Source organism: Ranitomeya imitator, chromosome 4 (assembly GCF_032444005.1).
Source record: "Ranitomeya imitator isolate aRanImi1 chromosome 4, aRanImi1.pri, whole genome shotgun sequence".
Taxonomy (NCBI): domain Eukaryota; kingdom Metazoa; phylum Chordata; class Amphibia; order Anura; family Dendrobatidae; genus Ranitomeya; species Ranitomeya imitator.
The window spans coordinates 13,296,993-13,366,110 of record NC_091285.1 but is presented as its reverse complement, the minus strand read 5'-3'; the positions used below and the strand labels follow the sequence as shown (position 1 = coordinate 13,366,110).

Genomic DNA, 69,118 nt, shown 5'->3' with positions numbered 1-69,118 from the left:
TATCGGTGTACTCATGAGAAATTGCCCAACAAATTTTAGGATCCATTTTATCCTGTTGCCCATGTGAAAATGAAAAAAATTGAGGCTAAAAGAATTTTTTTGTGAAAAAAAAGTACTTTTTCATTTTTACGGATCAATTTGTGAAGCCCCCGGGGGTTCAAAGTTCTCACTATGCATCTAGATAAGTTCCTTGGGGCGTCTAGTTTCCAAAATGGGGTCACGTGTGGGGGAGCTCCAATTTTTAGGCACACGGGGGCTCTCCAAACGTGACATGGTGTCCGCTAAAGAGTGGAGCCAATTTTTCATTCAAAAAGTCAAATGGCGCTCCTTCCCTTCCAAGCCCTGCCGTGCGCCCAAACAGTGGTTTACCCCCACATATGAGGTATCAGCGTACTCAGGACAAATTGGACAACAACTTTCGTGGTTCAGTTTCTCCTTGTACCATTGGGAAAATAAAAAAAATGTTGCTAAAAGATAATTTTTGTGACTAAAAAGTTAAATGTTCATTTTTTCCTTCCATGTTGCTTCTGCTGCTGTGAAGCACCTGAAGGGTTAAAAAACTTCTTGAATGTGGTTTTGAGCACCTTGAGGGGTGCATTTTTTAGAATGGTGTCACTTTTGGGTATTTTCAGCCATATAGACCCCTCAAACTGACTTCAAATGTGAGGTGGTCCCTAAAAAAAATGGTTTTGTAAATTTCGTTGTAAAAATGAGAAATCGCTGGTCAAATTTTAACTCTTATAACTTCCTAGCAAAAAAAAATTTTGTTTCCAAAATTGTGCTGGTGTAAAGTAGACATGTGGGAAATGTTATTTATTAACTATTTTGTGTCACATAACTCTCTGGTTTAACAGAATAAAAATTCAAAATGTGAAAATTGCGAAATTTTCAAAATTTTCGCCAAATTTCCGTTTTTATCACAAATAAACGCAGAATTTATTGACCTAAATTTACCACTAACATGAAGCCCAATATGTCACGAAAAAACAATCTCAGAACCGCTAGGATCCGTTGAAGCGTTCCTGAGTTATTACCTCATAAAGGGACACTGGTCAGAATTGCAAAAAACGGCCAGGTCATTAAGGTCAAAATAGGCTGGGTCATGAAGGGGTTAAAATAAAGATCCCTGTCCCCAACCCCCTCCCACCCCCTGTGCGCCCGCTGTTAATAAAATACTCACCTAGCTCCCTCGCTGCTTCCTCTCCGCGCCGCAGCTTCTCCTGTATGAGCGGTCACGTGGTGCCGCCCATTACAGTGATGAATATGCGGCTCCACCTCCCATTTTTTTTTTGTTTTTGGTGTTTAAAATAAAGATCCCTGTCCCCAACCCCCTCCCACCCCCTGTGCGCCTGCTGTTAATAAAATACTCACCTAGCTCCCTCGCTGCTTCCTCTCCGCGCCGCAGCTTCTCTTGTATGAGCGGTCACGTGGTGCCGCCCATTACAGTGATGAATATGCGGCCCCACCTCCCATAGGGGTGGAGCCGCATATTAATCACTGTAATGGGCGGTACCACGTGACCGCTCATACAGGAGAAGCTGCGGAGAGGAAGCAGCGAGGGAGCTAGGTGAGTATTTTATTAACAGCGGACAGGCGCACAGGGGCTGGGAGGGGGTTGGGGACAGGGATCTTTATTTTAAACACCAAAAAAAAAAATGATTTTTCATATCTTCTCTCCAGCGACGCTACTGGAGAGAAGAATTGAATGGAGCTTCAGCACCCAAAGCAGGGGACAGCGCTTACTTGTAGCGCTGTCTCCTGCACGGTCCGTGTGGTACCCAGTTGGCACACGGGCGGTACACGGCTGCCGCACGTGTGCCACACTGATGTGCAACGTGAGCACACGGACACGGATAATTCCGGTACCGATTTTTCCGGTACCGGAATTATCTGGATGTGTGGGACAGGCCTCAAATGGATGTAAAATCATTATTATTTTTCCCATGGTTTCTAAAAATCACACAAAAACACTGCAATATTATCCGAGTGCCGCACCGCACAGTTTTTTCAAGGACCCATAGACTTGCCTAATTTGAATCTGTTACTCAGATCAAAAATCGAACAAGTCTTCAGATATGTGAATATCACAGGTATGAGTACTATCCTTGGAAACAACGGATAGCGATCATACAAGAACATCAGACATGTGAATGGACCCTAAATCTTCTGTCCAACATCAATAATGTGAAATCTTCGACTTGAGACCCGGAACCAGAAAGTGTAATAAAATATGAAAATGGTCACATTAGGAGGCTCAGTGTATGATATCCAGTTCAGATTGGGGAAAGACTGACTTCAGTGCTTACAGGGACCAGTAACAGGAAGTAAAAAAAAAAATCAATTCTGTTATCACTGCTATTTATTTATTTAACGGTCTTCGGCTCCGATCTCCAGTCACGGTGACTTGATAGATGATCAAAGAAGGTCGATCTTGTGCAAGCCCAGATAGGTAAACCATGGTCTTCTCTGCCATTATCTTGCTTGTATCAAGCCATCAGGTTGCTGGTCTTCCTCTTCTCTTTATTCTTTCTATTCTTCCGACCATGATGACCTAAATCATATGATGTGTCCATATTAGACAAATCATAGCTTGGTGATCCTTGCGCTCTGAAACGCGCGTCGGGGTCGGGTCCAGCCGCAGGTCCCCGCTTCTGCCTGTACACACTGGGTATGTACAGTGAGGCAAAAAAGTATTTAGTCAGTCAGCAATAGTGCAAGTTCCACCACTTAAAAAGATGAGAGGCGTCTGTAATTTACATCATAGGTAGACTTCAACCATGGGAGACAAACTGAGGAAAAAAAATCCAGAAAATCATATTGTCTGTTTTTTTTATCATTTTATTTGCATATTATGGTGGAAAATAAGTATTTGGTCAGAAACAAAATTTCATCTCAATACTTTGTAATATATCCTTTGTTGGCAATGACAGACGTCAAACGTTTTCTGTAAGTCTTCACAAGGCTGCTACACACTGTTGTTGGTATGTTGGCCCATTCCTCCATGCAGATCTCCTCTAGAGCAGTGATGTTTTTGGCTTTTCGCTTGGCAACACGGACTTTCAACTCCCTCCAAAGGTTTTCTATAGGGTTGAGATCTGGAGACTGGCTAGGCCACTCCAGGACCTTGAAATGCTTCTTACGAAGCCACTCCTTTGTTGCCCTGGCGGTGTGCTTTGGATCATTGTCATGTTCAAAGACCCAGCCACGTTTCATCTTCAATGCCCTTGCTGATGGAAGGAGGTTTGCACTCAAAATCTCACGATACATGGCCCCATTCATTCTTTCATGTACCCGGATCAGTCGTCCTGGCCCCTTTGCAGAGAAACAGCCCCAAAGCATGATGTTTCCACCACCATGCTTTACAGTAGGTATGGTGTTTGATGGATGCAACTCAGTATTCTTTTTCCTCCAAACACGACAAGTTGTGTTTCTACCAAACAGTTCCAGTTTGGTTTCATCAGACCATAGGACATTCTCCCAAAACTCCTCTGGATCATCCAAATGCTCGCTAGCAAACTTCAGACGGGCCCGGACATGTACTGGCTTAAGCAGTGGGACACGTCTGGCACTGCAGGATCTGAGTCCATGGTGGCGTAGTGTGTTACTTATGGTAGGCCTTGTTACATTGGTCCCAGCTCTCTGCAGTTCATTCACTAGGTCCCCCTGCGTGGTTCTGGGATTTCTGCTTACCGTTCTTGTGATCATTCTGACCCCACGGAGTGGGATTTTGCATGGAGCCCCAGATCGAGGGAGATTATCAGTGGTCTTGTATGTCTTCCATTTTCTAATTATTGCTCCCACTGTTGATTTTTTCACTCCAAGCTGGTTGTCTATTGCAGATTCAGTCTTCCCAGCCTGGTGCAGGGCTACAATTTTGTTTCTGGTGTCCTTTGACAGCTCTTTGGTCTTCACCATAGTAGAGTTTGGAGTCAGACTGTTTGAGGGTATGCACAGGTGTCTTTTTATACTGATAACAAGTTTAAACAGGTGCCATTACTACAGGTAATGAGTGGAGGAAAGAGGAGACTCTTAAAGAAGAAGTTACAGGTCTGTGAGAGCCAGAAATCTTGATTGTTTGTTTCTGACCAAATACTTATTTTCCACCATAATATGCAAATAAAATTATAAAAAAACAGTCAATGTGATTTTCTGGATTTTTTTTTCTCAGTTTGTCTCCCATAGTTGAGTTCTACCTATGATGTAAATTACAGACGCCTCTCATCTTTTTAAGTGGTGGAACTTGCACTATTGCTGACTGACTAAATACTTTTTTGCCCCACTGTATTTATTTAGTTACACACCCCATGCTATGGCATTGTCCCTTTATATTTCCAGATAGCGATGGGTTTTTCATTGTTATAGGTCCCGGTGATACATATTAGGCGGGTTGATCTTTTTGGTCTGTGCCCGTTTTTTTGCTATGGCCATTTGTGCTGTGTGTCTATCCCCTTGTTTACACTGTTATACCCTGTCTACATGGTTTTAATAGTTGATTAATAAAATTCTATTTTATGGGATTTTTTGGCTGATTGTGCTTTTTGTTGTGGTATAGTCTATTGGTGTATTATGCTTCAGCAGGGATATAATTTGCCATCATTCTGTTAGCTTTTTGGACTTACGTGTCTGTCAGGACTCAAACCGAGCAGCTCTTTTACACCTGGCGGCAGCTCTTCCCTCTGAGCTATTCAGCTCGCTAGACAGTTCCTTGCTAAACCAGATACTAGTATCTGAGTTGTTCCTGATTGTCTTAACCCTGTGATCTCCTGATTGAATTCTCTACTTAAACCTGGTACTGAACTTCCTTCCTTACGAGATTATTGAGCTCCCAGCCTTTAGTCTAGCTTCTTTCCACCTGCTGCTTACCCTCAATATTTTACTGCTGCTCCGTGTCCCGATCTCTGGCTATTTCCTGACTATGATACGTGCTTATCCTCCCAACTATACTGCTGCTCTGTGTACCGACTTCTGGCTATTTCCTGATGATGCTACCTGCTGGTGCTGCCCCTAGTGGTTGCAATATCATTACTCCAACTCGGGTCAGTCCATAACATAACCTCTTTATTTCAACTGTCAGCATCTCCTGCGCCTCTTGTGATTAGTCGGCCCAGTGGAACATTGTGTGTGCTGCAACTGTGATATCTCGCTGATCCTACTGATCAGAAGAGGCAAGCTGAGAGGTAGTAACTTTGCATATTTATGTTCCAACAGCCACGGATTACCGATGTGGCTTCTGGACCAGAGTCCTGCAAATCTTTTTGCTCAACTCTACTAGGTGCCATTTGTCGGAAAAAAAAACTAATGACGAAAATAGGCCGTGCTACAATAGTGGTCAGTGGAGAGATGGAAAAACATACAAATGATCACATCAACGAACATGGAACTTATACATACTGCTAATATTTACAAAATCAAAAATAATATAATTACATGAACAAGACATGACAAAGTTCATCACGTCTGCCGATCATTCAGGAAGCCGGGAACTGCTGTTGCTGGTGGGTCCCTGAATCATCGAGTGGAGCACAGCGGTAAATGGAAGAATAAGAAGACATTTGGCACCTCCATCCAGTAAGCTAATATATGAATCTTTATTTTAGACCATTTAAAAACAGAAAAGTGAGGGGAGATTAAAACACTGACGCGTTTCTGGCTCCCTTAATCATAGTACTGATTTTTTTTAGGTGGACTGGATCATGCATTACTCTTGTTCATGTGCCCCTTCCCTTTGTGTTTACCTCTCTGTTGAAATTGATAGACATTTGTCTTTATTCAACCGTATTAACTATTTAACTATGTAGTTTATAAACTGAAAGTCTGGGAATCGATGAGGATTGACAATGTAGGAATGACTAAGGATCACATTTCTCTGTTTTTACATGCTATAGGGATTGTGCAGGATTGCAAAACCATTCAACTACAAAAATCATACAGTATAAGTTGTCCAGAATTAAAAAGAAAAAAAAACATATTTGGCAACCCTGCTGATCTCTGAAAACTTTTTTTAAGTTTTGAGAATTCTAAGATTTTTTTCAGTAACTTTGAGAAAAACTGTGGTTTTGACAAAATTCTGAAAAGTATGACGCAAGATTTCACCCATAAAATGAAATACAGCCTAAGGTTGTTATTATGCGTGATATGGAAATCTGTATTCAGTCACAGTCGGATGGCCGCATAACACTGACGACGATGGTATTGCAATGCTGCGACTGGCCGGCGGCTACCCTTACCCGAGTATGCAGCTGTCTCTCTCAGGTCAGGAGAGCTGCCTGCCAGTCCAATGATTGTGATGCGATCATCGTCCATTTTATACGGTCGCCTGACTGCGCCCTTCAAAGGAAAACATTTTGTCTTCACAGGAGATTTGCGTAAAATGAAAATGTATGTATAATAAAAGTTACAATTAAAGGAGATAGATAATGATAAGATATAAAAGGCATATATGTGACCTCTATGAATATGAGATAGGGTGCAGTATTTCAATCAATATTCTGACTCACAGCCATTGGTTTTCTCAAATCAAAGAATGTTGCACGCCAGCAATAACTGAACAATGCAAAGCAAAAACAATTATACATTTTCAAGGATCATTGTGTCAAAAGACTTGGAGGCACCTGGTTTCTGTGAGAATATCTTATCTATGGAACAACATTCCAACAATACCTGCAGGCTTATCCTTTTTCTTTCGAAAACCTGGAATTGAACTAAAGAACTTCTCAACCAAGCTCCTATGAAACCCATCCAGGAGAACAGGTCTCATTCAATCATCTTAGATGTTAACTCTTAGGGCTCGAGTCGGAGGCTACAATAAAGCAAGTGAGATCTCAAAACAGAATCAGAGATTGATTTATAGTAGGTAGAAAACTTTAGTTGCTACATGAAAGAATGATATACCATAAAAAAAATTATATTGTAGTGGTCCACAGAATGACAAGATTTTAAGAAGTAGCCCCCTGGATTATGAAGGGAGGATAACGGCAATGCACCTCTTACGGTCACATACAAACCCCGCATTAGCATCCCGATGAGAACTGGAGGTGGTCCTCAATTCTTATTTCACAGGGACCAAAGGCTGAAGGAAATATTCTCAGATCGATCACCTCACTGCTACAAACAACCACCAAACTTAAGGAACCTCCTCATCAGAAGTGTCACCAGTCTCACCATCTTCACCTGAAGCAGTGAATAATACAGGACCTTGTTGTGCCCGCATTCTCCACCACCAACTGATATGGAAATCTGTATTCCAAACAAACATTTGGTCTTCACATGTGATTTGAATTACATGAAAGTTATAAAATAAAAGTTACAATTAACAGAAATAGATAAATATAAGATATAAATGGCGAATTGATATGAGAGGGCGATCTGACCTGTTGCGAAAGGGTGTAGTATTTAAAGCAAAATTAGTCTCACAGCCATTGATTTTCTGCTCCTGCTCAAAGCGGTGAATGTTCTACACCAACTATAACAAAATAATGCAAACCAAAACATAAAGATAAATTTTCCACGATCATTGTCTCAATAGGCTTTGAGACACCTGGTATCTACGAGATATATCTTATCTACGGAACAGCGTCTTACAGAACACTCTGACAATATCTTCAGGCTTAGCCCTGGTTTCTTTTAGCTAAAACAATACTTGAATTTATAAATCTGGTACATAGCTGGCATATAACAAGTAATGTAACATATCAGCAAATGATTGATTAAAATAGCTGTATTGATTATTTTCTTTATCACGTGCTGTCGCAAGATCATGGTAAGCTGTGCGTCTATTTTTCATGGTGATACGCAACAATTGGTGGTAATTTACTTGATCTCATTGCTGACTTTCCTAACTGAATGCTCCACTCATCGTCTCCCGCTGTCTGAGATGTCACCAATCGCTGGGTAGATTTCGACTGTTATGACGGTTCCTCACAGCTGCTCCCCGTGATATCTTTATAGAAGCTCCCCCTACAAATAACGCAGCATGAAGGGGCTCGGTGAAGGTGGCAGTGAAGGTGTGTAAGTGTCTGATGGGGTCACACAGCTCATAAAAGGACAACTGTCCGGCCTCATAATCCAGACATATCCTGACCCTATTACTGGTGATCTGGACAGGTAATCGGATCTCTTTACTGTCATGTATCACTGAACACTGATTATTATACCCCTGCCTTCCATATAAACTCCAGGATATTTTATTATATCCAATAATCGATGGATTTTTCTTCCTTTCTAAACTGGGATAGCACATCCCCACCTTCCACAACACTGATCCACAGATCTTCACATCCCAGTAATGTCGCCCTGAGGTAAATCTCCTGCTGCTTATAACCTGAGGATAATCCTTGAATCTCTCTGCTGTTTCTGGTCGATTCTGCATTATTTTTGTCAAGGTTGCAATTTTCAGGTTGTCTGATATAAGGAGATTATTATTAGCTGAATTTACATCCAGTAATATGTTTGCAGGACCTTCCCCATAGAAGGTCACATTTATATCTCTTATTATATCAGATAATGTGTGTGATATGTGTGAGATCAGCTCCGCACCCCGATCACCTCCATCATGTCCTCCTGTGTCCTCATCGCCTCCATCAAGTCCTCCTGTGCCCTCATCACCTCCATCATGTCCTGTGCCCTCATCACCTCCATCATGTCCTGTGCCCTCATCAACTTCATCATGTCCCTCTGTGTCCTCAACACCTTGTTCCTTCACAGGATCACACAAGTCCCCGGTGTCTGACTCCTGTAAAACAGTCAGTGGATCCGTCATGTTACACAGCTCCTCAATGTGCCTCATCTTCCTGGACAGCTCGTCCTTCTCTATTTCCAGATTCTGGATCACATCAAACAGTGACAATATCATCTTCTCTTCTCGCCTGGAGATGTCACTCAGGACCCTCTTTTCCAGGTCATCTAACTGTCTCCTGATGTCTCTAAACATGGCAGTGACTCTTTTGGTCTCTCGAGAGGCTTTTTCTTGAGCTTTTCTCCTCTGCTCCTCCAGACTCTGGACTCTTTCCTCAGTCTTCTTTCTCTTTGTGTTCAGATTCTGCAAAACATTTCTCAGTTTCTCCTTCTTCTGTTCTGATGCCTCAACCAGCATCTCCACCCGATGTCCTCGGTGTTCTCCAGCCAAACTGCAGGACACACAGATGCAAACATCGTCCTCAGTGCAGTAATATTCCAGTATCTTCCTATGGATGGAGCATTTTCTGTTTTTCAGAGAAGTGCTGGGTTCAGTTAGGACGTGTTCTGGTGCTGTTTCTAGGTGAACTCCCAGGTGATTATTGCACACAGAAACTTCACACAGTAGACAAGATTTAACAGCAGGTACAGGAGAGTGAATACAGTAAGTGCAGTAGATCCGTGTGATCTCCTCCTGATTTGTTTGTGTAGTCAGGAAGCGTTCTGCTACGTTACATAGAGTTATGTTCCTTTGCAGTTCAGGACGTTCCAGAAATATTATTCTACATTCAGGACAGTTATAAACTCCAGACTCGTCTTGTGTATTCAGAAACTGGTCAATACAATCCCGGCAGAAGTTGTGTCCACATCTCAGGGTTACAGGATCTGTATACAGGTTCAGACAGATGGAGCAGAGCAGCTCGTCTCTCAGAATAGCAGACGCCATCGCTTCAGGATTTACAAGAATCGAAACTGAAGGTCTATGTTATGGGGCGTGTTCCAGGAAATATTGCATTGTACACCTTAAAACTAAGAACTGTGTTTACAGCATAGGTATGCTAGCAACACAAAACATTTGTACTGAGATTTACTCACAATAGAAAAAGCTAAGGTAATAGAACAGGTTTATTATATCTACAGTGATAGAGAATTGTCACGGGGCTACCGCGTGAGAGAGGTTCCAGAGAACCGCAGCGCTCTGGGCCTCGTTCACACACAGTGAACAGAAGCTCTTCACCTGTATTCTGACCTGGCTGCTTTGTGCCAGCAGTGCAGGAGTTAACCTTATTGTTAAGTTGCTGAGAGCTGGGTCTCTCAGCTGAAGTGGATTTTGTAATCTGATCCTCTATATAGACCCAGTCCTGACTTCAGCTAGTGTCAGTGATCAGTTCTACTGCCTGGCTTGGAGGTTGAAGGAGCGTAGTGTTGGTGTTTGAGGTTTATTTACAGAGATTGATGTCTGCAGTTTTGGTTGCATGTTAAACCTGTTTTCCTTCCTAAGTTTATTCCTTCTCTTCCCTTCTCTGTGTTTCCTCTGTGGTTGTGTGAGCATTTGGTGAGTTTGAGACTTTTAGTTACCTTGTCTGTATACCCTGTTATTTGTTGTATTATTACACTGGTGCAGTCCACCTCCTTTGGGGGGAGAGGGGGGCCCCTGATAGGGCCTGCACAGGAGACAGGGATACGCTGGCGGCTCATGCCTCCTATCCATCGTAGGTACCCCCGAGATAAGGGAAAGCCAGGGCCCCATTTAAGTGGTAGGGACAGGTGCGGTTCCAGTACGCTGTCCTGCCCCTTTATCGCCATTTATGGCGTGACAGAGAATGATGTCTGCTCCAGTCTGTACTGAGAGAACACAAACCCTCACTCCATCTTCTCAGTGATCTTCTCATCCAAATAATGTCCTCCTAAGGTAAATCTACTGCTCATCACCTCATAATAATCCTGTAGTAAGATACAGATACAAGTCATTTGTTTTATTCCTGTATGCAGTTTTCTTTTTGTATTTTATATCAATATTATCATCAACTATATTTTCATCCAGTAATATGTCTGCAGGATCCTGCACATAGAAGGTTACGTTTAAGCTTCTTAGTATATCAGATAATGTGTATAAGCAGGATAGCAGCAATATATGGTAGAATAAATAAAGGGAAGGCTTTTTCTGGGGGTACTTTTTACCCAACTTTAGGTGACACATTTAGGAAGGCTTTTTGGGGGGCTACTTTTTACTCAATTTTAGGTGACACACATGTGTACTGCCCTTGTTAGGGCAGGATTCATACAGGGCGCAACAGTGGATCATAGGTCAAAAGTTTGCCATACGGACTTTGTACTCCTGCCTTTGTCTGTGATTTGGCTTCACTGCAAGAATTGGGTGAGATCAAACCTGTTTTTTTTCTGGCAGTGTTTTCACTGAGCACTTTATTGCTCTAACATCACAGTTTTTATCGGCTGCCGATCACCTTGTTTGTATAATGATTGAAAGTCTCCCGAGTAGTTGCTTTTTTTATCATTAATCATTAAAAGTTAGGTTTCATTGATTCTACCATATAGTGATACTCTCCTGCTTATGAGGTGTTAATTTTCTGGAGAGTTTGCATAGCTGTCACTCTTTAATGTCAAAGCAAAGCGCCCATCAGGTAATGTGTGAGAGCAGCTTCACTCCCCAATCACCTCCATCAACTCCCCTTGTGTTCTCATCATCTCCATCATGTCCCCCCTCGCTTCCATCATGTTCCTGTGTCATCTGTTATGATCAGGTGACCTTGGAGCAGCATGAAAACTTTCACTGGAGTAGGTGGTAACTATACTGACTGCAAACCCTGATCTTAACACCGCAACTAGAAGTAGCCGTGGGGTGTACCTAACCAATCCTAGACACCTCGACACAGCCGGAGGACTAAATACCCCTATAGATGGAAATAGGAATTCTACCTTGCCTCAGAGCAGAACCCCAAAGAATAGGCAGCCCCCCACAAATAATGACTGTGAGTAGTAGAGGAAAAGACACAGGCAGGAAACAGGATTTAGCTAAAGTAGGAAAGGAGAGGACAGGATACTAAGCGGTCAGTATTAAAATCCTTCCAAAAATATCCACAGCAGAAAATACAAAAACTCCACCATCTAACTAAAGATGTGGAGTGTATATTTGCAACTCCAGAGAATCCAACAAGACTGGGAAAACACTGACACAGTCTAAGCTGGACAAGAGAAAAATGAATAGCACAGAATATAAGCACACTGCATGTGTGCCACAGAAAAAGAAACAGACACTTATCTTTGCTGAAATGGTAGCTAAGCAGGAGAAGCCAGAAATAGATCCAACACTTCACAAGAAACATTGACAACGACTAATGAATCCTGCACACCTAAATATCCCAGTCAGAACTGCAATCAGCAGATACACCTGGCCAGGACTGCGACTCAGAGACAACTGCATTCCCACCTACAACCACTGGAGGGAACCCAAAAGCAGAATTCACAAGTCATCATCTTCATCAACTCCCTTTGCATCCTCATCCCCTCTATGTACCCCTATCACCTTTATCATGTCCTCCTGTGTCCTCATCACCTATATCATATCCCTCTGTGTCCTCATTACCTCCATCAAGGCCCACTGTGTCCTCACCACCTCCATGTCTCATTGAGTCTTAACTGTTATGAAAGGTAATTCAGTACCACAATGAACATAGAGGTCAGCGCACATACAGTGACCTGGCAATAACCCAAAAAACAAGAACGAGCTCTGAGACGTGGGAACTCTGTTGACCGCAATACCTAATCCTCTCCAAACCACACTAAAGGCAGCCGTGGATTGCGCCTAACGCTCCCTATGCAACTCGGCACGGCCTGAGAAACTAGCTAGCCTGAAGATAGAAAATAAGCCTACCTTGCCTCAGAGAAATACCCCAAAGGAAAAGGCAGCCCCCACATATAATGACTGTGAGTTAAGATGAAAAGACAAACGTAGAGATGAAATAGATTTAGCAAAGTGAGGCCCAACTTTCTGAACAGAGCGAGGATAGAAAAGGTAACTTTGCGGTCAACACAAAACCCTACAAAAACCACGCAAAGGGGGCAAAAAGACCCTCCGTACCGAACTAACGGCACGGAGGTACACCCTCTGCGTCCCAGAGCTTCCAGCAAGCAGTAAAAAACAAATTGACAAGCTGGACAGAAAAAAACAGCAACAAAATAGCAAAGAGGAACTTAGCTATGCAGAGCAGCAGGCCACAGGAACGATCCAGGAGGAAACAGGTCCAATACTAGAACATTGACTGGAGGCCAGGATCAAAGCACTAGGTGGAGTTAAATAGAGCAGCACCTAATGACTTCACCATATCACCTGAGGAAGGAAACTCAGAAGCCGCAGTACCACTTTCCTCCACCAACGGAAGCTCACAGAGAGAACCAGCCGAAGTACCACTTGTGACCACAGGAGGGAGCTCTGCCACAGAATTCACAACACTTAACAAGCTGGGCAAAACACATGCTGTGTCCTTTACTCATTTACTGGCAAACACCATCATCGCCATACACCTAATAATAATAATAATCTTTATTTTTATATAGCGCTAACATATTCCGCAGCGCTTTACATTTTGCACACATTATCATCGCTGTCCCCGATGGGGTTCACAATCTAAATTCCCTATCAGTATGTCTTTGGAATGTGGGAGGAAACCGGAGTGCCCGGAGGAAACCCACGCAAACACGGAGAGAACATACAAACTATTTGCATATGTTGTCCTTGATGGGGTTTGAACCCAGGACTCCAGCGCTGCAAGGCTGCTGTGCTATCCACTGCCCACCTTGGGAGCCCTGGGGACCCCGCTTCACCTGTGGGAAGCGTCACCATCAGTGCTGCAACAACATCCCCAGAGGACCCCTTTAAAGCAGCGACGGTCCCTCTATTGACCGAACTCCACAGGTGGCCTCACGACAGACTTTATCACAATTCCCTTTAAAGACCGTTCCCTTTTACAGTGAGTGTGTACCAGGGCCACGGACCGGTTCGCAGCCACCGTGACATCCCCTTTAAAAGTGACCGGACCCGGTGCCGAGTACCCCGCTACCCTGTTGGGCGACTTCTCTGCATTTCCATTGTGTGAACAGCACCACATACAAGTCTTCTTTGTGCAATTACATACCAAGCAACCCCCCCATTGGAATTGGCAGGCTGTGAGTGGTTGTATGATCGGTATTTTTGCACCTTTGTTGCTGCCATCTTAACTACAAGGGCCCACTGCATCCTGGTTTGTTTGGAAGCCTGGGCAGGTAAACATCTCGCACAGCCGGCAGGGGGGCGCAGTCGGGCCACCTAAAGGTGCAGTGTCTCCCCCGGCGGCTGCTTTCTGCTGCCCCCCGGACTGGGAGTCAGCTGTTCTCTGTGTCGACTTTCAAGCTGACAGCCAGCTCCCAGTGTTCAATTGTACTGCATCTGAGATGCGAGTACAATTGAAGCTCTGACTGCCGGGTCAGAGCGACGCCAGCAGCGTGATCAGGTCATGTGATCACACCGCTGACATCACTCACCCGCGCTGCAGAGCAGAGTCAGAGATGCAGATCGGTGGTAAGTGCTCTAGTGGAGCTGAAGACATCGAAGGTGCAGGGGGGATTTAATGTGAGTGAGGATGGGGGATATATTGTGGGGGGGGGTTTAATGTGAGTGGGGATGGGTGGATATATTATGGGGGGGATTTAATGTGAGTGGGGATGGTGGGATTTATTGTGGGGGGGATTTAATGTGAGTGGGGATGGGGGGATTTATTATTGGATGGGGGAGATTTAATATGAGTGGATATGAGGGGATTTATTGTGGGGAAGGGATTTAATGTGAGTGGAGATGGGGGGATTTATTGTGTGGGGAGAATTGGAGTGGAGATGGGGGATTGAATGTGTGGGGGGATTGAATGTGTGTGGGGGGAAGATTTGTCATGGGGATGGGGGTGTTTAATGTGTGGGGGAGATTTGGAGTGGGGATGGGGATTTAATGTGTGTGGGGGAATTTGGAGTGAGGATGGGGGATTTAATGAGTGGGGGAGATTTGAGGACACAAAATGAAGAGCAAAGGGGGAGATGGGTGGCATGTATGAGGAAACAGTACAGGGGAATAGGGGGCATGGATGAGGAAACAGTACAGGGGACTGGGGGCATATATGAGAAAACAGTATGGGGGGGGGGATGGGTGCCAACAGTATGGGGAGCAAATGGGAATGTATGCAGACACAGTATGAGTAGTTTTGTTAAAAATGTATGTGGACAGAGTATGAGGAGTGAGGGTGTTGGGATGTGTGCATGCATAGCATGAGGGGACAGTGTAAGGGCACAGCCAGGAGGGGACGGTATGCCAAGGAGGGGGGTCTGATGAGAGAGTACAGTATAAATACTGGGCCCTATAGGGGGGACACAGTATGAGAGGACAGTGTGAAAATGGGGGCCGGTATGGAAAGGAGAGGTCAGTGTAAACTACATGTACCATAAGAGGGACAATGTGGGGGTCATATTTTGTGCAGACAATATAGCGAGGGGCGATTTTTTTTATACAAGAGCATTATAATGACACTTATCTTTAAGGGCATCATGTGGAGATTTTCAGCAAAAGAGTGGAGAAGATGGAAGTCTGCAGAGACGGCTGTGGATGAGAAAACTCATCATGGGGTCTGGACAAGATGAAGAAAACAAGAACGGCTCCAGAGACGACATCATCTATAAAGTGCCTGGATGTAAATGTTATTTGTGATACTGACTAATTCTCATGTTTTTATTTATGTTAGGAGCATTAAAGGAGATATCCAGGTTTGTAATGAGTCTCCAGTCATTCTTTGTGACTGCAGACTTCTGAGATCTTACAGTGCGCACTGCATGATGTCAAGATTCTCTCGTGCTGGCAATTTAGATACATGCGGCAGTAGCGTAGCTACCGGGGGGCAGAGGGGGCCATCGCCCCGGGCCCGGTGCTCTGAGGGGGCCCACCCGGAGCTACGCTACTGTAATTGCATCGGCGCGCGCAGCGCGCCGATGCAGTTACATTCTGCGACAGGGCAGGGAGAATCGATCTCCCTGCTCTGCCGCTATAGGGCCCCTGAGCAGGCGGGGGGGCCCGGTGCCAGCAGTGGGCCCCCCGCCCACTATCGCAATGTGAGCTGTATCGGCATCTAGCCGATACAGCTCACCGCCGTGATGAGGGAAGGAGCGCTGCGCTGCGCTCCTTCTCCCATCATCCCCCACACTGACAGCGGGCGCGATGACGTCACTGTCCGGCGCCCGCAGTCAGTGTAGATGTGAGCGGGAGCAGGGAGCGCCGCTGGAAGAACAAGGAGGAAGAGAGGTGAGTATTTATTAATAGGATCTGTCTATTGGGGGGGGGGAGTGCTGCCTTATTAATAGGATCTGTCTATTGGGGGGGGCTGCCTTATTAATAGGATCTGTCTATTTGGGGGGTGTGCTGCCTTATTAATAGGATCTGTCTATTGGGGGGGGGTGCTGCCTTATTAATAGGATCTGTCTATTGGGGGGGGTGCTGCCTTATTAATAGGATCTGTCTATTGGGGGGGGGTGCTGCCTTATTAATAGGATCTGTCTATTGGGGGGGTGCTGCCTTATTAATAGGATCTGTCTATTGGGTGGGGGGGGGTGCTGCCTTATTAATAGGATCTGTCTATTGGGGGGGGTGCTGCCTTATTAATAGGATCTGTCTATTGGGGGGGGTGCTGCCTTATTAATAGGATCTGTCTATTGGAGGGGGTGCTGCCTTATTAATAGGATCTGTCTATTTGGGGGGGGGTGCTGCCTTATTAATAGGATCTGTCTATGGGGGGGGGTGCTGCCTTATTAATAGCATCTGTCTATTGGGGGGGGGGGTGCTGCCTTATTAATAGGATCTGTCTATTGGGGGGGGGCTGCCTTATTAATAGCATCTGTCTATTGGGGGGGCTGCCTTATTAATAGGATCTGTCTATTTGGGGGGGGGGTGCTGCCTTATTAATAGGATCTGTCTATTGGGTGGGGGGGGGTGCTGCCTTATTAATAGGATCCGTCTATGGGGGGGGGTGCTGCCTTATTAATAGCATCTGTCTATTGGGGGGGTGCTGCCTTATTAATAGGATCTGTCTATTGGGGGGGGGGCTGCCTTATTAATAGCATCTGTCTATTTGGGGGGGTACTGCCTTATTAATAGGATCTGTCTATTGGGGGGGTGCTGCCTTATTAATAGGATCTGTCTATGGGGGGGTGCTGCCTTATTAATAGGATCTGTCTATTGGGGGGGGGGGTGCTGCCTTATTAATAGGATCTGTCTATTGGGGGGGGGGGTGCTGCCTTATTAATAGGATCTATCTATTGGGGGGGCTGCCTTATTAATAGGATCTGCCTATTGGGGGGGGTTCTGCCTTATATACGGGATCTGCCTATGGGGGTGCTGCCTTATATACGGGATCTGCCTATAGGGGTGCTGCCTTATATACGGGATCTGCCTATGGGGGGTGCTGCCTTATATACAGTAGAGTATCTGCCTATGGGGGATTCTGCCTTATATACAGGATCTGCCTATAGCGGGGGGTGCTGCCTTATTCTACAGGATCTGCTTATGGGGGGAGTGCTGCCTTATATACAGAATCTGCCTAGAGGGGGGAGTGCTGCCTTATTCTGCAGGATCTGCCTATAGGGGGGAGCACTGCCTTATTCTACAGGATCTGCCTATAGGGGGGAGCACTGCCTTATTCTACAGGATCTGCCTATGGGGGGAGTGCTGCCTTATTATACAGCATCTGCCTAGAGGGGGGAGTGCTGCCTTATTCTAAAGGATCTTCCTATGGGGGGTGCTGCCTTATACTACAGGGTCTGCCTATAGGGGTGCTGCCTTGTGCTATATTGAGGACTATCTGGCACATTATACTATATGGCGTTTATCTATGGGGCCATCATACAGTATGGGGATTACAGTGTTGGAGCCATCAAACAGTTTGAAGGCTACTAAGGCGTCAGTATACTGTGTGGGTCGCACTATACAGTTAGGGGGCATTATACTGTGTATAGGGGAGCTGTACAGGGGGGAGACTCGGGACATTATTAAATGTAAAGTGGGCACTTATTGAAATAGGGGAACACAGGTTACTGTGACTATCAAAGGGGCACACAGAGGGCATTATTACTTTCTAGGGGCAAAATGTGGGCTCTTTTCTAGGGCACTTGCACCCAGCATTACTATATTATAGAGGGGTGCTTTAGAATTTAGAGGGTACAGAGAACCACAGAGTAGGTGCAGTAATAGGGTCACATACGGCAGCAGCGGCTCAGTATTGGGGTATCAGGTGCAGTAATAGGGGAACATACGGCAGCAGCGGCTCAGTATTGGGGTATCAGGGGCAGTAATAGGGACACATACGGCAGCAGCGGCTCAGTATTGGGATATCAGGGGCAGTAATAGGGACACATACGGCAGCAGCGGCTCAGTATTGGGATATCAGGGGCAGTAATAGGGACACATACGGCAGCAGCGGCTCAGTATTGGGGTATCAGGGGCAGTAATAGGGACACATACGGCAGCAGCGGCTCAGTATTGGGGTATCAGGTGCAGTAATAGGGACACATACGGCAGCAGAGGCTCAGTATTGGGGTATCAGGTGCAGCAATAGGGACACATACGGCAGCAGCGGCTCAGTATTGTGGTATCAGGTGCAGTAATAGGGTCACATACGGCAGCAGCGGCTCAGTATTGGGGTATCAGGTGCAGTAATAGGGGAACATACGGCAGCAGCGGCTCAGTATTGGGGTATCAGGGGCAGTAATAAGGACACATACGGCAGCAGAGGCTCAGTATTGGGGTATCAGGGGCAGTAATAGGGACACATATGGCAGCAGCGGCTCAGTATTGGGATATCAGGGGCAGTAATAGGGACACATACGGCAGCAGCAGCTCAGTATTGGGGTATCAGGTGCAGTAATAGGGACACATACGGCAGCAGCGGCTCAGTATTGGGGTATCGGGCAGTAATAGGGACACATAGGGCAGCAGCGGCTCAGTATTGGGGTATCAGGTGTAGTAATAGGGAAATATATGGCAGCAGCGGCTCAGTATTAGGGTATCAGCAGGATTAGGGGTTTGTGCAGGTTGAGAATAGATGGTGATGGCTGGAATGTGAGAAGTGAAACGTGTCTGTTGTTTTCTCTGCAGACAAGTTGTAGCTGGAAGAAGCTGTCATGTCGGTCTGGGCTAGATGGAAAAGACGGGAAAAGTGACGATTCCATCATAAAGAACGTCAACGGTAAGACATTATCAAAAACTGTGCTGTGATCTCTTATATGCTCTGTAGGGCTGGTATATACCACTGACCGTATGGCGGTAATATCCATGTTGGTCGTTATATAGAGATTATCTTCAGTAACAGCGCGGTCATCTGCTGAGGTTCTCCACTATTAGGGGGCGTCATCGAGTTGTAATCAAGGTTGCCTGGTTAGGGGCCCACTCAGAAGCTTCGCCCCCCCTGGACCAAAACCCTAGCTACGCCTCTGACATGCGGTCATGTGCTGACTAGGGTTGAGCGAAACGGGTCGAACATTTTCAAAAGTCGCCGACTTTTGGCGAAGTCGAGTTTCATGAAACCCGATCCGACCCCTGTGCGTGGTCGGCCATGCGGTACGCGACTTTCGCGCCAAAGTCGCGTTTCAATGACGCGAAAAGCGCCATTTCTCAGCCAATGAAGGTAAACGCAGAGTGTGGGCAGCGTGATGACATAGGTCCTGGTCCCCACCATCTTAGAGAAGGGCATTGCAGTGATTGGCTTGCTGTCTGCGGCGTCACAGGGGCTATAAAGGGGAGTTCCCGCCGACCGCCATGTTACTGCTGCTGATCTGAGCTTAGGGAGAGGTTGCTGCCGCTTCGTCAGAAGCAGGGATAGCGTTAGGCAGGGTCCATTAACCACAAAACCGCTTGTGCTGTAGCGATTTCCACTGCCCAACACCACCTTCGGTGTGCAGGGACAGTGGAAGCTACATTTTTTTTTTTTCCCTCAGCGCTGTAGCTCATTGGGCTGCCCTAGAAGGCTCCCTGATAGCTGCATTGCTGTGTGTACGCCGCTGTGCAAACCAACTGCTTTTTTCAAAGCACAAATCCTCTTGTTCCTTCCTTTCTGCACAGCTATCTTGTTTGTTTGTCCACACTTTTTATTTAATTTGTGCATCAGTCCACTCCTTATTGCTGCCTGCCATACCTGGCTGAGATTACTGCAGGCAGGGAGATAGTAGCTGCCTGCCATACCTGGCTGAGATTACTGCAGGGAGATAGTAATTGAAGGACAGTTCCTTTTTTTTTTTTTTTTTTTTTTGGTGGGAGATTAAGATTGACATTTCTGCTAGAGTGCCATCTCTGTCTGTGTCATCTCTCACTCAGTGGGCCATAGAAAGCCTATTTATTTTTTTGCTTGATTTGGGTTCCAAAATCTACCAGAAAAAATCACAACATCAATCAGTGGGAGAAAAATATTGGCCTCAGGGCTTGTGTGCCACTCCTTACTCCTGTGTGTGCCATCTCTCACTCAGTGGGCCATAGAAAGCCTATTAATTTTTTTGCTTGATTTGGGTTCTAAATTCTACCTGAAAAAATCAATAAATCAATCAGTGGGAGATTAATATTGGCCTTTGGGCTTGTGTGCCAGTCCTAAGTGTGCCATCTCTCTCTCTCAGATAGTGGGCCATAGAAAGCCTATTTATTATTATTTTTTTTATTGGGTTTATAAATTTTCCCTGGAAAAAAAAAAAATGGGAGATTAATATTGGCCTCTGGGCTTGTGTGCCACTCCTGACTCCTGTGTGCGTCATCTGTCACTCAGTGGGCCCTAGAAAGCCTATTTTTTGTTTTATTTGTTTTCTAAATTCTCCCTGAAACAATCATTTTATTTTCTTTGGTTTCTAAATTATTCCTGAAAAAAATCATTTTTTTGGTATTTTTTTTTCTCTCAAGTCTCCCTGAAAAAAAAAAAAAAAATCTGTGGGAGATTCATATTGCCCCTTCTGCTTGTGTGCCAGTCTTGACTCCTGGGTGTGCCATCTCTCTCTCTCTCCCCAATTGTGGGCCATAGAAAGCCTATTATTTTTTTTAGCTTGATTTGGGTTCCAAAATCTACCTGAAAAAATCACTACATCAATCAGTGGGAGATAAATATTGGCCTCTGGGCTTGTGTGCCACTCCTGACTCCTGTGTGCGTCATCTGTCACTCAGTGGGCCCTAGAAAGCCTATTTTTTGTTTTATTTGTTTTCTAAATTCTCCCTGAAACAATCATTTTATTTTCTTTGGTTTCTAAATTATTCCTGAAAAAAATCATTTTTTTGGTATTTTTTTTTCTCTCAAGTCTCCCTGAAAAAAAAAAAAAAAAAAAAAATCTGTGGGAGATTCATATTGCCCCTTCTGCTTGTGTGCCAGTCTTGACTCCTGGGTGTGCCATCTCTCTCTCTCTCCCCAATTGTGGGCCATAGAAAGCCTATTAATTTTTTTGCTTGATTTGGGTTCCAAAATCTACCGAAAAAAATCACTAACTCAATCAGTGGGAGATTAATATTGGCCTCTGGGCTTGTGTGCCACTCCTGACTCCTGTGTGCGTCATCTGTCACTCAGTGGGCCCTAGAAAGCCTATTTTTTGTTTTATTTGTTTTCTAAATTCTCCCTGAAACAATCATTTTATTTTCTTTGGTTTCTAAATTATTCCTGAAAAAAATCATCTTTTTGGTATTTTTTTTTCTCTCAAGTCTCCCTGAAAAAAAAAAAAAAAAAAATCTGTGGGAGATTCATATTGCCCCTTCTGCTTGTGTGCCAGTCTTGACTCCTGGGTGTGCCATCTCTCTCTCTCTCCCCAATTGTGGGCCATAGAAAGCCTATTATTTTTTTTTGCTTGATTTGGGTTCCAAAATCTACCTGAAAAAATCACTACATCCATCAGTGGGAGATAAATATTGGCCTCTGGGCTTGTGTGCCACTCCTGACTCCTGTGTGTGTCATCTGTCACTCAGTGGGCCCTAGAAAGCCTATTTTTTGTTTTATTTGTTTTCTAAATTCTCCCTGAAACAATCATTTTATTTTCTTTGGTTTCTAAATTATTCCTGAAAAAAATCATTTTTTTTGGTATTTTTTTTTCTCTCAAGTCTCCCTGAAAAAAAAAAAAAAAAATCTGTGGGAGATTCATATTGCCCCTTCTGCTTGTGTGCCAGTCTTGACTCCTGGGTGTGCCATCTCTCTCTCTCTCCCCAATTGTGGGCCATAGAAAGCCTATTAATTTTTTTGCTTGATTTGGGTTCCAAAATCTACCGAAAAAAATCACTAAATCAATCAGTGGGAGATTAATATTGGCCTCTGGGCTTGTGTGCCACTCCTGACTCCTGTGTGCGTCATCTGTCACTCAGTGGGCCCTAGAAAGCCTATTTTTTGTTTTATTTGTTTTCTAAATTCTCCCTGAAACAATCATTTTATTTTCTTTGGTTTCTAAATTATTCCTGAAAAAAATCATTTTTTTGGTATTTTTTTTTCTCTCAAGTCTCCCTGGAAAAAAAAAAAAAAAATCTGTGGGAGATTCATATTGCCCCTTCTGCTTGTGTGCCAGTCTTGACTCCTGGGTGTGCCATCTCTCTCTCTCTCCCCAATTGTGGGCCATAGAAAGCCTATTATTTTTTTTAGCTTGATTTGGGTTCCAAAATTTACCTGAAAAAATCACTACATCAATCAGTGGGAGATAAATATTGGCCTCTGGGCTTGTGTGCCACTCCTGACTCCTGTGTGCGTCCTCTCTCACTCAGTGGGCCTTACAAAGCCTTTTTTTTTTTTTTTTTTCCTAAATTCTCCCTGAAACAATCATTTCATTTTATTTGTTTTATAAATTCTTCTGTAAAAAATAATTTTTTTTTAATTTTTTTTTTTCTGAAGTCTCCCTTTTAAAAAAAACAAACACAAATCAGTGGGAGATAAATATTTACATTTGCGCTTCAGTGACAGTCCTGCGTGTGTGCCATCTCATTTGTTGCCAACAACAACAGAGTGTGTAACATTGTGGCTGATTTTCGTTGTGGTCTCACCCACCTGTAAAGGGGTAGCTAAATCATACTGAAGTTATAGCTCACCGTGTAAGTTGTGTGACAGCAACAAATACCGTTCGTTTGTTAACGTTTTTAAAACAATGAGGAAGTCTGGTGGAAGAGGTCGTGGCCGGGGGCGTTCATTGTCAGCTGGTAATGAGGGTAGTGGTAGTGGTGGAGCATCAGCTGGTCGTGGGAAAAAAAATATTGCACCTAAGTCTGGAGCTGTGGAGCCAGGTTCGTCGTCTGGCTACACAAGGCCTCGAACGCTCCCTTTTCTGGGAGTAGGAAAACCGCTTTTAAAGCCGGAGCAGCAAGAGCAAGTTTTGGCTTATCTTGCTGACTCAGCCTCTAGCTCTTTTGCCTCCTCTCGTGAAACTGGTAAATGTCAAAGCAGCGCGTCGTTAGTGGATGTTCACGGTCAGGGACAAGTCGCTTCCTTGTCCTCTTCAGCAAAAACAACAACAGAGAAAAATGCAGCAGGCGACACAACGGGTTACTCCATGGAGCTCTTTACACATACCGTCCCTGGCTTAGAAAGTGAAGCAGTTAACAGTCCATGCCCATTACAAGTTGAATCTGACATGGAGTGCACTGATGCACAGCCACAGCCAGACTACTATCCTGGTCCTTTGACTCAGACCACAACATTGCCATCGCAGGGTGCTGATCAAGAATCAGACCCTGATGAGACTATGTTGCCCCATCACGAACGCTATACCACCGACCGCCACGGTGACACAGACGAAGTTGCACACGAGCTACAAGAAGAGGTAATAGATGACCCAGTTCTTGACCCCGATTGGCAGCCATTGGGGGAACAGGGTGCAGGCGGCAGCAGTTCTGAAGCGGAGGAGGAGGGGCCGCAGCAGGCATCAACATCGCAACAGGTTCCATCTGCCGGGCCCGTATCTTGCCCAAAACGCGTGGCAAAGCTAAAACCTGTTGGAGGACAGCGTGGCCATCCGGTTAAAGCTCAGTCTGCAATGCCTGAAAAGGTATCCGATGCTAGAAAGAGTGCAGTCTGGCATTTTTTTAAACAACATGCAATTGATCAGCGCAAAGTCATCTGTCAAAAATGTTCAACTACCTTAAGCAGAGGACAGAATCTGAAAAGTCTCAATACAAGTTGCATGCATAGACATTTAACCACCATGCATTTGCAAGCCTGGACTAACTACCAAACGTCCCTTAAGGTTGTAGCACCCTCGGCCAATGAAGCTAGTCAGCAACGCAACATCCCTTCCGGCAGTGTAGGGCCACCATTTTCCGCACCACCTGCAGTATCTGTGCAGGTTTCTTTGCCAGGCCAAAGCCTTCAGGGTCAGGGAATCACCAGTTTCGTAGTAGGAAACACTGCATCTAGGGCACCGGTGGCAACAATACCATCTCCCACCGTCTCTCAGTCTGCCATGTCCACCGGCACCCCCGCTAGTTCCACGATCTGCAGCTCTCCAGTCCAGCTCACCCTACATGAGACTATGGTTAGAAAAAGGAAGTACTTAGCCTCGCATCCGCGTACACAGGGTTTGAACGCACACATAGCTAGACTAATCTCGTTAGAGATGATGCCCTACCGGTTAGTTGAAAGCGAAGCTTTCAAAGCCCTGATGGACTACGCTGTACCACGCTACGAGCTACCCAGTCGACACTTTTTTTCCAGAAAAGCCATCCCAGCCCTCCACCAGCATGTTAAAGAGCGCATCGTCCATGCACTCAGGCAATCTGTGAGCACAAAGGTGCACCTGACAACAGATGCATGGACCAGTAGGCATGGCCAGGGACGTTACGTGTCCATCACGGCACACTGGTTAAATGTGGTGGATGCAGGGTCCACAGGGGACAGCAAGTTTGGGACAGTTCTGCCTAGCCCACGGTCTAGGAAACAATTGGCTGTAGCCGTTCGCACGAGCGAGAGCTCGTCCACAGACCGCAGTCGCACAACCACTCCATCCGCAGCTGCCACTGTTGCACACCAGGTCTCCCATTATGGGGCAGCTACTGGCAAACGTCAGCAGGCTGTATTGGCTATGAAGTGTTTGGGCGACAACAGACACACCGCGGAAGTTCTGTCCGAGTTCTTGCAGAAAGAAACGCAGTCGTGGCTGGGCACTGTAGATCTTGAGGCAGGCAAGGTAGTGAGTGATAACGGAAGGAATTTCATGGCTGCCATCTCCCTTTCCCAACTGAAACACATTCCTTGCCTGGCTCACACCTTAAACCTGGTGGTGCAGTGCTTCCTGAAAAGTTATCCGGGGTTATCCGACCTGCTCCTCAAAGTGCGTGGACTTTGCTCACATATCCGCCGTTCGCCCGTACACTCCAGCCGTATGCAGACCTATCAGCGTTCTTTGAACCTTCCCCAGCATCGCCTAATCATAGACGTTGCAACAAGGTGGAACTCAACACTGCACATGCTTCAGAGACTGTGTGAACAGAGGCGGGCTGTTATGTTTTTGTGGGAGGATACACATACACGGGCAGGCAGTAGGATGGCAGACATGGAGTTGTCAGGTGTGCAGTGGTCGAAGATTCAAGACATGTGTCAAGTCCTTCAGTGTTTTGAGGAATGCACACGGCTGGTTAGTGCAGACAACGCCATAATAAGCATGAGCATCCCCCTAATGCGTCTGCTGATGCAAAGTTTGACGCACATAAAGGATCAGGCGTCTGCAGCTGAGGAAGAGGAAAGCCTTGATGACAGTCAGCCATTGTCTGGCCAGGGCAGTGTACAGGACGAGGTAGCAGGCGAAGAGGAGGATGATGGGGATGATTATATTTTTAATGAGGAAGCTTTTCCGGGGCCACTGGAAATTGGTGGCGCGGCAAGGCCGGGTTCTGGTTTTTTGAGGGACACAAGTGACGTGGATTTGCCTGAAACTGCCCCTCAACCAAGCACAACCGCAGATTTGAGAACTGGAACTTTGGCCCACATGGCGGATTATGCCTTACGTATCCTCAAAAGGGACACACGCATAACTAAAATGATGAATGATGACGATTACTGGTTGGCCTGCCTCCTTGATCCTCGCTATAAAGGCAAATTGCAAAATATAATGCCACATGAGAACTTGGAACTAATATTAGCAACCAAACAATCAACTCTTGTTGACCGTTTTCTTCTGGCATTCCCTGCACACAGCGCCCGTGATCGTTCTCACACGAGCTGCAGGGGCCAGCAGACCAGAGGAGTTAGAGGGGCAGAAATCAGAAGTGGCGTTGGCCAGAGGGGTTTTCTGACCAGGTTGTGGAGTGATTTTGCTATGACCGCAGACAGGACAGGTACTGCAGCATCAATTCAAAGTGACAGGAGACAACATTTGTCCAGTATGGTTACAAACTATTTTTCATCCCTTATCGATGTTCTCCCTCAACCGTCATTCCCATTTGATTACTGGGCATCAAAATTAGACACCTGGCCAGAATTGGCAGAATATGCATTGCAGGAGCTTGCTTGCCCGGCAGCTAGTGTCCTATCAGAAAGAGTATTCAGTGCTGCAGGTTCAATACTAACAGAAAAAAGGACTCGTCTGGCTACCCAAAATGTAGATGATCTAACCTTCATTAAAATGAACCACAACTGGATTTCGAAATCTTTTGCCCCACCTTGCCCGGCTGACACCTAGCTTTCCTATGAAAAGGTCTTGCCTGTGGACTTTTCTGAATGCCTTTTCCAATCTCGTAATTTTCAGCACCTGATTGTCCAGCATACGACATGTTTACACCTCACTAAATGGCCAAACTCCCCACACGGGGCCGTGGTATCGACACTTGGCGACAGCACCCGTGAGAGTGCAGTTTGTCTGAAGAGGTGGGTGAGCCCGCTTTTGGTCGACGGCACTGCCACTGGGTCCCTCCTAGTACAATAAAGTGTCTCTGGCGGTGGTGGTGCGCACCCAACGTCAGACACACCGTTGTAATATGAGGGGCCCTGGGCCTGTACTGCCGGCCACAAGACAGTTTCCCCCCACCCCAGCTCAAACAGTGCTCTACCACTTGCAAAATTATCTCACAGCTCCACCAATGTTTAGTCTATGCGCTGACATCCTTCAATGCCTGCCACTGACAATACCATTGTATTGACATTTTTGTTATGTTAGGCCTTCGATGCCTGTCTGTGGTCACTCCTTCCACTAGGCCTCCACTGACCACACCACTGCTGCCTGTGTACCCCTGGAACCAATTTAAAATTGCCTACAGCCATGTGTTATTATTTTAGGCCTTCGATGCCTGTCTGCGGTGACTCCTTCCACTAGGCCTCCACTGACCACACCACTGCTGCCCGTGTACCCCTGGAACCAATTTAAAATTGCCTACAGCCATGTGTTATTATTTTAGGCCTTCGATGCCTGTCTGCGGTGACTCCTTCCACTAGGCCTCCACTGACCACACCACTGCTGCCCGTGTACCCCTGGAACCAATTTAAAATTGCCTACAGCCATGTGTTATTATTTTAGGCCTTCGATGCCTGTCTGCGGTGACTCCTTCCACTAGGCCTCCACTGACCACACCACTGCTGCCCGTGTACCCCTGGAACCAATTTAAAATTGCCTACAGCCATGTGTTATTATTTTAGGCCTTCGATGCCTGTCTGCGGTCACTCCTTCCACTAGGCCTCCACTGACCACACCACTGCTGCCCGTGTACCCCTGGAACCAATTTAAAATTGCCTACAGCCATGTGTTATTATTTTAGGCCTTCGATGCCTGTCTGCGGTGACTCCTTCCACTAGGCCTCCACTGACCACACCACTGCTGCCCGTGTACCCCTGGAACCAATTTAAAATTGCCTACAGCCATGTGTTATTATTTTAGGCCTTCGATGCCTGTCTGCGGTCACTCCTTCCACTAGGCCTCCACTGACCACACCACTGCTGCCCGTGTACCCCTGTAACCAATTTAAAATTGCCTACAGCCAGCCCAATTTTTTTATTTTAGGCCTTCGATGCCTGTCTGCGGTCCATTCTTTCAACTACTACTACACTGACCAGGGCACTGCTGCCCGTGTACCCCTGGAACCAACATCAGAAAATATAAAAATAAGTATTTTGCTTACAAAAAAGAAAATACTGGAGAGATATCAAATGCAGACATTTTAACATTAAAAACAAACACACAACTAAAATCTGGTACAGTACTAAAAATGGCCACCAGCTACAATTACTTTCTCCTACAAGTAGTTAACTGAAAGGTTTTTTCAATTGAAAACACACATATGGCATCCACCGAGTGTTGTCCTGTCGCGTCTTCTTTATATTATTGCCGAGAAGATGCAAAACAATGAAAATAATAAAATCATTAATTACCAAAATAATAGAGAAAGTCAACACCACATTGCAAATAAACATTCATTCCAAATAAAGAAGCAGGGCGCGTCCGAGGGTGAGTATATACCTAATAAGAATATAATCACCCTCGGACGCGCAATGCTTATTTCCAACAGCCTTCCTTCCTAAGAATCAGCCCTTCCGTGGTGTAGAGAGACGTTGTGTTACACTCCAAGGTGTTCCCCAGGTTGCCTTTCCTGAGCTTCGATCTTCCGGCTCTCGTTTAGTAGTTCTTGGAAACTACACTGCATTAGGCCTTCAAATTGGGTATGGGGTGTAGAGAGAGGATGTGTTCCACTCCAAGGTGTTCCCCAGGTTGCCTTTCCTGAGCTTCGATCTTCCGGCTCTCGTTTAGTAGTTGTTGGAAACTACGCTGCATTAGGCCTTCAAATTGGGTATGGGGTGTAGAGAGAGGGTGTGTTACACTCCAAGGTGTTCCCCAGGTTGCCTTTCCTGAGCTTCGATCTTCCGGCTCTCGTTTAGTAGTTCTTGGAAACTACACTGCATTAGGCCTACAAATTGGGTATGGGGTGGAGAGAGATGGTGTGTTACACTCCAAGGTGTTCCCCAGGTTTCCTTGCCATTGCTTCGGTCTTCCGACTCTCGTTTAGTAGTTGTAGAAAAGTACACTGCATTAGGCCTACAAAATGGGTATGGGGTGGAGAGAGATGGTGTGTTACACTCCAAGGTGTTCCCCAGGTTGCCTTTCCTGAGCTTCTATCTTCAGGCTCTCATTAAATTGTGGTTAAATGGAACAACTGCATTTGGCGTACTAGTTGGTTTGGGGCCTACTATCGGTGTCTGCCACTCCTTGCTGTTCTCCTGGTTTCCTGTCCTGAAATTCCATTTTCAGGCTCTCGTTAAGTAGTTGTTAATGTTAGACTGCATTTGGCCTACTAGTTGGGTTGGGGCCTACTATCGGTGTCTGCCACTCCTTGCTGTTCTCCTCCACTGAACAAAGCTGTGCCGCCTGTTTACTACGGTTGCCAATTTTGAACTGCATTTCGACTACTTACTGATTTGGCCCTACTCTCTGTGTCAGCCTCTCATTCCAGTTGTCCTCCACTGCAATGCCCCCTGGTTATTCCTGTGTTACCAATTTTGAACTGCATTTAGCCCACTTTATTCTTTGGGCCTATATCTGTGTTTCCACTTTATCGTGCCCATTGCCCAGCCAGTGATAGATGAGGCTGCTGGTACATTGACCCATAACGCAACATTCCCCGTGCATGCTACACAACAACATTGTGACCCTGCTGAAAGTCAGGTCCCCCTTCCCGCATACCATACCACCTTACACGGGGACAAAGAGGAAGGTGCAGATGAAAGTGCAGGTTCCTTCATCAGGTGGGGGGAGGAATACTAGTTGGCGACGTCACTGGCACAGGGCCTCTCATAGTACGCAAAAGTGTTGCTGCCGGTGGGAGGCGCCCCCGCCGTGCAAACACACCGCTGTACTTTGAGGGGCCCTGTGCCAGTGCCAACAAGTGGGCCCCCCTGCTTGCTCAGGATCACAGCACTTGCAAAGTTGAAATACTTACCTCTCCCTGCTCCACTGCCGTGACGTGGTCCAGATTTCCTGGGCCCACTAATTACTTGAACCAGCCCTACCCCACACAACTTTAGCCAAATGACCCCCAATTTCAAATGCCTTCCAATTATTATAAGGTAAATTACGCTTGACAAGCTTCATTAAGAAGAATGGATGGTTTTTACATTAAAATGGGCACTCTAGGTGTTTTCCTGGCCCCCACTCACTGCCGACTATGCTGCCCCATTGACTTGCATTGGGTTTCGTGTTTCGGTCGATCCCGACTTTACGTCATAATCGGCCGATTTCACTCGACCCGACTTTTCAGATAGTCGGGTTTCGCGAAACCCGGCTCGACTCTAAAAAGGTCAAGGTCGCTCAACTCTAGTGCTGACTAGACATGTGTGGCCTCACTCAATGAAAACTAACTGAGTGAAGCCGGGCACGTCTAGTCGGAATGTGGTCAGAAGTATACAAATCACATGCTTGTGCCGACATGATTGTCTACCGGCAAGGGAGAATCCTAAAAGTGTGAAGTGCATTCCGAAGCTGCAATGTCAGGATTCAGCTCTGCAGGTTCCAGTAGTCATCACATGGAAACTTCACTCATATGCGACTTTCACACTTATGGTTCTGTAAGGCTACTTTCACACTAGCGTTAACTGCAATCCATCACAATGCGTCGTTTTGCAGAAAAAACGCATCCTGCAAAAGTGCTTGCAGGATGCAATTTTTCCCCATAGACTTGTATTGAGGACGCATTGCCACACGTCGCATCCGTCGTGCTTTGGCAGACCATCGGGAGCAAAAAACGCTACATGTAACATTTTTTGCTCCTGACAGACCGCTTTTTCCGACCGCGCATGCGCGGCCGGAACTCCACCCCCACCTCCCCGCACCTCACAATGGGGCAGCGGATGCGCCGGAGAAATGCATCGGCTGCCTCCGTTGTGCTATGCGTTAAAAGCTAGCGTCGAAATCTCTGCCCGACGCATTGCGACGGGGAGATTCCGACGCTAGTGTGAAAGTAGCCTTACAACAAGCTTCTCTTCTGCTTCTCTCAGTTTTTCACTGAACATTGAGAGCGTTAGGCAGAAGAGCTCATGGGCATATGACTAAGTGTCAAAATCGCATATGTCCTGGGAGGGGGGGGGGGGTCAAAATTAATTCTTACCCCGGGTGCCAGAAAACCTAGATACAGCTCTGATGGGACCCATAGGGATATGTGTCCACAATCCGGAATAGCAGTAGTTTGGACACCGCTCACATGTGCTACTTCCAATCCGCTGCGTTCTAGGTTAGGCTACGTTCACAGTTGCGTTGGACGCAGCCGCGGCGATGCATGCGTCATGCACCCCTATATTTAACATGGGGGGGGCGCGCATGGACATGCGTTGTATTGCGTTTTGTGACGCATGCGGTTTTTTGGGCGCAAGCGTCAGGGCGCAGAGGACGCTGCTTGTTGCATTTTTTTTGCGCTATAAACATGAACACATGCGTCACAAAACGTTGCGTTTTTGCGTGCGTTGTAGCACACAACAACGCAAATGTGAACGTAGCCTGACAAGCACAGTGGATGGGATTTGTAGAAATCTCATGCACAATGTGCTTCGATTTGACTCTGGGTAAACTCCCCCATAGTGCAGGTTTACGAGTCACAGCATGCGAATTATCTGCAGCAGAGATGCCAGTCTCCGCTGGATAGTATCACCCATAGCCATTCGTTGCATGTGGTAAATCTGCATGGTTCAGTGTACGAATGTGAATTTACCCGCAAGTTAGAATACAGCGAAAATAGTGTCCAAAACTCTGCTACGTCCTAATCGTGGGCACATAACCAAAGATGTAGCCCCACAGTGCAGAAACGCTGCTGGCAATCTTCAGCATCATATTCCGCCAATTTAGATGACTTATTTACCAACAGATCATAACCAGCCCGGGGAGGGGAAAAGAAAAAAATAAATAAATAAATCTAGCTTATTTTCCCTTTTGCTCAGTAACCAAATTGAGATGCAACTTTATTGATAAGAGAATGTGGAACCAGAAGAGGCATTTGTGGATTTTATCTGTATAATTTTCACACGTCATTCAAAATGAATATGATAAAAAAAAAAAAAAAAAAAAAAAAAAAAAAAAAAAAACACGCACTGAGGGTCAATTCATGTAGCTTTAATAAAAAGTATAGCAGACATGAACATTATATAAATCTCCCCACTTTGCTAGAAGTATGACTTGTAGTTTTTTCAAATGCAAATACGGTAGGTATCGAAAAAAATACCACAGCGATTATACATTGTGGGGACTGAGCATTAGACGCCGATTTACTAGTAGCGATTGCAGAGATAAGGAGTCTGTACGAGAAATGTCTGGTTGTCACAGTATTTATACACGATTATTAGTACAGTATAATATGTCTCAAGACTTCCAATATGTATAAAAATGCAAAATACATCAAACTTTTTAAAAAAAATCATAATATTTGTATAAAATTAGATTAGACCTTAGAATATTTATTGTGGCCCCTAGTGATGAGCAAACGTGCTCGGATAAGGTGTTATACTAGCATGCTCGGGTGTTAACTGAGTGTCTTTGGTGTGCTCGAATATTATGTTGTTGCTGCCTAACAGGCACGAGACATGCAGCCGCGGGCACTAGAACATATTTTTTTTTTTTTTTTTTTGAGTACGGTGAAGACACTTTGTTGTCACCCGAGCATGCTCGTATAATACCTTATCTGAGATAGTTTGCTCATCACTAGCAGCCACGTTTTAACATCTATATCACAACCTCAAGTTTCTTCATAGATACATATTGTACAGATTAAAGTTCATTCTTCTGTGGTCATGGGGGTCCTTCATCTGCTGCTCCTCCCGCCCAATAGCTTTATAGAACCTCCATATACATATAACAGAGCATGAAGAGGCTCGGTGAAGGTGGCAGTGAAGGTGTGGATGTGTCTGATGGGGTCACACAGCTCATAAAAGGACAGCAACCCGGCCTCATAATCCAGACATATCCTGACCTGATCAGTGGTGATCTGGTGAGGTGACAGGATCACTCTACCGCCATGTTTTGCTGAAAACTGATTATACACCTGCCCTCTATATAAACCCCAGGACTTGTCATTATCTCCAATGTATGACTGATCTCCCCTCCTGTCTATACTGGGATAACACATCCCCACCATCCACACTTCTGATCCTCTGCTCTCCACATCCCAGTAATGTCGTCCTGAGGTAAATCTCCTCCCGCTCATCACCTGATTATACTGGAATCTCTCTGAGGTTTCTGGGCGATTCTGTCTTATTCCTGTCCAGGTTGCAGTTCTTAAGTCGTCGGATATAAAGAGATTATTATTAGCCGTGTTTACATCCAGGAATACGTCAGCAGGATCCTGCAGATACAGTGGGGCAAAAAAGTATTTAGTCAGTCAGCAATAGTGCAAGTTCCACCACTTAAAAAGATGAGAGGCGTCTGTAATTTAGATCATAGGTAGACCTCAACTATGGGAGACAAACTGAGGAAAAAAAATCCAGAAAATCACATTGTCTGTTTTTTTAACATTTTATTTGCATATTATGGTGGAAAATAAGTATTTGGTCAGAAACAAACAATCAAGATTTCTGGCTCTCACAGACCTGTAACTTCTTCTTTAAGAGTCTCCTCTTTCCTCCACTCATTACCTGTAGTAATGGCACCTGTTTAAACTTGTTATCAGTATAAAAAGACACCTGTGCACACCCTCAAACAGTCTGACTCCAAACTCCACTATGGTGAAGACCAAAGAGCTGTCAAAGGACACCAGAAACAAAATTGTAGCCCTGCACCAGGCTGGGAAGACTGAATCTGCAATAGCCAACCAGCTTGGAGTGAAGAAATCAACAGTGGGAGCAATAATTAGAAAATGGAAGACATACAAAACCACTGATAATCTCCCTCGATCTGGGGCTCCACGCAAAATCCCACCCCGTGGGGTCAGAATGATCACAAGAAGGGTGAGCAAAAATCCCAGAACCACGTGGGGGGACCTAGTGAATGAACTGCAGAGAGTTGGGACCAATGTAACAAGGCCTACCATAAGTAACACACTACGCCACCATGGACTCAGATCCTGCAGTGCCAGACGTGTCCCACTGCTTAAGCCAGTACATGTCCGGGCCCGTCTGAAGTTTGCTAGAGAGCATTTGGACGATCCAGAGGAGTTTTGGGAGAATGTCCTATGGTCTGATGAAACCAAACTGGAACTGTTTGGTAGAAACACAACTTGTCGTGTTTGGAGGAAAAAGAATACTGAGTTGCATCCATCAAACACCATACCTACTGTAAAGCATGGTGGTGGAAACATCATGCTTTGGGGCTGTTTCTCTGCAAAGGGGCCAGGACGACTGATCCGGGCACATGAAAGAATGAATGGGGCCATGTATCGTGAGATTTTGAGTGCAAACCTCCTTCCATCAGCAAGGGCATTGAAGATGAAACGTGGCTGGGTCTTTCAACATGACAATGATCCAAAGCACGCCGCCAGGGCAACGAAGGAGTGGCTTCGTAAGAAGCATTTCAAGGTCCTGGAGTGGCCTAGCCAGTCTCCAGATCTCAACCCTATAGAAAACCTTTGGAGGAAGTGGAAAGTCCGTGTTGCCAAGCGAAAAGCCAAAAACATCACTGCTCTAGAGGAGATCTGCAAGAAGGAATGGGCCAACATACCAACAACAGTGTGTAGCAACCTTGTGAAGACTTACAGAAAACATTTGACCTCTGTCATTGCCAACAAAGGATACATTACAAAGTATTGAGATGAAATTTTGTTTCTGACCAAATACTTATTTTCCACCATAATATGCAAATAAAATGTTAAAAAAACAGACAATGTGATTTTCTGGATTTTTTTTTCTCAGTTTGTCTCCCATAGTTGAGGTCTACCTATGATGTAAATTACAGACGCCTCTCATCTTTTTAAGTGGTGGAACTTGCACTATTGCTGACTGACTAAATACTTTTTTGCCCCACTGTAGGTGGTCACATTTAAGTCAGTCATTAGATCATATAATGTGCGCGATATGTGGGAGATCAGCTCCACACTCCGATCACCTCCATGTCCTCCTGTGTCCTCATCACCTTCCTCATGCCCCCCTGGGATATCTCCACCCTCGTCAGGATCACACAAGTCACCGGTGTCTGGTTCCTGTAAGACAGTCAGTGGATCCGCCATGTTACACAGCTCCTCAATGTGCCTCATCTTCCTGGACAGCTCGTCCTTCTTTATTTCCAGCTGATGGATCAGAGCAGACAGTGACAGTGACTCTTCCTCTTCCCGCCTGGAGATCTCACTCAGGATCTTCTTCTGTAGCTTGTCCAGCCGTCTCTTGATGTCTTTAAACAGGGCAGTGAATCTCTTGGTTTCTTTGACTGATTTTTCGTGAGCCATTCTCTTGCACTCCCCCAGGATCCAGACTCTTTCCTCAGCATTCTTTCTCTGTGTCGTAATTTTCTGCAGAACGTTTTTCAATTTCTCCTTTTTCCGAAAGGCCTCATCTAAAGACTCCAGTTTATGCCCCTGATGTTCTCCAGTCAGATAGCAGGAGGCGCAGATACAAGCAGCGTCCTCAGTGCAGTAATGTTCCAGGATCTTCCTATGGACAGAACATCTCCAGTTCTCCAGGTTAGCACTGGGATCGGTGAGGAGGACGTGTTCTGCTCCTGTACTGTGTGAAGCTTCACCGTGTAGATACAACTCTTCGGCAGGTACATACGAGTCCACACAGTAAGTGTAGACGCCTAATGCATCATCCCTATTAGACAGGAAGTTCTCCAATAAGTTACTAACAACGATGTTACTCTCCGGTGTCGGCCGCTCCGGAAACTCTTCTCTGCATTCAGGACAGGAATAAACTCCAGACTCGTCCTGTGTATTCAGCACACGATCAATACAGGCCCGGCAGAAGTTGTGTCCACATCTCAGCATTACAGGATCCCTGAACACGGTCAGACAGATGGAGCAGTCCAGTCCCTTTTCATGACTTGCAGACGCCATCACTGAGAGCAGAAAGAAGAAATTAAAGTAAAGTTGGTCAGTAAAGTTTGTCACAAGTGGGTGCAATATCTGTTTATGATACAAGGCGAAGTTTGCTATAAGCCTCCAAGAAATCAAGCTAGAATCTAATTATACTCATTCAGATGTTCTTAGGCCAGGTGCGCATGATCTAGAAGTGGCAGTGTTTTGGATGTAGTGCATGTTCGCTCCGTCCAAAGCACTGCCGTCTAATCCACTTGTTATCACTGAACCGTGCAGATTAGCCTAGTCCAATACATTCTACTGGTGAAATTTCTCTTGGAGACGAGCCGCATGTCCGTCTCCGCTGGCGTCTGCGGATGCAGAGTGGATATGGGCTTGAAGTCCCATCTACTATGCTGTAACAGCTTGCTGCTGTGGGTTAGACGCTGTGCAAGTACGCAGCGTCCAATCCGCAGCGTTTATTGATAGTCTGTACATACCCTTGCAGGTTAAAAAAAACAAAAAAAAACCACATACATGAAAGATAGATGTTTGCGTGAGGTCTAAGGCTATGTTCACACGAGCTTATTTTAGGTCCATGGGTGCAACATACCGCACACTGACAATATAATAAGCCAATGTCCACTAGCACATTGGCTTTTTTTTATCCATACAATAAGGCTATGTGCACACGTTGCAGATTAGGCTAAGGAATTTCTGGTGCAGATTCTGCCTCTCCTGGCAGAAAACGCAGATGCGGATGTGTTGCAGTTTAGCAGCGTTTGTGCTGCGTTTTTTAGCCCTGCGGTTTTCTATAATGGATTGGGTACAAAAACGCTGCAGATTCACAAAAAAGTAGCGACATGCTACTTCTTTTAAACCGCAGCGGATTTTCCGCAAAGCACGCTTTTTTCCCTCATTGATTTACATTGTACTGTAAATTAATTGCCGATCTGCAGCATTTCTGCACCGCAAAAAACGCTGCTGATCTGCAGAGAATCCGCAACATGTGCACATAGCCTAAATAATATATACCGTACTTAATGCAGCATTTGGTAGCCTGGTTCAATTTATGGACAAAACTGGTAAATGTATAGAGTAGGCGGCTCATGCCCGTGTTAAACTGTATGAACAAGCACATTGGGACAGCCAGGTATGCAAATGCAGAGGTGACTGGTTCGTAAAGATGAGCACTCCTCATCTTAACCTAAAGGTACCGTCACATTAAGCGACGCTGCAGCGATATCGATAACGATCGCTGCAGCGTCGCTGGGTGGTCGTTGGAGAGCTGTCAGACAGCGCTCCAGCGACAAACGATGCCGAGGTCCCCGGGTAACCAGGGTAAAGATTGGGTTACTAAGCGCAGGGCCGCACTTAGTAACCCGAAATTTACCCCGGCGCTCACAGTCAGTGCGGGAAGCTGACGGCGAGGGACGCGACAGACACCGGAATATAAGTATGTAGTGTTTTTTTTTTTTAGGTAACCAGGGTAAATATCGGGTTACTAAGCGCGACCCTGCGCGCGACCGATTCCTGAAATCTCATCGCTTTTGGTGGAACCGTAGAAAGCTGCTGTTAATTTGCGTTAAAAATTGCTGCAAAAATACACTGCAACAACGTAACATGTGAACATAGCCCAAGGGTTACGTGGGTAATTTATGTTGAATTTTCATAAATTGCACTGGTGGGTTTAGCCATATCTCGCCCATTTGAGCAGAACTTTCATAAATCTGGGCTTTTGAGTTTATTTCTGGCTGCTTTATAAAGAAAATAGAGGTAACGACTTTCAATGGAACCTGTCGCCAGTTTTTTCCAATATAATCTAAAGCCACTACCTTTATCTGCTCGATTACTGCTGTCCATCAACCTGCAGATAAAACACCCAGACCTATACTAGGGCTCGACACATTGCTGCGGTTTTTGTATTTATGATTCTGTAAGAAAGCAACTTGATCATTACTGGATGCTAAATCCACCTTTTTTTTTACTTGCTGTCTGCGTTCTTGTGATGCAGGATCTGCGCCTCCGGATTGGAGGAGGCTCATGGGGTAACAATATTTAAGAAAGGTAAGAAGGTGAATCAGGTAACCACTGTCCGGTAAGCCTGACATCAGTAGTGTGGCATATATGAGGGCGTTATAACAGATAACTGCAGATAATAATATAATAACTGACAACCAGCACGGATTCATGAAGTCGTCTAACATGTTGGGTTTCTATGAGGAGGTCAGTGCAAGTCTGGATGTTGGTAATGCGGCTGATGTGATTTATCTGGACTTTATAAAGGCATTTGCTACTGTACAACATAACAGCCTGGCTATGTTCACACTTTGCGGATTTTGCTGCGGATCCGCAGCGGATTTGACCACTGCGGATCTGCAGCAGTTTCCCATGAGTTTACAGTACAATGTAAACCTATGGGAAACAAAAAACGCAGTGCACATGCTGCGGAAAAAAACATGTGGAAACGCTGCGGATTACATTCCGCAGCATGTCACTTCTTTTCTGCGGATTTTCACCTGCTCCAATAGGAAACTGCAGATGAAAATCCGCAGAAGAAACTGCAGTAAAAACCGCGATAAATCCGCAGTAAAAACCGCGACGGGTTTTCACTGCGGATTTTGGAATTCTGCTGCGGAAAAATCCACAGTGGAATCCGCAAAGTGTGAACTTAGCCTAAGTGTCTCTTCTTTCTTTCTTTCTCTTTCTTTCTCTTTCTTTCTCTTTCTTTCTCTTTCCTTCTCTTTCTCTTTCTTTCTCTTTTTCTTTTTCTCTCTCTTTCTTTATTTCTCTCTCTCAAAAAAAAAATCCATGTGCATTGAAGAGGACCGGATCCAGCTAAAAAATGGATACGGCGCATCAGTTTTTCGCAATTTAGGTCGGATCCGTTTTTTTAAACATTAGCCGGATTTAGCCTGTAAACAAAAACCTGATGTGTGAAAGTAGCCTTATACTGAAGTTACAGAAGGACTGGGGGAAACTATATGCAGATGGGTAAGGAACTGGATAAATGACAGGAAGAAACAAAGAGTCGTTGTAAATGGTGTGTTTTCTAAATGGGATATAGTCAGCAATGGGGACCATAGGGATTTATACTGGGAGCAGTGGGCACCATAGGGATTTATACTGGGAGCAGTGGGCACCACAGGGATTTATACTGGGAGCAGTGGGCACCACAGGGATTTATACTGGGAGCAGTTGGCACAGCAGGGATCTGTACTGGGAGCAGTTGGCACCGCAGGGATCTGTACTGGGAGCAGTGGGCACCGCAGGGATCTGTACTGGGAGCAGTGGGCACCACGTGGATCGGTACAGGTAGCAGTGGGCACCGCAGGGATCTGTACAGGGAGCAGTGGGCACCACGGGGATCTCTACAGGGAGCAGTGGGCACCGCAGGGATCTGTACCCGGAGCAGTGGGCACAGCAGGGATCTGTATCGGGAGCAGTGGGCACCGTAGGGATCTGTACCGGGAGCAGTGGGCACCGTAGGGATCTGTACCGGGAGCAGTGGGCACCGCAGGGATCTGTACCGGGAGCAGTGGGCACCGTAGGGATCTGTACCAGGAGCAGTGGGCACAGCAGGGATCAGTACTGGGAGCAGTGGGCACCGCAGGGATCTGTACCCGGAGCAGTGGGCACAGCAGGGATCTGTACCGGGAGCAGTGGGCACCGTAGGGATCTGTACCAGGAGCAGTGGGCACAGCAGGGATCAGTACTGGGAGCAGTGGGCACCGTAGGGATCTGTACCGGGAGCAGTGGGCACAGCAGGGATCAGTACTGGGAGCAGTGGGCACCGTAGGGATCTGTGCTGGGGCCAATTCTTAACCTCTTTATTAAAGACCTTGTGGGTGGGATTGAGCGTGAAGTGTGAGTCTTTGCAGACGATACTAAGCTATGTAGGATATTAACCCCTTCATGTCCGGAGGTATTTTTGGTTTTGTGTTTTTTGCTCCCCTACTTCCCAGAGCCATACATTATTTTTATTTTTTTCTGTCAATATGGCTATGTGAGGGCTTGTTGTTTTGCGGGATGAGTTGTACTTTTGAACAAAAACATTGGTCTTAACATATCCTGTTCTCAAAAATGCGTGGTGAAATTTCAAAAAAGTGCAATCCCACAGTTGTTTTATGTTTTACTTTTTTACTTTGTTTTTTTATTGTTTTATTTTGAATGGGGCGAAGGGGGTTGATTTTAATTTTTATATTTTTCTTGATAACCTTTTTTTTCACTTTTGACATGATTCAATAGTCTACATGGGAGACTAGAAGCTGCCACAATCCAATCGGCTCTGCTACATGCACGCGACGATCAGATCGCGAGACCACTAAGTCATCTGGGTAATTTCGCAATGCATCCTGGGAATGGAAGATGGCGGAAGCATCGCGTGCATCGGGACAGCTTTGGTGGATCCCGGCGGGTGAGTATATAACTATTTTTTATTTTAATTATTTTTTTTAACAGGGATATGGTGCCCACACTGCTGTATACTATGTGGGCTGTGTCAGATACCGCGTGGCTGCTATATACTATATAGGCAGTGTTATATGCTATGTGGGCTGTGTTATGTACTGCGTGGGCAGTGTTATATACTACATGACTGCTATATACTGTGTGGGCAGTGTTATATACTACGTGGCTGCTATATATTGCGTGGGCTGTGCAATATATTATGTGGCTGCTATATACTGCGTGAGCTGTGCTATACATTACGTGGCCAGTGTTATATACTGCGTGGCCTGTTAAATACTACGTCGCCTGTGTTATATACTGCGTGGGCTGCGTTATATACTGCGTGGCTGCTGTATACTACGTGGGCTGTGCTATATATTATGTGGCCAGTGTTATATACTGCGCGGCCTGTGTTATATACTATGTCGCAGGGAGCCACCTGATGAAGCCACCTCAGTGTGGCGACACGCGTCGGGTCTCCGCTTCACCTGCGCTTATTTGATCAGGCCATACACGACTGTTTATCGGGTCATGGTATTGTATGTGAACGGCTTCACATGGGGCTCCCTGCACTTTTACTCACATTTAGCCTTATTTGGTGATGTGAGTCGGGACGATTACTCCTGTGTATGCTGATTAGGGATATTTCCTTACTAGGGGTAGCATTTTTGGCTGCATTAGTAGCAGCACTGATTGTGTGAACTGCATTATGCTATGTTTTGGTAGGATTGTTCTTTTGTCTCTCTACCTCTCAGGACTCATTTATGGGTTTGCCCTATTGTATTGCATGTGTATGTACGGAGGTGTCCATATAGGCATCCTCCTACAGGGTATTGGCCTGATTTTTCTGGCGTAGGTGTAAGCCTTATTGTGGGCTGTGCTTATTAGGGACAAGTATGTTTCCTTTTTAATTGTTTTTAAATTGTGTTTTTTCTTTTGCATGTTTCATGTGTATTAATATACATCAATAAAAACTGTGTCTAATTTTGCTGAATCCTCTGTGTGGTGATCCCCGTTTGTATGACCTTCACTTTCTTCTTCGTTGTTTTCAATTTACCAATATCTGTCATATTTAATTGATCCTCTTGTAGCTATCCTCCTCCGCTGTTGCCAACCTTTATGCAGCCGTGTCGATTTCGTTTATTTTATATCCTCCATGGGCATTATCTGTATATGTGTTCATTTTTTGTATATTATTGGCTGTATATATGTTCATTTTCTGGCCTTTGCTTTTATTGTGCGTACACACCCGACTTTACACGCTCACCTGGTGCACCATATTTTTGTATTATGTTTGTATAATTTTGATTGTTGTGCTTTTCTTTGTTTCTCTCGGCCACACTACATCTTTATTATATTGTATTTCTATGTTTTTTTCAGTGAGTTTTGATAAAGACCCATCAAGGGGTCGAAACGTTACCTCATCACTTTATTAATTACTGAAATCCAATATGTACCAAATACGGAAGCACTAGTCATAAGTATAATCCAAAAAATTGCTTTATTAAGGATAACAAGTTTATCCACAAGTGATAAAAAATAGTATATAAAAAATGGAGATGCACATGCAACATCACAGCAGGTACAGAAACAGTATCACATCTATTGGTGAATCTCAATACAGGTATTCATAGAGAATATAGAGCTATTACACATACCATCCAAAATAAATACAGGAAGTTGAACTGAATGATATATACAGGCTATATCAACATCTACATCTGCAAGTGAGGCCAGAACAATGCTGTGCCTTATCACATTATATGCCAGTGCACACAGATGAAGTTCTCATAAAGCCCTATCAGGTCTATCTCTCAAGTGTTAGCCCAATGCTGGTAATCAAACAGTGCTGCCGCACACATAATACACATTAAAGCCCATCTCTATGTTGTATATAAATAAAATAAGGGTGATACGTGACCTGCACACGCTGTGAAGAGCCCCAACGCGCGTTTCGCGTTAGCTTCGTCCGGGGGTTGCTGTTGTAGGTGTTAAAATGTGGGGTTTATATAGTTGTGCCTTCATTGGTGGGGGCGGCGTGGTAATGGCGCTCGCTTCCCTGTGCCGAGTCCCGGTGCATGCGCAGGTCGGCGTCCTCGTCACTGTTCCGCATCCCCGTCTGACGCGTCAAGACGGGGGGCGGAGCCAGCAACGTACCAGACGCGTTACACCTGCCCCTTAAAACTATCTGCATAGTCTTTCCACTATTACCATCAGCACACTACAGAGCGGTGAGTGCGCTCCGCCTCTGGGCTGTTTCCTCGCGCTGCTGTGGCAACGCGTCTGGTACGTTGCTGGCTCCGCCCCCCGTCTTGACGCGTCAGACGGGAAAGCGGAACAGTGACGAGGACGCCGACCTGCGCATGCGCCGGGACTCGGCACAGGGAAGCGAGCGCCATTACCACGCCGCCCCCACCAATGAAGGCACAACTATATAAACCCCACATTTTAACACCTACAACAGCAACCCCCGGACGAAGCTAACGCGAAACGCGCGTTGGGGCTCTTCACAGCGTGTGCAGGTCACGTATCACCCTTATTTTATTTATATACAACATAGAGATGGGCTTTAATGTGTATTATGTGTGCGGCAGCACTGTTTGATTACCAGCATTGGGCTAACACTTGAGAGATAGACCTGATAGGGCTTTATGAGAACTTCATCTGTGTGCACTGGCATATAATGTGATAAGGCACAGCATTGTTCTGGCCTCACTTGCAGATGTAGATGTTGATATAGCCTGTATATATCATTCAGTTCAACTTCCTGTATTTATTTTGGATGGTATGTGTAATAGCTCTATATTCTCTATGAATACCTGTATTGAGATTCACCAATAGATGTGATACTGTTTCTGTACCTGCTGTGATGTTGCATGTGCATCTCCATTTTTTATATACTATATTTTATCACTTGTGGATAAACTTGTTATCCTTAATAAAGCAATTTTTTGGATTATACTTATGACTAGTGCTTCCGTATTTGGTACATATTGGATTTCTGTGGCTTGTTTTGGGAGCGTCATACAGATAGGCCGTTGTTCTTTTCTTTTGGGTTTACTTTATTAATTACTGTGGTGTTCCTCAATAAAATTTCACGTATGTGACGCATTCGAAATCCATTTTCTGATTGCGGTTGTTTCTTGGAATATATGAGTCTACTGGATCCAGTCCAGGTTCAGCCTGCGCCAGCTTCACGCCTTTCTTCTTAGTACCAGAGACCGGTAGTGGCCGCCCATCCTCACAAAGTGGGATATAGAGGAAGCCGTTGCTACCAGTAATGAAATGAGTCTTGCTTATTACTGGCTGCTGCTTACTTTCCTGAAGATTAATTATTTTTTTTTTTTACTTTCTAACATCACGTTAGAAGTTGGGGAAAAAAAAAAAGCAATAAAAATTGAACAATGAGTGAGAAAAAATGAAAATCATGAACAGTTCTGGGCTCAACGAAATAGCATTTTCAGCTTTGCCCCTTCTTTTCCTAATTAATTTACAACCCCACAGCAGAAATGCGTCATCTCTGCAGTCTTCTTTCTGGTCCATTCACGGTCTATATAAAGAAGGACTGTGCAACTTGTCAATCAGTTTTTGTTTTTCTTCTTCTGACTATCTGGAAGATATTTGGTTTAGTTTTGGGCAGGGCGGCTCTTTATGGTAATCTGGCTCTTTTTGGATCCATAAGAAATGTATTAATACGTGAACACATATTTAAGCTGATGTTAATGTAGCTGAAACTCTGCCCATTTGCTGTTAAACAATTGACTTGATGAGTTGGCGGCGTTACTTCTGCCGAACATCGGGATTTTACGCCCAGTGAGAGCCATTTGGAGAATTTAGTGACTCTCACCGGGCTCCCGGCTCCAATCATTCACAGCAGGGAGCCGGCTATTGGTTCCAAACCATTCGCGAATGACCCATCACTAGTTTGGTTGCAGTTAAGAAAGACAAGGTCTGGGGAAGGGCGGCACCGGAAGGTTCTCCGTGATAACATTCAGGTCAGCCAGTGGCGTAACTTGAAACTCATGGGTCCCGATGCGAAAGCGCCAACGGGGCCCCCCAAACATTTTAAATCTTTAATAGCAATAGTGTTTTTCTACAGGCCAAAGGGACTTTTAGGGCCCGGTGCGATTGCAACCCCTACACCTGTTGTAGTTACACCCCTGAGGTCATCACCAAACCTGCCATCCAACATCTCATTTCCAGAGGAGGCATCAAGTGCATCTCTGATCTCATCTAGGAGGAGACTCATGGCATCCTGACAGTATTTCTGGAGAATATCTATTACGCCATCACCTACACCATGCCAAGATGAAAACAATCACAGCTATGGATGTTGTGTATGCGCCAGGGTCATACGGTCTACGGCTTTAGGTTATTTCTTATCCTGTAACACAGACTCTTCTCCGAGCTGCCCACATCTGCTGGCGCTTGTCCATGTGCTGGGATGACTGCAGTCTGCTCTAGTGGTGGCTGAAAACATCACAGGAACTAATGAGTTAACACTGAGCATCCTGGTGGCGTGTGCGGAGACAGAGTGCTGATTGGCTGCCATTGAATATGAAATTTGCAGACAATGGCAGTTTCTTCCACTCTTTGTTATGGAATATGTGTGAGGGCGGGAGAGTCTCAGGCTGTAACTGGTATGATGGAGTCAGCACTGTGTGATGGTATATTGTGCGGTTTGGGGATTTACAGCACTATATTGAGGTATACTGAACTGTTATAAGTATACAGCTGTCTAAAAGAGTACAATGCTATGCATTCACATCACTGTATGGCAGTATACAACAAATGGGAATATACAGGTCAATATGGGATGTAGTTACAGCGCCATTTATAACATGGCATTTCACATGTGAAAATGGGCCTATATAATACAAAGTGCAATATTAATACAAATCACAACTGGTCCAGGAGGAGAGGACCCTGCCCGAGGGGGCTCACAATCTACAAGGGCTGGGTGAGAATACAGTAGCTGAGGTTAGATATACAGCAACTATGGTTGCAACCCCACATAATGCACCTCATCAGTGGTACTGTGCCAACACAGGATTATAGTAACTTATATTCACTATCCCCATCTATCCCCCACCCCCTGAAGATGACCGGACCATCATTGTAAATACATCATTGTAAATACACCTGTGCTTTGTATCTCCCCCTCCTCATTGTAGATTGTAAGCTCTCATGAGCAGGGTCATCTTATTTTGCTTTAATTATTGTATTGTTAACGTTGTTACTTATGACTTTTGTGTTTGAAACTGTTAAACTGTAAAGCGCTGCGGAATATGTTGGCGCTATATAAATAAAGATTATTATTATTATTTATTATTATAGTCACTGCCTGGCATAGCTATTACCCATACACCCCAGTGTTACACAGAATCTAGGATATATAGCAGCTCTGTATATACAGATTCTAATACCGGAGATCAGCTCTTGTGGTGACGGTGTGGGTGGCTCTTAGAAGAGCCTTTGGGTTGTGTGGATAGATGGGATCAGTGGTGCTCACTTGCTCTTCTTGCTGCTCTCGGTCTTCTTGGGCAGCAGCACGGCCTGGATGTTGGGCAGGACGCCCCCCTGGGCGATGGTCACCCCACCCAGCAGCCTGTTCAGCTCTTCGTCATTGCGCACGGCCAGCTGCAGGTGTCGGGGGATGATGCGGGTCTTCTTGTTGTCCCGGGCGGCATTGCCGGCTAATTCCAGGATCTCAGCGGTCAGATACTCCAGCACAGCAGCCAGATAGACCGGAGCACCGGCGCCCACCCGCTCAGCATAGTTACCCTTGCGGAGAAGTCTGTGCACACGACCAACCGGGAACTGCAGTCCTGCCCGGGATGAGCGGGTCTTGGCTTTAGCACGGGCCTTCCCGCCTTGTTTGCCGCGTCCAGACATCACTGCACTCACAGTTATCAGCAGATAGAGAACTCTATTGTGTGGTGAGTATGCCGCCTCCTGCGCCTTTTATAACCTACTGCTGCCCCGCCTCCTCTCCTGCCATTGGCTGAATCTGAAGTCACCAATAGAAACAAGACTTGTGGAAACACCAATGGGCTGCAGTGGGCGGAGATCATGACATTAACATTGGTCACATGACTATCTCACCCAATAGAACAACAATCTGACAGCATTGCTCATTTGCATGGCCGGTCTATAAATACGGCCGCTCTGGGGGGGAACAGGATCATTATTTTCCTTTTCCAGTGAAGAGAATATTCTGCTACCATCATGCCTGATCCTGCCAAGTCTGCACCAGCAGCCAAGAAGGGCTCCAAGAAAGCTGTGACCAAGACTCAGAAGAAGGATGGTAAGAAGCGGAGGAAGACCAGGAAGGAGAGCTATGCCATCTATGTGTACAAGGTGCTGAAGCAGGTCCACCCTGACACCGGCATCTCCTCCAAGGCCATGGGCATCATGAACTCCTTTGTCAATGACATCTTTGAGCGCATTGCAGGGGAAGCCTCCCGCCTGGCTCACTACAACAAGCGCTCCACCATCACCTCCCGGGAGATCCAGACCGCTGTGCGCCTGCTGCTGCCCGGAGAGCTGGCCAAGCACGCCGTGTCTGAGGGCACCAAGGCCGTCACCAAGTACACCAGCGCCAAGTGATCTGCTCCGTGCTCTGCACCCACAACCCAAAGGCTCTTCTAAGAGCCACCCACCCCGTCTACATCAGAGCTGTGGCTGCTTGTCTGTCTCGCTCCTCTCTCTGGGGAACAAGTAGGTGCACTGACCGGCATTATAAAATAACTTGCAAACCTATATCTCAGAAAATATAATATCACCAGTATGGATTCATGAAAGAGAAGTTGTGGCTAACTTAAATGTTGGATTTATATGGGAAAGTGCTATTCTGGATGTTAGTTCTGGATGTTAATTATGTGGTCAATGTGATATATTTGGACTGATACTGAAGCTCCAAAAGCTGGGAATAAATACTATATACAGACGGGTAAAGAACTGGTTGACAGGTATCGTGCTGTAAACTGTACATTCTCTAAATGTGATGTGATCAATAGTGGGGACCTCAATGATCTCTACTGGGTGCAGTGGGGACCACAAGGATCTGTACTGGGAGCTTTGGGGATCACAAGGATCTCTGTACTAGGAGCAGTGGGGATCACAAGGATCTATTAGGGCTAATTCTTTTGAATCTGACCTTGTGGGTGGGATTGTGTAAAGTGTAAGACTTTGACACCAATCTATGTAGGATAATAAAATCTGACATTGGCCACACAATCAGAACAATCTAAATAAAACGTCTGAATAGACAAACACTCGGCAGATGAGGTTTAAAAATGTAGAGTAACGCACCTAGGATGGAGTGATACTATTGCTGCTCATACAATAAATGGAAATATGCTCGGGACTACAGAACAGAAGGACTTGTGTATTCTGTTTAAAAGTAAGCTGAGCAGCAGCACTCAATGTCAGGCAGCAGCTGGAAAAGCAAACAAGATTTCCAGGTGTATAAAATAAAACATCCTGTGATCCAAATGAATGTGGCCTCAGAAGCGATATATAGAGGAGTAACATCTAGAACGTTGGATCCAGTTTCGGCTCCACTTAATGATGTTGGGAAGTTAGAGGATCCCATTAGATTACATGGGATGGAGGCTCCTGCTCAGTCACCTCTCACTGGATCCCATTCTCTCCCAGAGCGCTGGGTCCTAGTGCCGTCTGCTCCAATGTTCTGCTGGTTGTAGCCAGAGATGGGATCGGAGCTCTCTGCAATTTCTTGCTTATATTCCCCTGATATTACGCACTCTTCACCCCCCCGACCGGTGGAGGCTCCTGATCAATGATGAACTAAAGACTGATCTATTCCTAGGTCTGAATCTCACATTGTCATTAATGGAGAAAGCGATCAACAACATGGAGAGTATATAGCACTATATGGGGGGGGTATACAGAGACTATAACCCTTTGCTCCCCTGACCAGTGATGATCGGACTCAGGTCTGTGACTAGATGTAACCTCCTCGGGAAAATGAAAGGAAAAAGTGCGGGAAATTCAAAATCCCCAACAGTTCTGTGCTCCGCCCACATGTGAGGAGAAGCCGCGGCTCCTGCTGCTGGGGGAGGGTCTGGTGATCGCCCGGTGCCCGGATGGCTGCAGGCTGCTCTGTGGGAGCTGGAAACATCGGGCACTAAAGGGTTAACACCAAGTGTATGCGGGGAAGTGAGCCTGTGGGTGGAGCCATAGCCCTACTGAGTGCTGATTGGCTGAATGTGAAATTCCCGCCCAACGGCTGATAGTTTCTCCCGCTCTTTGTTCTCCTCAGTAACACGTGGTGTCATGGCGGCGGCTCCTGACAGACTGAGGGGATCATCTTGTAGATTCCATGTGACTGTATATTATACTTTTTGATGAAAGATCATCCTATGGCCGTATATACGGCTTTATATGGGGTTATGTAGCGCTATATGGAGTGTGATACTATAGAATACGTGTATTGAGGACATAATGCAATTATACTGTGTACCAGGCAATTAAGTTCTATATATCCTCAATAGACTGCTGTATACTGCCATATGGTGCTTTATATCCCTCCATATTCTGTATACCCCTATATAGTGTTATAGATTGCTGTATACTGCCATATTGTGCCCCTCTCATAGTGTTTCATCACCCACCCCCTGCAGACTGAGCCCTCGCAGGCAGGGTCCTCCCTCCTTATGTACCCGTGTGCCTTGTTATTTGCTTATGTTTAATGTATTTGTCTATATTTGCCCCATATTCACATGTAAAGCTCCATGGAATAAATGGCGCTATAAAAATGTATACTAATATGCCCATATATTGCTGAATACCTTATTGATATAGCATCATTGATTCCATGGTGCTGTACACGAGAAGGGGTTACATACAAATTACAGATATCACTAACAGTAAACTAACAATGACAGACTGATACAGAGGGGCGAGGACCCTGCCCTTGCAGGCTTTAGGCTAGGTTCCCATTGCATTATGGCAGTACGTTTAACGGACTACGTTACACTAATGCCGCCATTGCTTGTAATGGCGAACGCATTGCTAGCGCATGCCCACATTGGGTGTGCGCTAGCGATGTGCCGTCATTTGAGTGACGGACCTCGAACGCTGCTTGCTATATACATAGAGCGGCAGCTCTGGCCGCCCTGAAGGCTCCGACTCCAGAGGATAGGATGTAGGGAAGAACAGCCGCATGCAGCCATCAATCCTCCGGTCACCAGTGCCTCCAGATCCTTCAAGCTGAACAAGGCTCTTATTGTTTTATGTGGAGTGATACTGTAATACATGCCATGTATGAAACTTCACAATGAAGGAAGTTACACAATAATCCCCACTTTGCCAAGTAATTATGGAGACAGGATTAACTGCAGCTATATCCCCAAATGTTATGCAAAATCTGTGCCACATAACACATCCATACAGAACATCACACCAGAGATCAGCGGCGTCAGCTCTTGTGGTGACGGTGTGGGTGGCTCTTAGAAGAGCCTTTGGGTTGTGTGGATGATACGGGGTCAGTGGCGCTCACTTGCTCTTCTTGCTGCTCTCGGTCTTCTTGGGCAGCAGCACGGCCTGGATGTTGGGCAGGACGCCCCCCTGGGCGATGGTCACCCCACCCAGCAGCCTGTTCAGCTCCTCGTCATTGCGCACGGCCAGCTGCAGGTGTCGGGGGATGATGCGGGTCTTCTTGTTGTCCCGGGCGGCATTGCCGGCTAATTCCAGGATCTCAGCGGTCAGATACTCCAGCACAGCAGCCAGATAGACCGGAGCACCGGCGCCCACCCTCTCAGCATAGTTACCCTTGCGGAGAAGTCTGTGCACACGACCAACCGGGAACTGCAGTCCTGCCCGGGATGAGCGGGTCTTGGCTTTAGCACGGACCTTCCCTCCTTGTTTGCCGCGTCCAGACATCACTGAGCTCACAGTTATCAGCAGATAGAGAACTCTATTGTGTGAGGGCTGCGCCTTTTATAACCTGCTACTCCCCCTCTTCCTCTGCTGCCATCAGCTGGATCTCAATTCACCAATAAAAACAAGGCTTGTGGTAACACCAATGAGCTGCAGAGGGCGGAGATCATTATGCCTGCTGTGGTCACACCATATTCTCGCCCAATAGAACAGCGATCTGACAGCATTGCTCATTTGCATGGCCGCTCTATAAATACGGCCGCTCTGGGAGGAGCAGGATCATTATTTTCTTTTCTAGTGAAGAGAACATTCTGCTCTCATTATGCCTGATCCTGCCAAGTCTGCACCAGCAGCCAAGAAGGGCTCCAAGAAAGCTGTGACCAAGACTCAGAAGAAGGATGGTAAGAAGCGGAGAAAGACCAGGAAGGAGAGCTATGCCATCTATGTGTACAAGGTGCTGAAGCAGGTCCACCCTGACACCGGCATCTCCTCCAAGGCCATGGGCATCATGAACTCCTTTGTCAATGACATCTTTGAGCGCATCGCAGGGGAAGCCTCCCGCCTGGCTCACTACAACAAGCGCTCCACCATCACCTCCCGGGAGATCCAGACCGCTGTGCGCCTGCTGCTGCCCGGAGAGCTGGCCAAGCACGCCGTATCTGAGGGCACCAAGGCCGTCACCAAGTACACCAGCGCCAAGTGATCTGCTCCGTGCTCTGCACCCACAACCCAAAGGCTCTTCTAAGAGCCACCCACCCCGTCTACATCAGAGCTGTGGCTGCTTTTGTTCTACTCTTTTCAATGGGGAACATGTGGCTGCACTGACCGTCATCTCATTTGTTCAGAGGCTCAGACGAGGGTCTGTTTCTGTCCTTAGAGCACAAGTTGGGATGGAGATTAGAGGAAGGTGATATAAAGATGGGGAGAATGATGATGTTGATAGTGGTCTATAGAGCGGATGTGGAATGCTGGGAATGGTCTGGCCATAAAGGGGCAGATGCCGGCCACCATTAATGCCCTATTGCACTTTAGTCACTGGATCCTGTTCTCCCAGAGTGCGGAGTCCTAGTTCTCTGGTTACGTTGTTCTGCTGACAATAGGTGGAGATGGGCTGTGTAAGGACTTTCAGTGTTAATGATGTTTCCAGCAGTTTCTCTTAAATCTCATTGGAGCTCTGTGTTCTCGCTGATATTCCTGATATTACACACCCTCTGCTCTGCAAACAGCAGAAGGCACATGGTCAATAAGCTCCCAAAGAATGATCTATTTGTAGGTCTGAATCTCACATCATTAATGGAGCAGTAGTGTCGTGACACAGGCGCTGCTGCTACGTGAGCAGAGCACAATACGGAGGGTATAAAGCACTTTGAGGGTTTATAGCACTACATGGAGGAATACAGTAGTATATAATAATTTACATAGCGCCAACATATTCCACGGCGCTTTACAGTTTAACAGTTTCAAACACAACAGTCATAAGTAACAACGTTAACAATAATACTATAATTAGAGCTAAATAAAAAATAGAGGTTAAACACTACTATGTGGATGGTGAGAATACAGCACTATAACTGACAGACTGATCTCCAGATCTGGTTCTCACATTGTAATCACTCCGAGCTCCGGTTTGTGACTATTTTTAGGGTCATCGTGGTAGAAGCTGGAAAAAAAACAAAATAAGCCGGAAATTCAAATTCACTAACAGTTCTGTGCTTGGCCAATCAGCAGAGGAAGGGGCGGAGCTAACTATGCTATTTAATTTACATCCCTGCCCATGAAACGTGTCATCGCTGCAGTTCTCTTTCTGGTCCACTCACGGACTATATAAAGGAGGACTGTGCACTCATTAGTCATAGTTTTCTGCTGACTACAAGAAAGATGTCTGGTCGCGGCAAAGGAGGGAAAGGTCTGGGGAAGGGCGGTGCCAAGCGGCACAGGAAGGTACTCCGCGATAACATCCAGGGCATCACCAAGCCTGCCATCCGCCGTCTCGCTCGCAGGGGAGGCGTCAAGCGCATCTCTGGCCTCATTTACGAGGAGACTCGCGGTGTCTTGAAAGTCTTCCTGGAAAATGTGATCCGTGACGCTGTCACCTACACCGAGCACGCCAAGAGGAAGACCGTCACCGCCATGGACGTGGTGTACGCGCTGAAGCGCCAGGGCCGCACTCTCTACGGCTTCGGAGGTTAAGTTCTCTGTTCTGCTAAAACAACACAAAGGCTCTTCTAAGAGCCCCCCACATCTTCTGAGGAGAAGCTACAGCTGCCGGGGAGGAGGGGAAGGGGCTGCAGATAGCACTGTGCTGGGATGACTGCAGCTGGAAACATTGCAGGCTCTAATGGGTTAACACTGAGGGTCTTGGGGGTTAAGGAATCTGGTGCTGTGTGGGGGTGGATCCATAGTACTATTTGGTGTTCATGTGTTGTATACTGCAATATTTGGGGAAGAACTGAATTTCAGGAATATACAGCGCTATATGGAGGGTATACAGCACAGTGTGGAAAGCGTATAGGCATCAATAGCACAATTTGTGTATCCGGCACTAGATGAACGGGATTGTGAAGGAAACCATTTTGTCATCCACCTTGTTCCCTGAATTAATCATGTACATGGACTTTTCTCCAAGCATCCCCCAACCTTGAAGAACAAGTTCTGGACTCTGTATGACCGCAGGGCATATCCATTATGCTTGTCAGGATCACCCTGAGTACTTACAATTAATTTGCATACTTGTCTATATAATCCTGTGAGTATAAATAAGCAGAAATTTACATTATGCGCAAAATAACAGAAGGAAGCTGAATCCTCATAGTAGCCTTTATTTCCATATATACAGAGGCGCTGGGAGCTGCACACTCTATTCCAAATGAAAACATAGATATATATGTCTATCTATAGATAGATATATCTATGTATACATAGATATCTCTCCATCTGTCAATTGAATCTATATCTAAATCTATCTATAGATAGAAAAAATCTGCTTTAGGCCGAGGTCACAATTTACGAGAAACTCGCACACGTCTCGCACCTCAATACCCGGCACTTGGACAGGAGCGTCCAGCTGCATAGAAATACATGGAGCCGCACACTCCGGTCCAGAGTGCCAGTTGTAGTGTCGGGTATTGAGGCGAGAGACTCGTGCAAGTGTCTCGCAAGTGTGACCCCGGCCTGAAACACAATATCTGTTTAATTTTTTTTTTTAAAAGTGCGTGGGCTCCTGCTCAATTTTCAAGTCCAGAGTGGGAAAGCCAGTGGCTGGGGGTCGATGTTTATAGCCTAGGAAGAAGGTAATACTCATGGCCTCCTCCCAGGCTATGAATATCAGCCCAAAGCTGTCTGCGTGGCCTTTACTGGCTATTAAAATAGGGGGACCCCCCAAAAATGATGTCTGGTCCCCCTATATTTTATAGCCAGAAAGGCTACTCAGACAGCTGCGGGCTGATATTCATAGCCTAGAGAGGAGCCATGGATATTGTCCCCCCTGCTGCAAATACCAGCCTACAACCGCCCCAGAAACGGCGCATCTGTAAGATGCGCCAATTCTGGCACTTAGCTCCTCTCTTCTCACTGCCCTGTAGCAGTGGGATATGGGGTAATAAGGGGTTAATGTCACCCTTGTACTTTAACCCCTTCATGACATGAGCAGTACATGTACTGCTCAAATCGTGTCTCCCCCTTTGATGTGGGCTCCGGCGGTGAGCCCACATCAAAATCGCGACATGTCAGCTGTTTTGTACAGCTGACATGTGCGCGCAATAGCGGCGGGTGAAATCGCTATTCACCCGCCGCTATTAACCTGTTAAATGCCGCTGTCAAACACAGACAGCGGCATTTAACTACCGCATCCAGCCGGGCGGCCGGATATGACGTCATCGCCGACCCCGTCACATGATCAGGGGTCGGCGATGCATCAGGAAGGTAACCATAGAGGTCCTTGAGACCTCTTTGGTTACTGATCACCGGTGGCTGTGAGCGCCCCCCTGTGGTCAGCGCTCACAGCACACCTCCATTTCTGCTACATATCAGCGATCTGATGATCGCTGCTATGTAGCAGAGCCGATCAGGCTATGCCAGCTTCTAGCCTCCCATGGAGGCTATTGAAGCATGGCACAAGTAAAAAAAAATGTTTTTAAAAATATGAAAAAAATATAAAAAATATAAAAGTTTAAATCACCCCCCTTTCGCCCCATCCTAAATAAAACAATAAAAAAAAAAAAACCTACACGTATTTGGTATCGCCGTGTTCAGAATCGCCCGATCTATCAATTAAAAAAAAGGATTAACCTGATCGCTAAACGGCGTAGCGAGAAAAAAATCCGAAACGCCAGAATTACGTTTTTTGGTCGCCGCGACATTGCATTAAAATGCAATAACGGGCGAGCAAAAGAACGTATCTGCGCAAAAATGGTATCATTAAAAACATCAGCTCGGCACGCAAAAAATAAGCCCTCACCCGACCCCAGATCACGAAAAATGGAGACGCTACGGGTATCGGAAAATGGCACTTTTTTTTTTTTTTTTTTTTTTTTTTTTTATAGCAAAGTTTGGAATTTTTTTTCACCACTTAGATAGAAAATAACCTAGTCATGTTAGGTGTCTATGAACTCGTAATGACCTAGAGAATCATAATGGAAGGTCAGTTTTAGCATTTAGTGAACCTAGCAAAAAAGCCAAACAAAAAACAAGTGTGGGATTGCACTTTTTTTGCAATTTCACCACACTTGGAATTTTTTTCCCGTTTTCTAGTAAAAGACATGGTAAAACCAATGGTGTCGTTCAAAAGTACAACTTGTCCCGCAAAAAATAAGCCCTCACATGACCATATTGACGGAAAAATAAAAAAGTTATGGCTCAGGGAAAGAGGGGAGCGAAAAACGAAAACGCAAAAATGAAAAAGGGCCGCGACTTGAAGGGGGTAAGGTGACATTAAGCCCGGTTAATAATGGAGAGGCGTCAATAAGAAACCTATACATTGGTAATCCTATAGTAGTGAAAGAGTTAAAAAAAAAGACACAGCCAGAAAAAAAGTTTTTTAATATTCTTAATTTCACCATACTTACCATACTCAATTGCCTGCAAAAAATAAAATAAACCAACCGTATACTCCCTGTCCGACACAGTCCAATTAATAACGAGTGCACCACGACGATCTCCCCTATAGAACAGAGACATCGGGTGATGTCACTGCTCTATAGGCCTCCAGTGACGCACGACAGGAGACAATGGCTTCAGTGCATCACTGAAGAGGTTACTTTAGTTCATTGCTCTCACTTTATGGCAATGCTGTGTGGGAAATTTTCCACGCAGCAGTACCGAAAGTGACAGTATGAACAACACTGTACTCACAGCGGCGGAGGGATATAGTGCAGAAGGATACCTTCAGTCATTGTATCCCGGATCCCCTGGAGAGTGGTGGCATCTACCGATGTGACAGATCTCCACGGGAGATCATTGTGGGACACTCGTTATTAAAAGGATTACTGCGGATCAGGGAGTATATTGTTGGTTTATTATTGTAATATTTTTTTGCAGGTAATCGATGGCTTCTGGGACAAGGTGATTGGTGAGTATGCACTCTATGTTGTATGGTCTGTATATGTTTGTATGTGTTTTTGTTTTGTTTTTTACACTTGAACCCAGTAGTCTGATGATGGGATTATACTGTCCCATTATCCGGCTACCTGTCACTGTAGCAGGCATAGCTGGATGGGACTAGTAGTCCCACAGGTTGATGACTGCCTACATACAGCCTCACACACACAGCCCTGCACACAGCCCCGCGATCCCCGCACAGCCCCCCAGACACCCACACACAGCCACGCGATCCCCGCAGACACCCACAAACACCCGCACACAGACACACACATCTTCACCGCACACACACAGTCTCCGCCCACACACTCTTCCCCCTCCCGATCTGCAGCGTTTCTCGCACCCAACTCCCCAGCATAAATATGTGATTCTTCAGAAATTCTTTTAGTCTTTGCCTGATGAAGAGACCTGTGTAGTCTCGAAAGCTGCAATTTGTTACCATCTTTTCAGTTAGCCTCTGCCTCCAGTGTTCTGCTGGTTGTAGCCAGAGATGGGCTGTTAATTTTCAGCAGTGTCTGCTGGTTCTGATCGGAGCTCTCTGCAATTTCTTGCTTATATTCCCCTGATATTACGCACCCTTCACCCCCCAGAGCGGTGGAGGCTCCTGATTAATGATGAACTAAAGACTGATCTATTTTTTAGGTCTGAACCTCACATTGTCATTAATGGAGAAAGCGATCAACAACATGGAGATACATGAACAAAGCACAGTATGGAGAGTATATAGCACTATACGGGGGTATACAGAGGATATGGAGTGTATATAACACTATCTGGAGGTATACAGAGGGTATCTAGCACTATATGGGGGTATACAGCAGGATATGGAGGGTATATAACACTATCTGGGGGTATAGAGCAGGATATGGAGTGTATATAACACTATCTGGAAATATACAGAGGATATGGAGGGTATATAACACTATCTGGGGGTATAGAGCTGGATATGGAGTGTATATAACACTATATGAGGGTATAGAGCAGGATATGGAGTGTATATAACACTATCTGGAAATATACAGAGGATATCGAGGGTATATAACACTATCTGGGGGTATAGAGCTGGATATGGAGTGTATATAACACTATATGGGGGTATACAGCAGGATATGGAGGGTATATATAACAGGATATGGAGTGTATATAACACTCTATGAGGGTATACAGCAGGATATGGAGGGTATATAGCAGGATATGGAGTGTATATAACACTCTATGAGGGTATACAGCAGGATATGGAGGGTATATAGCACTATATGGGGGTATAGAGCAGGATATGGAGTGTATATAACACTATCTGGGGGTATAGAGCTGGATATGGAGTGTATATAGCACTATATGGGGGTATAGAGCAGGATATGGAGTGTATATAACACTATCTGGAAATATACAGAGGATATGGAGGGTATATAGCACGACATGGGGGTATAAAGGAGGATATGAAGGGTATATAGCACTATATGGGGGTATACAGCAGGATATGGAGGTATATAGCACTATATGGGGGGTATACAGAGACTGTAACCCTTTGCTCCCCTGACCAGTGATGATCCCAGTTAGGACAGGACTCGGGTCTGTGATTAGATGTAACCCCCTCATGATAAAAGCGGGAAAATGACAGGAAAAAGTGCGGGAAATTCAAAATCCCCAACAGTTCTGTGCTCCGCCCACATGTGAGGAGAAGCCGCGGCTCCTGCTGCTGGGGGAGGGGCTGGTGATCGCCCGGTGCCCGGATGGCTGCAGTCTGCTCTGCGGGAGCTGGGAACATCGGGCACTAAAGGGTTAACACCAAGTGTCTGCGGGGAAGTGAGCCTGTGGGTGGAGCCATAGCCCTACTGAGTGCTGATTGGCTGAGCGCTGAATATGAAATTCCCGCCCAACGGCTGATAGTTTCTCCCGCTCTTTGTTCTCCTCAGTAACACGTGGTGTCATGGCGGCGGCTCCTGACAGACTGAGGGGATCTGGTAGATGTCATGTGAATGTATATTATACTTTTTGATGAAATATCATCCTATGGCCGTATATACGGCTTTCTATGGGGTTATGTAGCGCTATATGTTGTGTGATACTATAGAATACGTGTATTGAGGACATAATGCAATTATACTGTGTACCAGGCAATTAAGCTCTATATATCCTCAAGAGACTGCTGTATACTGCCATATGGTGCTTTATATCCCTCCATATTCTCTATACCCCTATATAGTGTTATAGACTGATGTATATGGCAAAATAGGTATTAATGTCTGTATACTGCCATATTGTGCTATATGCCCATATATTGCTGAATACCTTATTATTTATATAGCATCATTAATTCCATGGTGCTGTACACGAGAAGGGGTTACATACAAATTACAGATATCACTAACCGTACGAAATTCAGCACTTACAGGGATGTATACCACAGCATATGGCAGTATATTGCACTATACAGAGGGTATAAAGCACTATATAGGGGTACATGACATTATAGCCATGAGATTATTGGGTTACATGACATTTTAGCTTAATAATGGAAGGTTGTGTTTCGTATGACCCCTGATGTTCGCACTGCCCCCCATATCCTGCACACACTGGATATATACATAGAGCGGCAGCTCTGGCCGCCCTGAAGGCTCCGACTCCAGAGGATGGGATGTAGGGAAGAACAGCCGCATGCAGCCATCAATCCTCTGGATCCTTCAAGCTGAACAAGGCTCTTATTGTTTTATGTGGAGTGATGCTGTAATACAATGTATGAAATTACATGTATGAAACGTCACAATGATGGAAGTTACACGATAATCCCCACTGTGCCAAGCAATTATGGAGACAGGATTAACTGCAGCTATATCCCCCAATGTTATGCAAAATCTGTGCCATATAACACATCCATACAGAACATCACAGCAGAGATCAGCGGCGTCAGCTTTTGTGGTGACGGTGTGGGTGGCTCTGAGAAGAGCCTTTGGGTTGTGTGGATGATACGGGGTCAGTGTCGCTCACTTGCTCTTCTTGCTGCTCTCAGTCTTCTTGGGCAGCAGCACGGCCTGGATGTTGGGCAGGACGCCCCCCTGGGCGATGGTCACCCCACCCAGCAGCCTGTTCAGCTCCTCGTCATTGCGCACGGCCAGCTGCAGGTGTCGGGGGATGATGCGGGTCTTCTTGTTGTCCCGGGCGGCATTGCCGGCTAATTCCAGGATCTCAGCGGTCAGATACTCCAGCACAGCGGCCAGATAGACCGGAGCACCGGCGCCCACCCTCTCAGCATAGTTACCCTTGCGGAGAAGTCTGTGCACACGACCAACCGGGAACTGCAGTCCTGCCCGGGATGAGCGGGTCTTGGCTTTAGCACGGACCTTCCCTCCTTGTTTGCCACGTCCAGACATCACTGAGCTCACAGTTATCAGCAGATAGAGAACTCTAAGGTGTGAGTGCTGCAGGCTGCGCCTTTTAAAAGCTGCTACTCCCCCTCTTCCTCTACTGCCATCGGCTGGATCTCAAGTCACCAATGGAAACAAGATTTGTGGAAACACCTATGAGCTGCAGAGGGCGGAGATCATTATGCCTGCTGTGGTCACACCATATTCTCACCCAATAGAACAGTGATCTGACAGCATTGTGCATTTGCATGGCCGCTCTATAAATACGGCCGCTCTGGGAGGAGCAGGATCATTATTTTCTTTTCCAGTGAAGAAGAGAACATTCTGCTCTCATCATGCCTGATCCTGCCAAATCTGCACCAGCAGCCAAGAAGGGCTCCAAGAAAGCTGTGACCAAGACTCAGAAGAAGGATGGTAAGAAGCGGAGGAAGACCAGGAAGGAGAGCTATGCCATCTATGTGTACAAGGTGCTGAAGCAGGTCCACCCTGACACCGGCATCTCCTCCAAGGCCATGGGCATCATGAACTCCTTTGTCAATGACATCTTTGAGCGCATCGCAGGGGAAGCCTCCCGCCTGGCTCACTACAACAAGCGCTCCACCATCACCTCCCGGGAGATCCAGACCGCTGTGCGCCTGCTGCTGCCCGGAGAGCTGGCCAAGCACGCCGTGTCCGAGGGCACCAAGGCCGTCACCAAGTACACCAGCGCCAAGTGATCTGCTCCGTGCTCTGCACCCACAACCCAAAGGCTCTTCTAAGAGCCACCCACCCCGTCTACATCAGAGCTGTGGCTGCTTTTGTTCTACTCTTTTCAATGGGGAACATGTGGCTGCACTGACCGGCATCTCATTTGTTCAGAGGCTCAGATGAGGGTTTGTTTCTGTCCTTAGAGCACAAGTTGGGATGGAGATTAGAGGAAGGTGATATAAAGATGGGGAGAATGATGATGTTGATAGTGGGCTATAGAGCAGATGTGGAATACTGGGAATGGTCTGGCCATAAAGGGGCAGATGCCGGCCACCATTAATGCCCTATTGCACTTCAGTCACTGGATCCTATTCTCCCAGAGTGCGGAGTCCTAGTTCTCTGGTTACGTTGTCCTGCTGACAATAGGTGGAGATGGGCTGTTTAAGGGCTTTCAGTGTTAATGATGTTTCCAGCAGTTTCTCTTAAATCTCATTGGAGCTCTGTGTTCTCGCTGATATTCCTGATATTACACACCCTCTGCTCTGCAAACAGCAGAAGGCACATGGTCAATAAGCTCCTAAAGAATGATCTATTTGTAGGTCTGAATCTCACATCATTAATGGAGCAGTAGTGTCGTGACACAGGCGCTGCTGCTACGTGAGCAGAGCGCAATACGGAGGGTATAAAGCACTTTGAGGGTTTATAGCACTACATAGAGGAATACAGTAGTATATAATAATTTACATAGCGCCAACATATTCCGCGGCGCTTTACAGTTTAACAGTTTCAAACACAACAGTCATAAGTAACAACGTTAACAATAATACTATAATTAGAGCTAAATAAAAAATAGAGGTTAAACACTACTATGTGGATGGTGAGAATACAGCACTATAATTGACAGACTGATCTCCAGATCTGGTTCTCACATTGTAATCACTCCGAGCAGGAGGTCACTGGGGAAAGGAATCAGGTTTGTGATTATTTTTAGGGTCATCATGGTAGAAGCTGGGAAAAAAACAAAATAAGCGGGAAATTCAAATTCACTAACAGTTCTGTGCTTGGCCAATCAGCAGAGGAAGGGGCGGAGCTGACTATGCTATTTAATTTACATCCCTGCCCATGAAACGTGTCATCGCTGCAGTTCTCTTTCTGGTCCACTCACGGACTATATAAAGGAGGACTGTGCACTCATTAGTCATAGTTTTCTGCTGACTACAAGGAAGATGTCTGGTCGCGGCAAAGGAGGGAAAGGTCTGGGGAAGGGCGGTGCCAAGCGGCACAGGAAGGTTCTCCGAGATAACATCCAGGGCATCACCAAGCCTGCCATCCGCCGTCTCGCTCGCAGGGGAGGCGTCAAGCGCATCTCTGGCCTCATTTACGAGGAGACTCGCGGTGTCCTGAAAGTCTTTCTGGAAAATGTGATCCGTGACGCCGTCACCTACACCGAGCACGCCAAGAGGAAGACAGTCACTGCCATGGACGTGGTGTACGCGCTGAAGCGCCAGGGCCGCACTCTCTACGGCTTTGGAGGTTAAGGTCTCTGTTCTGCTAAAACAACACAAAGGCTCTTCTAAGAGCCCCCCACATCTTCTGAGGAGAAGCTACAGCTGCCGGGGAGGAGGGGAAGGGGCTGCAGATAGTACTGTGCTGGGATGACTGCAGCTGGAAACATTGCAGGCTCTAATGGGTTAACACTGAGGGTCTTGGGGGTTAAGGAATCTGGTGCTGTGTGGGGGTGGATCCATAGTACTATTTGGTGTTCATGTGTTGTATACTGCAATATTTGGGGAAGAACAGAATATCAGGAATATACAGCGCTATATGGAGGGTATACAGCACAGTGTGGAAAGCGTATAGGCATCAGCACAATGTGTGTATACGGCACTAGATGAACGGGATTGTGAAGGAAACCATTTTGTCATCCACCTTGTTCCCTGAATTAACCATGTTCATGGACTTTACTCCAAGCATCCCCCAACCTTGAAGAACAAGTTCTGGACTCTGTATGACGGCAGGCCATATCCATTGTGCTTGTCAGGATCACCCTGAATACTTACAATTAATTTGCATACTTGTCTATATAATCCTGGGTGAGTCTAAATAAGAAATTTACATTATGCGCAAAATAATAGCAGAAAAAAGCTGAATCCTCACAATAGCCTTTATTTCCATATATGCTGGGAGCTGCACACTATTTCAGATGAAAACAATGACAAAATATCAGTTTTTAAGCTGAAAATGAAGAAGGAATAATCAGATGCTCAAAAAATACCAGTGTGTGCAATTTCATTTACAAACTTGAATATTTACAGCATAAACTGAAACTTGATTTACAGGGTCTGTGCACACATTGCAGATTTGCCTGTGGAATGTTCTGTGCAGATTCTTCCCTCTCTTGCAGGTGTGGATTTGCTGCTTTTTTGCTCTGTTTTTTTTATGCGTTTTTTTTTTTCATGCGGATTTGTATTCGTTTTTGAAAGCTAAATACAGATCTATTATTGAACAAAAAAAAAATGTGATTTCTGGTCCAACCTCCCCTTTAACATTTGTCCAACCCACACTCCATTACACACACAGATAGACAAGATAGATAAATAGAAGGAATGAGATAGACATATAGATCTATAGATACAGTAGATATCTCTATAGATATATATCTATCTATAGATCTATCTCTATCTAAATCTATCTACAGTATAGATCTATCTATCGATAGATCTATCCATCTATAGATCTATCTAAAGATAGAAAAAATCTGCTTTAGGCCGGGGTCACAATTTACGAGAATCTCGCACCTCAATACCCGACACTGCCGCCGGCACTCGGACAGGAGCGTTCAGCTGCATAGAAATACATGGAGCCGCACACTCCGGTCCAGAATGCCAGTTGCAGTGTCGGGTATTAAGGCGAGAGACTCGTGCAACTTTCTCGTAAGTGTGACCTCGGCCATAAACGCAATATGTTTAATTTAAAAAAAAAAAAAAAAAAAAATTTGCGTGGGCTCCAACGCAACTTTCAAGTCCAGAGTGGGAAAGCCAGCGACTGGGGATCGGTGTTTATGGCCTAGGAAGCAGGTAATACCCATGGCCCCCTCACAGGCTATGAATATCAGCCCAAAGCTGTCTGCGTGGCCTTTACTGGCTATTAACCCCTTACCGGCATCGGACGTACTATACCGTCCGATGCCGGCTCCCCTGCTTTGATGCAGGGCTCCGCGGTGAGCCCGCACCAAAGCCGGGACATGTCAGCTGTTTTGAACAGCTGACATGTGCCCGTAATAGGCGTGGGCAGAATCGCGATCTGCCCGCACCTATTAACTAGTTAAATGCCGCTGTCAAACGCAGACAGCGGCATTTAACTACCGCTTCCGGCCGGGCGGCCGGAAATGACGTCATCGCCGACCCCCGTCACATGATCGGGGGTCGGCGATGCTTGTGAATGGTAACCATAGAGGTCCTTGAGACCTATATGGTTACTGATTGCCCGTCGCTGTGAGCGCCACCCTGTGGTCGGCGCTCACAGCACACGTGGAATTCTGCTACATAGCAGCAATCAGCAGATCGCTGCTATGTAGCAGAGCCGATCGTGCTGTGCCTGCTTCTAGCCTCCCATGGAGGCTATTGAAGCATGGCAAAATAAATCAATAAAAAAAATATCAAATCTACGCATATTTGGTATCGCCGCGCTCAGAATCGCCCGATCTATCAATTAAAAAAAAGTATTAACCTGATCACTAAACAGCGTAGCGGGAAAAAAATTCGAAACGCCAGAATTATGTTTTTTTGGTCGCCGCGACATTGCATTAAAATGCAATAACGGGCGATCAAAAGAACGTATCTGCACCGAAATGCTATCATTAAAAACGTCATCTCGGCACGCAAAAAATAAGCCCTCAACCGACCCCAGATCACGAAAAATGGAGACGCTACGAGTATCGGAAAATGGCGCAATTTTTTTTTTTTTTTTAGCAAAGTTTGGAAATTTTTTTCACCACTTAGATAAAAAATAACCTAGTCATGTTTGGTGTCTATGAACTCGTAATGACCTGGAGAATCATAATGGCAGGTCATTTTTAGCATTTAGTGAACCTAGCAAAAAAGCCAAAAAAGCTTTTTTTGCAATTTCACCGCACTTGGAATTTTTTTCCCGTTTTCTAGTACACGACATGCTAAAACCAATGATGTCGTTCAAAAGTACAACTCGTCCCGCAAAAAATAAGCCCTCACATGGCCAAATTGACGGAAAAATAAAAAAGTTATGGCTCTGGGAAGGAGGGGAGCGAAAAACGAACACGGAAAAACGAAAAATCCCCCGGTCATGAAGGGGTTAAAATAGGGGGACCCCCCAAAAAATGATGTGGGGGTCCCCCTATATTTTATAGCCAGAAAGGCTACGCAGACAGCTGCGGGCACATATTCATAGCCTAGAGAGGGGCCATGGGTATTGCCACCCCCTGCTGCAAATATCAGCCCACAACCGCACCAGAAACGGCGCATCTTACAGATGCGTCAATTCTGGCACTTAGCTCCTCTCTTCCCACTGCCCTGTAGCGGTGGGATATGGGGTAATAAGGGGTTAATGTCACCCTTGTACTGTAAGGTGACATTAAGCCTGGTTAATAATGGAGAGGCGTCAATAAGAAACCTATACATTGGTAATCCTATAGTAGTGAAAGAGTTTTAAAAAAAAAAAGACACAGCCAGAAAAAAGTTTTTTAATATTCTTAATTTCACCATACTTACCATACTCAATTGCCTGCAAAAAATAAAATAAACCAACCGTATACTCCCTGTCCGACACAGTCCAATTAATAACGAGTGTCCCACGACGATCTCCCCTATAGAACAGAGACATCAGGTGATGTCACTGCTCTATAGGCCTCCAGTGACGCACGACAGGAGACAATGGCTGAAGAGGTTACTTTAGTTCATTGCTCTCACTTTATGGCAATGCTGTGTGGGAAATTTCCCACGCAGCAGTGCCGAAAGTGACAGTATGAACAACACTGTACTCACAGCAGCGGAGGGATACAGTGCAGAAGGATACCTTCAGTCATTGTATCCCGGATCCCCTGGAGAGTGGTGGCATCTGCCGATGTGACAGATCTCCACGGGAGATCATTGTGGGACACTCTTATTAAAAGGATTACTGCGGATCAGGGAGTATATTGTTGTTTTATTATTTTAATATTTTTTGCAGGTAATCGATGGCTTCTGTGACAAGCTGATTGGTGAGTATGTACTCTATGTTGTATGTTCTGTATATGTGTGTATTTGTTTTGGTTTTTTTTACACTTGAACACAGTAGCCTGATGATGGGACTATACTGTCCCATTATCCGGCTACCTGTTACTGTAGCAGGCATAGCCGGATGGGACTAGTAGTCCCATCGGTTGATGCCTGCCTACATACAGCCTCGCACACACACAGCTCTGCACACAACGCCCCGTGATCCCCGCACAAGCCTACGATTCCCGCACAGCCCCGTGATCCCCGCACAGTCACACACACAGCCCCGCGGACACACACAAACACCCGCACCCAGACAGTCTCTGCCCACACACTCTTCCCCCTCCCGATCTGCATCGTTTCTCGCACCCAACTCCGCAGCAAAAATAAGTGATTCTTCAGAATTTCTTTTACTCTTAGCCTGATGAAGAGACCTGTGTAGTCTCGAAAGCTTGCAATTTGTTACCATCTTTTCAGTTAGCCATTAAAAGGTATCAACTATTGAGGACTCTCAATTCTAAATATTTTTCTATCTACTGACTAACATGGTACCAAGATATATATCTTTCCGATGTCACTTCACAAATTCTCAATCTGATTGAGGTCTGATGAATGGGCGCCCACTTCAAAACATCGTTGATCTGCTCTGTTTGAGGTTGTTGTCCTGCTGAAACAGCCATTTCAAGAGCATTTCTCCTTCAGCATAAGACAAGAAGACCTCTTCCAGTATTTTGATATATTCAAACTGGTCCATAATTATGTGATAAATGGGCCCAACTCCGCAGTATGAGAAACATCCCCAAACCATTCTGCTTGCACCTCCATGTTCTACAGTACAAAACAATCTTGCTCTCATCTGTCCATAGAATGTTGCACCACTTTTCTTTAGGCCAGTCGATGTGTTCTTTGGCAAACTGTAACCTCTTCAAAATGTGTTTTTGTTTTTAAGCAGCAATGTAGGGCCAGCTCCAGGTTTTCGTGGGCCCTAGGCGGAAAAGTCTCAGTGGGCCCTTTCTCCCGCTCTTTGTTCTCCTCAGTGTAACAGGTGGTGCACAGCACTATATAGAGGGACAAAACATTATATGGCCGTATATGGGGCTATATGGAGGGTGTATGGTGCTATTTGGGCATAGACCGCATCATAGGGAGAAATACAGCACGATATGCAGTGTATGAGGCAGTAATACAGCACCATGTGGGGTGTGACACTATATGGCGATATATAGCAGGATACATAGAAGGTATTCAGCACTATACAGTAATATAAACACACCTAAGTATATCCCATATATAAGGCCATGAAGCAATATGCCAAATAAATCACCAAAAAAGAATCTCTTCATATACGGCCAGTAAAATAAACATAATCTTTATTAAATCTTATTAAAATACATATACCAGTACAACAAGTACATAACCACAGGCACAGGTAACAGTAGGTGGGACACCCCAGGTAATGACTCCAAAGTTAACAAAAATATATATAATACATATGATAACTTACAAAAGATGTGATGCAACAATAAACACAGGTACCATGTCTGACAACTGTGTGACCATGCAATCTTCAGGCACGGAACAAAAGATAGTAAAAATACAAGTGTATGAGAAGTCAGTACTAAGACATATTTACCAAGGAGCACTCCTGAGGACCCACCACACCCGACGTGCGTTTCGCACGGAAATGCTTCCCCTGGACGAAGCATTTCCGTGCGAAACGCGCGTCGGGTGTGGTGGGTCCTCAGGAGTGCTCCTTGGTAAATATGTCTTAGTACTGACTTCTCATACACTTGTATTTTTACTATCTTTTGTTCCGTGCCTGAAGATTGCATGGTCACACAGTTGTCAGACATGGTACCTGTGTTTATTGTTGCATCACATCTTTTGTAAGTTATCATATGTATTATATATATTTTTGTTAACTTTGGAGTCATTACCTGGGGTGTCCCACCTACTGTTACCTGTGCCTGTGGTTATGTACTTGTTGTACTGGTATATGTATTTTAATAAGATTTAATAAAGATTATGTTTATTTTACTGGCCGTATATGAAGAGATTATTTTTTGGTGATTTACTATACAGTAATATATAGCACAATATAACTTAAGTGTAAGGACATATACAGCACTATTTGGAGGGTATATAGCACTATATAGGGGTATTTGGCACTATATGTGAAAAAAAACACTATTTTCGTATACACATCAGTTAATAGCTATATGGGGTGATTTCAGCCCTATATGGATGTATACAGTGCAGCACTCCCCTACATCTCCCTCAATTCTGTTTATCAGCCTACCCGCTTGTTACACTCTGCAAGTGACTTTTGACTAATATCAGCACTAATCCGTACCTCCCACTCCCAACTTCTCATGAGTTGCACTAATTTTCTGGAATGCTCTACCCCAAGAAATCAGGGCTAGTGTTGAGCGATACCGTCCGATACTTGAAAGTATCGGTATCGGATAGTATCGGCCGATACCCGAAAAATATCGGATATCGCCGATACCGATATCCGATACCAATACAAGTCAATGGGACATCAAGTATCGGAAGGTATTCTCATGGTTCCCAGGGTCTGAAGGAGAGGAAACTCTCCTTCAGGCCCTGGGATCCATAGGGATGTGTAAAATAAAGAATAAAAATAAAAAATATTGATATATTTACCTCTCCGGCGGCCCCTGAACTCAGTGCGGTAACCGGCAGGCTTCTTTGTTCAAAATCAGCGCTTTTAGGACCTGAGAATCACGTCCCGGCTTCTGATTGGTCGCGGGCCGCCCATGTGACCGCCACGCGACCAATCACAAGCCGCGACGTCACCGCAAGCTATTAACGCGCTCATTTTTAAAAATGAGCGCGTTAATGGCTTTCAAAGACGTAGCGGCTTGTGATTGGTCGCGGCCACGCGACCAATCACAAGCCGCGACGTCAACGCAAGCTATTAACGCGCTCATTTTTAAAAATGAGCGCGTTAATGACTTTCAAAGACGTCGCGGCCACGCGACCAATCACAAGCCGCTACGTCTTTGAAAGCCATTAACGCGCTCATTTTTAAAAAATGAGCGCGTTAAGGACCTGCGAATGACGTCGCGGCTTGTGATTGGTCGCGTGGCGGTCACATGGGCGGCCCGCGACCAATCAGAAGCCGGGACGTGATTCTCAGGTCCTAAAAGCGCTGATTTTGAACAACGAAGCCTGCCGGTTACCCGCGCTGAGTCCAGGGGCCGCCGGAGAGGTAAATATATCAATATTTTTTATTTTAATTCTTTATTTTACACATCTCTATGTATCTGATACCGATACCACAAAAGTATCGGATCTCGGTATCGGAATTCCGATACCGCAAGTATCGGCCGATACCCGATACTTGCGGTATCGGAATGCTCAACACTAATCAGGGCTAATCACAAGTTATAGATGCATCCAAAAACTAGAACAAGAGAAAGCTATAGCCTTAAAATAGTAAACATACTTTATTTCAATCACAAGACATAAAAAAGCATTATCATAAAGGTAAGTAAAAAATGGGTTATGCGGATACAGAGTGCAAATGATATAATCGCCCCAGACTAGAACCAGGCAATGTCATGGGTCATTAAGTGCAGGGTATAGTAAAGAGCATACAAACGCTTCTAATGGCTAATAAAGTGCTGATGTGCTTTGGTGCAGCGGTTCTATATGCAAAAAGAGCTGATAGGCCAAGGATTGTACGTTAGTGCAAATATAAATATATCCTAGTGGATGATGTGGCCTAACTATATTGTCAGCGGTTAAGTAAGTGCTGCTGTAGCGAACTGACGTGGTGACCCAGAATGGATAAGGCACAGTGGCAAGGACACATTACCTGCAGCCGTGGAGCGATTCCCCGACGCGCGTTTCGCGTGTAGCTTTGACGAGGGGTAAGATGCAAAGTGGTGTTACCGGCTTATATCATGTGGGGACATAATGGCAGCGGCTGAGGCGGCGCTTCCGCCGGGAGGATCCGCCGACGTCATCGGGCCTCGGCGTCATGTGGCGGTGCTCCTCCCCGCTCGACGCGTCAGAGCTGGGAGGCTGCATCGTACCACAATAGACGCGTTGCCCCGGCAACGCTCAAGCAGGACGCCCAGCGGGAGCGCACACCGCTGCAGAGGCGGATTCAGCAGGTACTCAGTGTGTACGGCGAACAGCAAACAGGGACTAAGCAGGGGGAAACAATGCCCTATGTCTGAAGGAAATCTCTGTGAGAGAATGGTGTGTGCAAAGGTACATTTGGGGCTTATAAATAAAGAGAAAACACAAGTGCATAAATGGGAAAGCATTAG

The 69,118-nt window shown here is 45.7% G+C and overlaps 9 protein-coding genes across 9 annotated transcripts; 5 read left to right on the top strand and 4 right to left on the bottom strand.

The window, feature by feature from the left end:
* Nucleotides 1–5,492: 5,492 nt before the first annotated feature.
* Nucleotides 5,493–9,629, bottom strand: LOC138675106 (E3 ubiquitin/ISG15 ligase TRIM25-like). Its single transcript, XM_069763087.1, has one exon. It carries the CDS (start codon nucleotides 9,617–9,619, stop codon nucleotides 7,877–7,879), a length of 1,743 nt encoding a protein of 580 aa, XP_069619188.1. The 5' UTR covers nucleotides 9,620–9,629; the 3' UTR covers nucleotides 5,493–7,876.
* Nucleotides 9,630–45,441: 35,812 nt separating this feature from the next.
* LOC138673906 (histone H2A type 1-like) lies at nucleotides 45,442–45,966 on the bottom strand. Its single transcript, XM_069761939.1, has one exon. The coding sequence runs from the start codon at nucleotides 45,926–45,928 to the stop codon at nucleotides 45,542–45,544; it is 387 nt and encodes a 128-aa protein (XP_069618040.1). The 5' UTR covers nucleotides 45,929–45,966; the 3' UTR covers nucleotides 45,442–45,541.
* Nucleotides 45,967–46,217: 251 nt separating this feature from the next.
* On the top strand, nucleotides 46,218–47,183 carry LOC138673905 (histone H2B). The gene has a single exon (XM_069761938.1). The coding sequence runs from the start codon at nucleotides 46,262–46,264 to the stop codon at nucleotides 46,640–46,642; it is 381 nt and encodes a 126-aa protein (XP_069618039.1). The 5' UTR covers nucleotides 46,218–46,261; the 3' UTR covers nucleotides 46,643–47,183.
* Nucleotides 47,184–49,325: 2,142 nt separating this feature from the next.
* LOC138673903 (histone H2A type 1-like) lies at nucleotides 49,326–49,977 on the bottom strand. The gene has a single exon (XM_069761937.1). The coding sequence runs from the start codon at nucleotides 49,937–49,939 to the stop codon at nucleotides 49,553–49,555; it is 387 nt and encodes a 128-aa protein (XP_069618038.1). The 5' UTR covers nucleotides 49,940–49,977; the 3' UTR covers nucleotides 49,326–49,552.
* A 241-nt stretch (nucleotides 49,978–50,218) lies between these two features.
* LOC138673902 (histone H2B) lies at nucleotides 50,219–50,687 on the top strand. The gene has a single exon (XM_069761936.1). The coding sequence runs from the start codon at nucleotides 50,259–50,261 to the stop codon at nucleotides 50,637–50,639; it is 381 nt and encodes a 126-aa protein (XP_069618037.1). The 5' UTR covers nucleotides 50,219–50,258; the 3' UTR covers nucleotides 50,640–50,687.
* Nucleotides 50,688–51,814: 1,127 nt separating this feature from the next.
* Nucleotides 51,815–52,148, top strand: LOC138673901 (histone H4). The gene has a single exon (XM_069761935.1). It carries the CDS (start codon nucleotides 51,815–51,817, stop codon nucleotides 52,124–52,126), a length of 312 nt encoding a protein of 103 aa, XP_069618036.1. The 3' UTR covers nucleotides 52,127–52,148.
* Nucleotides 52,149–58,307: 6,159 nt separating this feature from the next.
* LOC138673900 (histone H2A type 1-like) lies at nucleotides 58,308–58,937 on the bottom strand. The gene has a single exon (XM_069761934.1). The coding sequence runs from the start codon at nucleotides 58,900–58,902 to the stop codon at nucleotides 58,516–58,518; it is 387 nt and encodes a 128-aa protein (XP_069618035.1). The 5' UTR covers nucleotides 58,903–58,937; the 3' UTR covers nucleotides 58,308–58,515.
* A 251-nt stretch (nucleotides 58,938–59,188) lies between these two features.
* Nucleotides 59,189–59,665, top strand: LOC138673899 (histone H2B). Its single transcript, XM_069761933.1, has one exon. The coding sequence runs from the start codon at nucleotides 59,232–59,234 to the stop codon at nucleotides 59,610–59,612; it is 381 nt and encodes a 126-aa protein (XP_069618034.1). The 5' UTR covers nucleotides 59,189–59,231; the 3' UTR covers nucleotides 59,613–59,665.
* Nucleotides 59,666–60,673: 1,008 nt separating this feature from the next.
* On the top strand, nucleotides 60,674–61,121 carry LOC138673898 (histone H4). Its single transcript, XM_069761932.1, has one exon. It carries the CDS (start codon nucleotides 60,810–60,812, stop codon nucleotides 61,119–61,121), a length of 312 nt encoding a protein of 103 aa, XP_069618033.1. The 5' UTR covers nucleotides 60,674–60,809.
* The last annotated feature ends 7,997 nt before the right edge of the window (nucleotides 61,122–69,118 follow it).

Bases quoted from the DNA above. Each gene is read 5' to 3' on its own strand.
- LOC138673900 (XM_069761934.1), bottom strand. From the start codon at position 58,902: ATGTCTGGACGTGGCAAACAAGGAGGGAAGGTCCGTGCTAAAGCCAAG.
- LOC138673899 (XM_069761933.1), top strand. From the start codon at position 59,232: ATGCCTGATCCTGCCAAATCTGCACCAGCAGCCAAGAAGGGCTCCAAG.
- LOC138673906 (XM_069761939.1), bottom strand. From the start codon at position 45,928: ATGTCTGGACGCGGCAAACAAGGCGGGAAGGCCCGTGCTAAAGCCAAG.
- LOC138673905 (XM_069761938.1), top strand. From the start codon at position 46,262: ATGCCTGATCCTGCCAAGTCTGCACCAGCAGCCAAGAAGGGCTCCAAG.
- LOC138673903 (XM_069761937.1), bottom strand. From the start codon at position 49,939: ATGTCTGGACGCGGCAAACAAGGAGGGAAGGTCCGTGCTAAAGCCAAG.
- LOC138673898 (XM_069761932.1), top strand. From the start codon at position 60,810: ATGTCTGGTCGCGGCAAAGGAGGGAAAGGTCTGGGGAAGGGCGGTGCC.
- LOC138673901 (XM_069761935.1), top strand. From the start codon at position 51,815: ATGTCTGGTCGCGGCAAAGGAGGGAAAGGTCTGGGGAAGGGCGGTGCC.
- LOC138673902 (XM_069761936.1), top strand. From the start codon at position 50,259: ATGCCTGATCCTGCCAAGTCTGCACCAGCAGCCAAGAAGGGCTCCAAG.
- LOC138675106 (XM_069763087.1), bottom strand. From the start codon at position 9,619: ATGGCGTCTGCTATTCTGAGAGACGAGCTGCTCTGCTCCATCTGTCTG.